At 43.2% G+C, this 72,089-nt stretch overlaps 2 protein-coding genes across 2 annotated transcripts; one reads left to right on the top strand and one right to left on the bottom strand.

The window, feature by feature from the left end:
• Positions 1–19,389: 19,389 nt before the first annotated feature.
• Positions 19,390–20,580, top strand: LOC147991584 (uncharacterized). The gene has a single exon (XM_087538818.1). It carries the CDS (start codon positions 19,534–19,536, stop codon positions 20,218–20,220), a length of 687 nt encoding a protein of 228 aa, XP_087394944.1. The 5' UTR covers positions 19,390–19,533; the 3' UTR covers positions 20,221–20,580.
• A 17,661-nt stretch (positions 20,581–38,241) lies between these two features.
• FZL (FZO-like protein) lies at positions 38,242–47,053 on the bottom strand. Its single transcript, XM_048681800.2, has 11 exons — positions 46,507–47,053; positions 45,739–46,301; positions 45,550–45,618; positions 44,630–44,827; positions 43,964–44,095; positions 42,370–42,456; positions 41,825–42,268; positions 41,116–41,283; positions 40,142–40,372; positions 38,922–39,037; positions 38,242–38,799 (listed from the first exon to the last, which is right to left on the bottom strand). The coding sequence occupies exons 1-11, from the start codon at positions 46,967–46,969 to the stop codon at positions 38,517–38,519; spliced, it is 2,754 nt and encodes a 917-aa protein (XP_048537757.2). The 5' UTR covers positions 46,970–47,053; the 3' UTR covers positions 38,242–38,516.
• Between the last annotated feature and the right edge of the window lie 25,036 nt (positions 47,054–72,089).

Genomic DNA, 72,089 nt, shown 5'->3' with positions numbered 1-72,089 from the left:
CTCTCCCGTGGGGTTATCCAATTACCAGGGCCAGACGTCAGGGTTCCTGGCGTCTGGTCCCTTTGCCACGTCGGCAGGTCAACGGGCTGGTGGGTCGTGCGGGCCAGACGCCAGACGCCAAGGGTGCGTGGCGTCTGCTTTGCAATCCAGACGCCAGGAATGTTGGCGTCACCTAAAAAGGTCGGAATCGGAAAAAAAATCAAAACGAGGTCAACTCGGGATTTTGTTAGCCCTAGTACTTCCTCCTTCCATCTATATAGGGCCTAATACGTTTTTCAAGACCGTCTTTGACTATTGACAAGATTAATAGTACTTGAGATGTATAATGTGAAAATTATATCATTGGAAGCTCCTTCACATACGAACTTGACGGTATGCTTTGTGTAAGTTGCATGTCATACATTATTACTCTAATATTTGGTTAAAGTTAATCTTGAAAAATGCATTAAACCTTATATAGATGGAAGGAGGGAGTATGTCAGAACAGTAATTTTGTCCGTGGTGGGATGCTGGATAGTTTCGTGGAGCGGGTCATTATTGATTTATGTGAGTTTGGTTGGCGTGCTGAAGTGATGTTCGCCGAGCTGTCGGCAAGACCGTTGTGGCCTTGTGATGTCATTGGTCGAGTAGGTTTGGTCTTGATTGTATCGATTTTCGCCTGATGTTTCGTAACTATTTGGGCAACAATCTCCTTCTTATACTTAATGAAGTGGGCAAAGCTTTTGCCTCGTGTTTCAAAAAAAGTATTAGTGCCCTTACGCTTTATCCTCATGGCCAGCAATTGCACTCCAAAATAGACGGTTCACAATTTGTTAGCCGATCGGGCCGTACAGAATCCTCGAGCAATAACTTGCATGTGATATCCATTTTACCAGCTTGATGGCGATGTATACACGCAATGGTTGGTTGGTGCCCTGCTTTGTGAAAGAGGAACTTTCTATACCGGTCAATTTCTGCTGATTCGCGGTATGTTCTCAGAGTTGGATAAGAAGGAAACAGATGGAGTCGGATAGGAAGGAAAACGACTTTGAGACGTGGCCCGCACCTGTTACTGCTACGTGGATACGGTGCATACTACCGTCCGATAAACTGCAAACAGTTTCACTCATTGTATGTTGATTAATTCGCTAAATTACGACCCAAAGAAACATAATTTCGAGGTAACAGAGCAAAAACTTCTCCGTCCTTTGCCTCGAAGATGCACACAACCAAATTAACCACCTCGAAGTATTCGTGATTCTTCACTCCGTGCAAATAGCGAAGGTTATTTTTGTGAGTGTACTCTCATAAGTTCGAGGTTACTTTTGTGAGTGTACTCGACATAGTTGTGAGTGTACTATGCTATATATTTTTTGTTATATACTCTCTCCGTTTCTAAATGTAAGCCTTTTTAGATATTTCAATACGAATTATATACGGATATATGTAGACGTAGTGTAGATTCACTCATTTTGCTTCGAAGGTAGATCATATTAGAATCTTTAAAAAAGCTTATATTTAGGAACGGGGAGAGTAACTAATTGAAAGGGATCGGTCTGGTTGGAAAACAATGACATTTGTCAGCTGCATTTTGTTTCGCCAAAGAAATCCAGGTTGGTGGAGTGGTTTTCTTAAACCCAAAGATTCAAGAATTTAGTCAAATCAGTATTGTACTCGGGGCATATATTTCCCTGACGTTGCTGATACATTATGATGACTACCAACATTATTTGGACGGCTCAGGTCAAGGTATAGTTGCAAGATTAATTTGCGAATTATAGACCTACAGCCCTGTTGATACATTAATGGTTGGCCAGTATCGCTCCAAGAGAGATGACATCAAAATGCTTTCGCTTTCAGAGCAGGGTCGGTGATGCATTACGTTCCAACTTTTGCATATTTGTTCAAGAGTATCGATCTAGGGTTTGTTACGTGGTACCGATCTGTATGCATGGCTGTAGACCAATACACACCTGCTTTTCCATTGTTAAGTGAAAAGAATGTTATGTTCCATCTGTAAACAAGTGCTCTTTCTTTTGCCATGTTTGTAGAAAGCATGCTCTAGGCTGGCCCTTGGGGTTGCATCAACGGTTGGCCAGTATTGCTCCAGCCTCCACGAGAGACGAGATGACGTCAAAATGCTCTCGCTTTCAGAGCAAAGCACGGCCCTAGGCCTTTGCTTTTGCAATTGATTAACCTTCCCTTCCGCGCCATATTCTTAACACACGGTTGATACGCGGCAGAACAAGGCCATGGCTTTAACTTCATCGTGACCTCACCATGTTCTTCTTCCTCAACAATGCATGCAGTCCATTAGTTCTGGTAGCCCCTTAGATCAAAGTTCATGTAAACTTGTCAATTCTTCATTCACTTTTAACAGTATGTTGGGATTGGATCCAGCACGGCCAGGGGGGACGAGCACGGGCCTGCCCCCCCCCCCCCCCCCCCCCCCAACGATCAACAATTTTAGTAGAAGCAACTAGTAATTATCAACAAGATTCGATCAATATACGTACTCGGCCCCCTCTATACTCGAATTCTGACCCTGCCACTGAGCACGGCAGTGCTTGTGGTTTCCTTCCTAGAGTCAATGCTTCTGGGGAAACGTTCTCATAGTTTGTGTGTTGTCGAGGACAATAGTGATGTTGTTGCTTGTTAGTTGTGTTGGTTGTGTCCCTCTTTGTTTTTTTACAGTTTAACTACATGTAAGTCACTTAAAAATAATATTTGGGCCAATCAATTTCACACGAAGGAAACACCCGACCGAGAGAAGGAAGGAGCAGTCGCCAGCTTCCCAAACAAGCCCTCTGGGTCAACATTAGGGTGGCAGGCGACCCTGATGTCTATCTTAGGGCGGCAAGCTCGCTGGCTATCTATCTTAGGGATGTCTCCGGCGGGGTGCAGGTTTGTTGAAAAAATATGTTCATCACCGCGGTTAGATGATGGCTGGGGGTTGCAATTGAGGGGAGAGCGGAGCGGTGCTCTTGGCGAGGGCGCCATCGGGCGTGGGCGGTGGAGGCCGGTGGTACATGGGGCGGTTGGGGAAGAAGACGAACATGGGGCACTGGAGGTTGAAAATGAACATCCACACATTCGTTTTACATCTAACGGCTAAGAACACTTCTTTTTGCGAAAAAAGACAGATCGACTGGCCCAAATTGCGTTTTCACTCACCTGACCCTAGCGAGTTCCTTGTTTTTATTTCTTCTTTTTATCGTTTTGAAGATGTGCATCCTCAATGTCTCAACTAAGTTTTGAGATGCATTCGATATCAATATATTGTCCTTCGTTGAAAAACACTATTTTCCCATTACAGGTCCCACCAGACCCCTCGGCAAAAATACCCATTCTGGTTAAGCCAAAACCCCGATCATCGCTGGGCATTTTGGTCGGAGAAGTTGGCCGACAACGGCCGTGAGATTCCAAATACAATGTTCGATCGGTGAACCTGCAAAGGTGACGGCAATCAATCTGAGAATAGATTACGCTGTCACCTTTCGGATTTGCAAAGTTCAAATCCTCCACGGCTCCACGCATGAATGCATGCAGATGCAGCAGCACTTATTTGGAGGAGCTCAGCACCAGCGCCCGCGGGAACAACTCGACAACCCTAGACGGCTAGTGCTGCGCCACAGTCTGGCATGAGCAGGCCACATTCGAGCACTTTGTAGATGTCCAAGTTACCAAGTTACCTTTCCAAGGTAGTAAGTGCGTCACGCCAACAACATTTTAGTACCAATTAGCATGAAATGAAAGCCGTCTTAATTTGTCCCACACAAAGCAAATTGACGAAGCCTAGTCACCAAGCCCCTTCAGCGCAGCAGGTTCAGCGATCCTCACGCTGAATGATGTCAACTTAGGCCCCTTTTAGCACGAGCTAATCAATGGCCGGAACCTTTCTTCTTGATGTGCTTTGCATGTGTGCCTCTCTAAAGGTAAGGAGAATCCTGTTGTGCGCCCGCAGATTCTTAACAAGTCATTAGACCATGTACCCTCAAAAATGGAAAAGCCTGTCTTTGAATTTTGTTTTCGAAAAGTCTATGTTGCTGATGCACTGTTGACAAGCAGATTAAAGGTTCCAGACATGCTTTTCATTCGCATAAAAAAGGAAGAAAGAAATATAGTACTCCCTCCGTCCCAAAATAAGTTTCTCGACTTTGTGGTAGTAATTTTGGTACTTACCAACTGCTTGTTAATTAATATCCTATGCTCCTTAAATAAATATTATCACTGGTGATCTGATCCATTTCTCACCCAAATGCCGAACTTAAAAAAACTCTTTCTCTTAACCTCTCTAGCGTGTGTATCATAACAAGTATCATGTATGCCAACTAAACAATTTTGCCGAGGTAACATATGATTAATTGAAAAAAAAGAATTGGGTATCTCATATCATATGATATTGTATCATAATAAATGACATATTACTATGTCTCATGCATGACTATAAGTGAGATCATCTAAAATACTAACAAATGCGTCATGGGAATAGTATTGTAACCACTATGAGTTTGGCATCTACTTCCCACAAACTCATTAATGCAACATATATGCATATATATCCCAATACTATCGCACAATGTGTCTCAGCATAAAATAAAAGTGATTAGTACCAAGAGAATGTATATACTTCACTTTTATCTTCGAGTCCACCAAGAATAATCTTTGTGCATAGGTGAAGGATGCTGCAAAAATAACAATTGGACGTAAATGGGTTGGTTTTGACGGAATACAATTGGAAGAATACATCTCTCCAAATAACAGTATGGCTGGAGTCCGAGTACTCCTGTAATCATACTCGACAACAGATCATGGCATCTGTAGTGTATCCTATGTGTGTTGTTTGCGTTACATTTTCTGATGTCTCGTTTTTTATCTTCTTTGTAAAAGAACTTTCTCATTGCCTTGTATCATTCGACCGTGTGGCTTTATCTATAAAGTGGAGCGAAAACCTATTTCCAGTAATGTCATATTTTCTGCCAAAGATCTCGAAGCGTTTTGTTTGAAGCAACAATGAATTAAATTTGCATAAAGTAGAGAAACCAAGAGTTTGTCAAACATTCACTGGTGAATTGCAGATTTGTAAAAGTTAGATGGCAACAGACAACAACAAAAAATTCTACTAAAACACAAAAAGAAATTGTGAAATAGTGCACCCATCAGCGGCAGTCCCCCTAAATATGCAAAACTGTTATTAACATATAATATTTGTTTTGGATTATATTGTAGATAAGTTTTAAATTATTTAATATTCATACTTAGTCCACCAGCTCTAGTGTCCAAAAATACTAAACAACCATCCACCCCAAACCCTATATTGTTTTTTTTTGCATCTTCTGATCGATTTGTTCAACGTTATTACTCCCTCCGATCCATATTAATTGTTATAGATTTAGTAGGGAGTATTGTAATTGTATGAACCATGTCAAACTATTTGTATATTTTCTCAAATTTAAACTTATGTGTTTAATTCTAAAACAAAAAAGTTCACCGCACAATGTTTGCTTAAAACTGGAAATTTAGTTAGATGCCATTTGAATTTGTGGATTCACACACGCAGTAAAAACCTATCTCTCTCTCTCTCTTGCTTCGAGTAAAAACCTGTCTTTTTTGGATGCTGGTCGGGTATATCAAGTAATATCCATCTCGATATGCCGGTTGTGCGTCCAATGCACGGCCACATTTCGGCCGCATCCCGTCCGCATACATTTCTCTTTTCAAGCGTATATCTTTTATTTTCATCATTGATTTTTGATACATGAAAGTATATCATCAAATTTTGACTAGAAAAGCAAGACAAAAAAACAAGAACTACAAGAAGACATTTTTGAAGATAACCAACTTTCATAACTGCTCCTGTAAGTTGGATTAGTGTCTTCTTGATCTTGCGTGATTTTTTCTTCTTCGAGTCTAAAGGAGTAGACGTTGCTTTCTCGCATCTAGTCTCATGTCTGGCCTCTATTCTGGCAACAAGTACACTAGTCTCATCTCTAGCCTCTATTCTAGCTAAAAATGCACGAACATCTACTAAGGCCTCCTTTGGTTCATAGGATAGAAATTTTATAGGAATAGGAAAATCATAGGAAGTGAGATGACATGCATCTCAATTCCTATAGAGAAAGAGATGTCATTTGGTGCATATGATTGGAATTTTTTCATTGAATCTAGGCTAATGTATTTTTTTTCCTCCAAAATGTGAAGAATTGAATTCTATCCTACATAGGAATAGGAATCCATTCCTACAAACCAAAGGGATTCAAAGGAATATTTCCTTTGCAAATCATATCCTATAGAATTCCTATAAAATTCCTACAAACCAAAGGAGGCCAAAATTGCGCTCTATCAATATATCGATGTACTCTTCTTCCCAATACCAAAAGTTACATCCATTCTACACAATAAAAATTTAAGTTAGCACAACTAGTCAAATCTGAGAGCACAACCGAAAGCTAAGTAGCACATACCCCATCGGTTGAGCACTTGATGAACACCCATCCGGGATGTTCCGGCGTTGTAGACACGCGGCGCAAGACCTTCTTTGGGCAGTCGTCGCACTTAATAACGGGCAACGGTGGGCCGACGAGCTTTTGGACCAGCAACGAGTCCGGCCGATGGCCGTTCATGTATCTGCCGGCTAACCGCCGACGGTGTAGATCCGAGCGGCTAGAGGCGGAGTCAGTACCTGCATGCGGCCTTGTCGGGGCCTTCCGGCCCGATGCCCAGCCAGTCCATGGCATGGCGCGGCCTCCCACAGCCGGGCGAGCTCAAGCCTGGCCGGATCCACTCCAAATCCGACCGCCGGGTGCGCAAATCAGGTGACCGTGGTTGGGTAGCTCGGGGGCGTCGAGGGGAAGGGGGCTGGGCAAGCGCGCGTCCGAGCTACACAATGGCAATGGCAGCGGCGACGGCAAGTGCGAGAGTGGCGGGGGTGCGGCTGGAGCGCTCGGTGGAGGGGGCGGATAGAAAAAGGGAGGCCTGTGCCACCGACGGGCGGGCCAGGGGAAGACAAGCGCACGCATCCCACCCGTCCGCGCGCTATCCGTTTAACCTCAAAAGCGGTCTAAACTTAGGCCAGGATGGGTCGAAAGCGGACAAAAAACAGACAAAAATTCGTTTGCGTCCGCGCGCTGGACCGTCTGGTATGTTTGTTTTGTTTCAAACAAACGCACCTGGACAGAATGGGGTCGCGCTGGAGTTGGCCTTAGCGAAGTTGCCAAGCAATGGCCGTAAAGTTCAGATACAATGCTGGATCCTGGTCACCAGTGAAACCACAAAGGTGATTGCGAGCGCGAAACTGCTCCACACACGACACTGCAGTGCCCGATCTGTGCACGACCAGCAAATCCAGCGGTCAGTGCCCTTCCAATCCAACGCATGTCCGGCTGGATGTAATCGTCGTGCATGAATTGTCTGTTGTTTCGTCGTTCGCGTAGCACTACTCTTGCGAGCGATGTCATCTTTAGATTTGCAAAGATGAATCATGCATGCATCCAGGCAGGAATGCACGGAGCCGATCACTGATTTGTACAGATCAGAACTCAGAAGCAGGTCGACAAACTTAAGCATGCATGGACGGCTAGTGCTGCTCCATGGTCTGGCACGAGGGGCCCTATATATCAATCACTTTGCTAATTCCATGCCCCATTATAAAAGAGGGAAGTGCGTCATACCAACATTATTTTAGTTGGCTCGGAAGCCGTTTTGTCCCATTGAAAGCGCAGTGAAGCCTGGCCACGCACCCCCTGGGGCACAGCAAAGGTTCAGCCTCCCGCGCTAGCTACCAATGATGCCAACTTTAATCGCCTTTTTAGCGCGAGCTAATTAAGCAATGGCCCGAGACCTTTCTGCGCGATGCGCGATGCGCTTTGCTTGTGATGCAGCACCGCGCAAAAGGCACAACAATCCTGCTGTGCGCACGCAGATCCCCATCGAGTGAAAAGAGCAACAATGGAAAAGTCCGTCCTGCTGATGCACGAAGGGCGAGAAAATTAAAGGACTTGAAGACATGCTTTAGGCCTTCTTTGGTGGAAAAATTTTATGTTTTGACCCTTTTTTCAAAACCTATTCGAGATCTGACTCTAAGTTGAAATTTTTTCGAGATCTGACCCTTTTACTACCGTCAGAGTCCATGGCAGTAGGGTCTAACAGTCTACCGCCAGGGACTTTGACGGTAGGAAACATCTCTACCGCCAAACGGGCTGACGGTAGCCTGCACAACCCTACCGTCAAGGTGCTTGACGGTAGGCACGAGCACACACGGTGTTCAATACTTAGGCGGGTTTTGGCGGTAGGGCATGCAACCCTACCGCCAGGGTCCTTGGCGGTGGGCTGTTATACCCTACCGCCATGGTCCCTGGCGGTAGCAAAAGGGTTAGATCTCGAAATTTTCTAAACTAGGGTCAGATCTCGAATAGGTTTGGAAAAAGGGTCAAAACACGAAATTTAGCCTCCTTTGGTTCGTTAAGATAGAAATATCGTAGGAATGAGATGACATGTATCTAAATTTCAATTTTTAAAGAAAAAGTAATTTCACTCATTTGGTTTACAGGATAAGATTTTTTTACTAAATCTTAGCTAACGTTGTTTTTCTTTGAAATACACATAATAGGAACCAATTCTATGTAGGAATAGAAATTCATTCCTACAAACCAGAGGACTAAATAGGAAAATTTTCAGTAGCATGTCATATAAAATTCTTAGAAAATTCATGTAAATCAAAGGGGGCCTTAACGAAATATAATTCATTTGTTTTATTTACTCTCATATTAGGTTTGTTCTAATTCAAACTGCATAAAGTTTGGCCAATTTAACAAAAAAATATGAACATTTTAAATAGCATGTAGTATATATGATGTGAAACCATTGGGGATGGACGCACATGCCGCTTCTGGATCGACCATTGGATCGACGGGTCTTCGGCCGCTGAGATTGCCCCCGCTCTCGTAGCACTCGTGCCGCGCCGGCGGCGGCGCCAACGCCTCGTCTCTGAGGCCCTGCCGAACTCGCTCTGGATCGAAGAAATCCATGGTGCCATGGACGCCGCTGCTGCTATCGAGTATGTCGAATTTTGGCGGCGGATTCAAAGCATTCAACCTTCAGCCGAACGGGACAGAATCTCTTGGAAGTGGACCGGTAATGGGATCTACACGGCAATCTCTGCGTACAAGGCCTTGTTCCATGGATCGACCGCCAGCCCATTCTAGCGTCTCATCTTGCGCTCGTGGGCGCCTGACGGCGCCAAGTTCTTTCTCTGGCTCGCCTTGATGGATCGCTGCTGGACGGCCAAGCGTCGCGCTCGACATGGATTGCCGCACGATCCCCTCTACAAGCTCTGCTGCCAAGAGCTCGAGTCCCTGGATCACCTACTTGCCCCGTGCGTCTTCTCCCGGCTTACTTGGCACAAAATCCTCTCATGGTGCCGACTACCAATCCCCACGCCGTGCTCCACCGATGCCTTCTTCGACTGGTAGTGCAAGACCAACAACACTGCCCCTGCTTCATCTTGCAAGGGGATAAACTCGCTCGTCGCGCTCACTGCCTGGTCCATTTGGAAGCACCGAAACGCTGCTGTCTTCGATAATGCCCGGCCCTCAAATGAAGCTCTTGCTCGCACAATCAAAGACGAGGCCCGCCTATGGGCACGTGCTGGAGCAACTAAGTTAGCATCCATCATTCCTGTAACCTAAGATCTAATGTAGCGAGGCTGAGCACCCTCCCCCTTGCTCATGTTGCACTCTCCGGGTCGCCTTCGGCGCACGATCCCTAGAGTTGCACCATGTACTCTCTCCCCCTATCAATGAAATGATACGCAACAATGCGTATTCACCAAAAAAAATGATGTGAAAATATACTCAATGATAAATCTAATGTTATTGATTTGATATTGTAGATGTTAATAAACTTTTCTATAAACTTGGTCAAAATTTGTAAACTTTGACTTGACGAAAACCTAATATGCAGAGTAAATAAAAAAAACGAAGTGAGTACAAAAACAAGGACAAAAATATATGGAATAGACACTCTAGTTAGTACTAATTCTAGTAACATGAAAATTCAACTACTTGTTACTTACTATTATTTTCTTAAATAAATGTTGGATCACTGGTTGTTCATCTAGCCACTCATTGCTACAACTTGTATATATACAAATGCATATGTATACCCTGTACTCTCGACCACCCACATCTACACATACGTATAAAAAAATAGATCAATTTAGGGCAGTACATACACCCGCTTGGCAGAATTATGCTAGTACACCTCTCACACCCTATCTCCCTCCACACACAACTTGTTGGTGAAAGAGAGAATAAATAGCGTCAAGCACTCCGCACAATTTATTGAGAAGGCTTACTAGCATTTCGCATTTGATTGTTCTATCAACTATACCGTGGGGTTAGCACTAGCCGAAAGGCGAGATGCTGAGATTCCCTACACCATCACACAATGTGCCACAACTTAAAATAGAACCAATTAGTACCAACACCAAGCAACGTGCATATTAGTTAACTCTTCCTTTTCTTGATTAGATGACTAAGAACGAACTTTGCGGACGATGCTGTGAAATGCTAACTGGATTTTAACTAGTATACATTGGAGGAATACAACTTGGACAATACCACCCTCCAATAGTCCAGTGTGGCCTTTTTCTGCCAAATAAGGAACCCCTTGTTCAGTTAGAAGCCGATGCAATAAGCTTGCAAGAAGTAGAGAATCAAAAAAAAAACATGAATAAATTACTAATGAACTATATATTTGAATAAGTGGAATATGGTTAAATGGCAAACAAAGACATACAAACATAGAGCTTTCCTCTAGGAGGCCTTCTAGTTAAAAGCGAGAAAAACTCCATCCCTTATTACATAACAGGCGGATGTGAACCCCCATTTGTGTTTATCCACCGAAAGATACATGCATAGAAACCTGAGCTAGCTAGTACCCATTCTTGATACCTATATTGCATCTTGACCGAGTGTATTTCTCACATTGCAATGCTTTTGATGCTTAAGGCAAAAAAAATGTTGGACACATCTTTTATCTTTTCAGCACGCCCTAATGGAAGCACCATCCTCTTAACTTGGCATTTTAGCATTCCAATAGTGTGGAGGAGGCAGAAATGATTGTTTGTCACCAAGGTTTATGACACTTAGGTTGATCTCCATATTCCCATCAAGACTACTTGTGGATCATAGGGCTCTACCTTCTAAATTGGAGGAGGATCCATTTTCTCTTCATGTCATCAGAAATGAGGCAAAGCGGGTGATGACGTGTTTGTTTCATGTGTCAGTTTTAAAGATAGTCATAAGAACAATGTGGTTCACATAAGTAGCTCAGTTTAGTAACAGAGAGCAGTGTTCTGGTGTGTTGCATAGAGGAGCCACTTTCCTTGCATGGAAGATCTTGTTACGTGGTTCTGTATTGAACTGTTAAGTTAATATATGTGGAGTTTTTACGGTACCTTATACCACTATCCGAAGAGAGAGGTCATATATCGTGTCTAACCATTGATTGGTTTTGGTATTTTGGTCTTTTTACCCTAATAATTCTGTTGACAATCCTTTAAACTTGAGGGGCGAGAGGGAGAGATAGATTAATGGGGATCATAAATTGATCGGGTGCCATGTTGTGTTTGTCATCGGCCACTAATGACACGTGACGCTGCTGCTCCACCCTGATCCCAATGCTGACAAGGACGCTGCTCCTCCTTCATTGCATCCATTGACACCTTCTACAGATGCATTGCCTTGGCCACTCCTTTCTCCCAAGTGTGAAGTCGAGTATAACCAAGCACCCGCACGGCAAAAAAAAAAGGTTAGAACAAAAGGTACACATGAAGATGAGCTCTACTAGCCGATCTGTTGAAACTTTCCGTTTGTCCACTAGTGTGGGATTTGTTGCGGGTGTCTTTCTATTTTTCCCACAGAATGCATTCTTGATCAAACATGCACAATTTGACTGAAAAACTATTACATCTAATATTTTGAAACAGAGGGAGTACTACTGAAGAAGTGAGCTCGACTCACATGGGAATATATAACCCAGCCATTGAGCCATACATGTTCAAGCCCGGACGCAAATACAGGTATCACTGTTTCATAAACAAAATCACTAGGCCTTCTCTATTGCATTTGTATCAAAATAAATAAGATATACTACTCTCATTTTCATCACTACTAGTAAATTGATTTGGGCCTTTGGATTTACTAGGATGTATGGCTCGCATCGACTTAAGGGTACTCTGTACTTCCTCGGTCTATGTTTATTAGATCTTCTTGTATTTTGAGGCAAATTTTGACCATCTATATAACTAATAAAATATGATTTATGTGACCAACCTTTGGTTGGATGGTTAGAGGGACTGTGGTATCCTCAGCCCACCAGGGTTCAAATCCTGATGCTCGCATTTATTTCAAGATTTCCGGCGATGCATATTCAGTGGGAGGAAACGTTCCTGTCGACGACGAGGTGCCTACCGTGACTTCGTAAAATTCAAAATGATATGCCGGCTCAGTCTTCCGGAGGTGCTCATAGAGGTAGGGTGTGCGTGTGTACGTTCATAGGGGTGAGTGTATGCGTGTGTATATGAACGCTTACGTCTGTACTATGTAAAAAAAGATTTATATGCTAAAAAATTATACTATTGGATTTATATGCAAAAAAGATTCCCACCATATATTTTTTGTGATATATAATTTATATTTTATTAGCTAAATTTGTGGTTAAAAATTTGACATGAAATAAAAGGGGGCTTACTAAACCCGGATGAAGGAAGTAGAGAGTATATCCCTTGCAAAAAAAAAAAAACAGATAGAGAGTATATAATCGATTGCCTAAAATATGCTGTATTTTTTTATCACACATTATACTGTTGAGTCCACAAACCTACATAGCAGATGTGCACCGACGATTGTCTTCTTATCCACAACCAAAAGGTAAAAGTACACATCAGCGGAAATGGACCCGCATAGGAAATCCTACTTTGAGAAAGAAGCCAAAACAAAGCATCAACCAAGCATTGCGTATATGTATCACCATCATCAAGCTGGATGTAAAGGCAATCCCATGTATAATGTTGCTCCAGAGCTTTGTGCACCTCCGCTAGAGTTGTGAGCCACCAGTTCTTGTGGTAGTAAAATTAGTGGCTGTGGGGATAAAGAATAAGGACATTTACAATAAGAATTCTTTACATTATTGCAAGATGCTCTCTTCACTGACGCTTATAGAGAGATACAATACAGTGATAACATGGACTAGGGTACAGTACCTCTATTTAAAGGAAAACTATCATTTGGAAATTTCTTTTGAACTGAAAATCACTTTTGCGATTGTAAGACTGATAGAGAAAATAATTTTAGAGTCCGTTTGGCATTGAGAGGAGAGCCGATAATTTCACCTGAGTGCATGGCTATATTTGCAAACATTTTTTCGTAACGTTTAGTAACGTATGATATGAATGATGAAAAATGCAAATCAGGAAAGTTCGCACTAGACCTTGTTACGAACGGCAAGAAGTGTGTATGGCGGGGAAATGTTCTAGAAAGAAGTTGCCTATGGTGGGGCGCTGGCCCCTCTGCGAATTTGTCCATGGTGCTCGGTATCCTCCTCCACTAAAGCCTCTCTTTTAAGTGTGGATAGTGTGTCGTCCAAAAACCAGCTGACTAGACAGACTCCCTAATTTTCGACCAATGCAAATGGCCGTGAGCTGAGACCCACACGGGTTTAAAGGGCGAACAAAACATGCTCAGAGATGAGGTGGCGCAGCTCTATCTTAGAACGATCTCCGCCGAGGAAACTCCGGACAAGTATATGCCTCTTCCCCTTTTCTCCACATTCTCCGGGTCATCAATCACCACGTTTCGTTCCACGCCAAGCGTTTGGAATTACCTTGTAGTACAAGCAAAAGGGGCCATTAGTTCTAATATATCATTTTCGTGCACTTTGATACTTTATTTCCAACAAGATTGGATTCTGAGATGTGAACCATTAGTTCTCTATCCTGAAGAATGTGAAATTGGTCTCCAGACTATTATTGTAAAAGTTTAAGTTGGTCTCTCAGCTAGAGTTTCTTCCTTTGGTTCGTTTTTTTTTAACACAGTACATATGTAGATGGTCATATAAACGCACATACACACTCACTCATATAAACACACACGCACATCCTATCTCCTATAAGCATATCTAAGAGACTGAGCTGACACATTATCTTGAGATTGATGAAGTCGCCACAGATGCCCTCAATGGAACGTTTCCTCCCTCTGAACACACATCGTTGAAAGGCCTGGAATAAATTCAGAAAAATGCGAGCACTAGTGTCAAGTCTATGACTTGAATCCTGATGAATTGGGGATACCATTGTCCTCCTAACCACCCAACTATAGGTTGGTTCACTTATCCTTTCCTTCGTTGAGTGCCTTTTCCATGATGATGTCAACAAAATTTTATTCTAAAATAAGAAAAATATTTTTTTACAAACCAACACTAATTTTAAAAATCAGGAGAATAAATAAAAGAAGTACTCCCACCGTCCGGAAATACTTGTTATCAAAATGAATAAAAAGGGATGTATCTAGAACTAAAATACATCTAGATACATCCCCTTTTATTCATCTTGAAACGTTGCAGGTCCTCCCGTGTCTCAGGTGTATCTTTTGTCTTCCCATACACGCCCAAGAAGCCTAGCAGGTTCACACAAAGGTTTTTCGTCACGTGCATCATGTCGATTGAAGAGCGGACCTCTAGGTCTTTTCAGTAGGGTAGGTCCGAAAATATAGATTTCTTCTTTCACATGGGTGCGTGTCCCTCAGCGTTATTCGGAACAGCTAGTCCGTCGGGACCCTTTTCAAAGATTACGTGTAAATCATTGACCACAGCAAGTACGTGATCACCGGTACACATGGCGGGCTTCTTCCGGTGATCTGTCTCGCCTTTGAAATGCTTGCCTTTCTTTCGACATTGATGGTTGGTCGGAAGAAATCGACGATGGCCCAGGTACACATTCTTTCTGCATTTGTCCAGGTATATACTTTTAGTTTCTTCTAAACAGTGCGTGCATGTGTGGTATCCCTTGTTTGTCTGTCCTGAAAGATTACTGAGAGCGGGCCAATCGTTGATGGTTACAAACAGCAACGCGTGCAGGTTAAATTCCTCCTGTTTATGCTCATCTCACGTACGTACACCTTTCCATTCCACAGCTGTAAAAATTCTTCAACTAATGGCCTTAGGAACACATCAATGTCGTTGCCGGGTTGCTTAGGGCCTTGGATGAGAATTGGCATCATAATGAACTTCCGCTTCATGCACATCCAAGGAGGAAGGTTATACATACATAGAGTCACGGGCCAGGTGTTGTGATTGCTGCTCTGCTCCCCGAAAGGATTAATGCCATCTGCGCTTAAACCAAACCATACGTTCCTTGGGTCACTTGCAAACTCATGCCAGTACTTTCTCTCGATTTTTTTCCACTGCGACCCGTCAGCGGGTGCTCTCAACTTCCCGTCTTTCTTACGGTCCTCACTGTGCCATCGCATCAACTTGGCATGTTGTTCGTTTCTGAACAGACGTTTCAACTGTGGTATTATAGGAGCATACCACATCACCTTCGCAGGATCCCTCTTTCTGGGGGCTCGTTGTCAATATCACCAGGATCATCTCGTCTGATCTTATACCGTAATGCACCGCATACCGGGCATGCGTTCAGATCCTTATACGCACCGCGGTAGAGGATGCAGTCATTAGGGCATGCATGTATCTTCTGCACCTCCAATCCTAGAGGGCATACGACCTTCTTTGCTGCGTATGTACTGTCGGGCAATTCGTTATCCTTTGGAAGCTTCTTCTTCAATATTTTCAGTAGCTTCTCAAATTCTTTGTCAGGCACAACATTCTCTGCCTTCCACTGCAGCAACTCCAGTACGGTACCAAGCTTTGTGTTGCCATCTTCGCAATTGGGGTACAACCCTTTTTTGTGATCCTCTAACATGCGATCGAACTTCAACTTCTCCTTTTGACTTTCACATTGCATCCTTGCATTGACAATGACCCGGCGGAGATCATCATCATCGGGCACATCGTCTGGTTCCTCATGATCTTCAGCAGCTTCCCCCGTTGCAGCATCATTGGGCACATCGTCTGGTTCCTCTTGATCTTCAACAGCTTCCCCCGTTGCAGCATCACCGTACTCAGGGGGCACATAGTTGTCATTGTCCTCTTCTTCTTCACCGTCTTCCATCATAACCCCTATTTCTCTGTGCCTCGTCCAAACATTATAGTGTGGCATGAAACCATTGTAAAGCAGGTGGGTGTGAAGGATTTTCCGGTCAGAGTAAGACTTCGTATTCCCACATTTAGGGCATGGACAAAACATAAAATCATTCTGCTTGTTTGCCTCAGCCACTTCGAGAAAATCATGCACGCCTTTAATGTACTCGGAGGTGTGTCTGCCACCGTACATCCATTGTCGGTTCATCTACGTGCATTATATAATTAAGTGTGTCAAAAACCATTACAGAACATCATGAATAGATAATTAAGTGACCAAATTAATAAAAGTTCATCATCACATTAAAACCAAAGTACATACATAGTTCTCATCTAACAACATATAGCTCTCCAGAGCATCTAATTAATTAAACCATACATTGAAACTATGTAAAACATTTCAATGCGAAAACAAATGCGATCATAATCGCAACCAAGGTAACAATTTATCCAACGGCATAATGATACCAAGCCTCGGTATGAATGGCATATTTTCTAATCTTTCTCATCTTCAACCGCATTGCATCCATCTTGATCTTGTGATCATCGACGACATCCGCAACATGCAACTCCAATATCATCTTCTCCTCCTCAATTTTTTTATTTTTTCCTTCAAGTAATTGTTTTCTTCTTCAACTAAATTTAACCTCTCGACAATAGGGTCGGTTGGAATTTCCGGTTCAACTACCTCCTAGATAAATAAAATCTATGTCACGTTGGTCGGCATAATTATCATAAACAATAAATGAACCAAATAGTTATAAAAAGATAATATATACCACATCCGAATCATAGCCAGGACGAGGGCCGACGGGGGCGGATACCAAAACCATCGCACTATATAATAACAAGCAATAATAAAAGTAAGAAAATTAGACAAGTATCTATCTAGCTAAAGTAAGGATTTTTTTTCTTTCAGAAAGAAGATAAGAACAAGAGACTCACCACCGTGGTGCCGGCGACGAGATCGGTGCGGGCGATCCACGGCAGTGAAGACGGGAGTGGGACGTGACGGGCCGCTAAACCTAGACAAATCTCGAGGAAAATGGAGCTTTGAGGTCGAGCTTCGAGAGGAGAAAGCTTAACTAGTGTGGCTCGGGCATTTCATCGAACACCTCATGTGCATAGGAGGTGAGTTAGAGCACCACAAAGCTCTCCCCTCGCCGGCCAGAAAAAACAGAGCAGTGTGGAGTGCTCTGCTCGCCGGCGAGTGGGTATATATAGGCACCTCATTGGTCCCGGTTCGTGGCATGAACCGGTACCAAAGGGAAGCCTGTGGTCCCGGTTCAAGCAACCAACCGGGACCAATGGTGATGGGCCAGAAGCGAGGCACATTGATCCCGGTTCGTCCCACCAACCGAGACCAAAGGGGCATGACGAACCGGGACCAATGCCCCCACGAGGCCCGGCAGGCCCCTGGCATCACGAACCGGGACAGATGGCCCCATGGGTCTCGGTTCTGGACTGAACCGGGACTAATGGGCCACCTCGGCCTGGACTAAAGCCCTGTTTTCTACTAGTGTTGCCTCACCCCTCTTTTACAATGAAACTGCTTTCCAGATACTCCATTTAAAAGTACAAAAGATACCCCTAAAGAGAATATCATCTTGATCCACATGATCCATCTATCACTAAAACCTCTTTCCTTAAGTATTTCCAATATTATTTTATGCTCAATCATATCAAATGCCTTTTTAAAATCTAGCTTTAGTAACATCATTGGCCTTTTGGATTGTTGGCATTGATGTATATATTCAAATGCCCAAGCTAAGCAAATCTTGGATGGATCTGTTCTTCAAAAAACCATATTGGTTTCTATGGACAAGCTTCAGAATGACCTTCTGCAATATGTTTGCCAACAGCTATCAAAACTAACTTCAGTGGGGTAATGAAACAAAAGCCGATGGTTTCAACAACTAAAACATCAAGAATGTCCGGTATTGTAAATTAGGATCTAACATGAGAACTAAAAATGAAAAAAAAAACCTGTCATCATTTGAGTGACATATAATTGCATATTATTTGGGCTCGAAAATACACTTTAAAAATTTAGTAACTAAATTGTTGACTAGCACTTGGAACCGTTTGAAACGACTTTGAAATAGAGTACAACTTGGATCCAAGAGGTCTAGCGAGAGAAGCAAGTAGACACCTCGGATTTTGGCATCATCGGGATTCTCTCACCTCAGTTGGCTGCCCCGGCGGCAGCGGGAGGGTGGGGACCCCAGGAGTGTGTGCGTGTGTGTGTGCGTGCGTGCGCGCGCGTGCGTGTGCGTGTGCGTGTGCGTGTGTGTGTGTTCGGTAATCTGGTGTCTTGGTTAGGTTTTTGGTTGTCTATGGCTTTGACTCTGATGGAGGCGGAAAATAAGTTTTCTTCATATGTCCCATTGAAGTAGCGTTTCTTGGCTACTGATATTGGATTTGGGACGCTGTGGCGTCAAGGTAATGGTATCCCTCTTCATGCTCTTTTGCGATGGTGGTGCTGCGGGCAACCAATGGCGTCAACGATGGAAGGCAGGCCCTTAAGGGGTTGATGTTCCCAACTGTTCTTTGCGGCAGAGACGAGAGTGGCCTCCTTTTCTTCCCTTGGGTGTCTTCCTGATGAGACGTCGCCCTCTATTCGTTTGTGTTCCTTCTCCATCGCAACGACGCTCTCTCCATTGCCATTGTGAAGCTGGCCAAAGCTTTGTTGAGGAGATGGTTCGGTTTTAAAATTTCCGATCTACACAAGGCTGGTTTCTTTCCGGGGCTTTGGTCCAGGCAGACCTTAGCTTGTCGAAGGATACAATGTCCAACCAAACGAGGCGGTTGATGCGGGGTGCGTGGATCAGGCAAAATAAAGAGTTTTCCAAGTTTTTAATATAAATTCATAGCCTAATTGGTAAAATAAGAAAAAACTATACAGCTTAACACTGCCATCTAATTACATTACATATAGGAGCTTTTACTGGACGTGATATGCCGCTAGTGCATCCGTTCGGCCATTCCGACTCTACAAGTTTCCACTTCCACTGTGATCGAAATGGAATCGGAGTCGGAGAGCCACCAAGAGTCCATTACCGTGAGCAACACCATTTGGAAGAATCTTTGCCCCTGCCTGCCACACGACCGCGGCCTATATAAACTAGTGCCACCGGCTCTGTATTTTCCCACATAAACACACACACAGAGCTTCGTCCAGTCCACTCTGACACTCTTGTTCTTGTGGTGGAACCTCCTCCGTCCTCCACTCGCCGATCAAATCCATCTCCACTGCTCGACACTCTATCTGCGGTATCCGGCTATCTGCATTTCGCCATGACTAACTCCGTGCTCGACTCACCACCGCAACTCCCCGCCGCCGGTGCCTGGGGCTGCCTGTACGGTGTGCAAGAACCTTTGAAATGCCAGCGTGTCCCGGTGCTACCGGCCGCTGCCAAGAAGAAGCAGCCGGCGTACGGGGTCAAGAGGAACCTAGAGATGTGCACCGAGGCGCTCGGGTGCGAGACCGGCGGCGTCGACACAGCCGCCGCCGATGTCGACGTGGGCATGGCGAGGAAGAGGCATGCCTGGGAGCAGGAGGAGGAGGAGACGAAAGCGGAGCCGATGGAGCGGAGGGCGCGCGTGCTGCCCCCGCCGCTGACGACGCTGGCGGCCGGCGCGACCCGCATGCGCATGGTCCACGAGCGGCGCGACGGGCGGCTGGAAGTGTACGCGGTGCGGATGGCCGGGATGGAGGCCGAGCGGAGCGGCGGGCGTCTCCGCCTCCGCTTCCTCCCCTGCGCCGCCTGCAAGTGCAATGCCGCCAAGTGCAGCCAACAGGAATCGCAGGAAGCAGAGGAACACGAGGCTGGTCTGCGTCAGCGGCCGGAGGACGCACACGTCGTCGCAAAGTACGCGCGCGGTGGGCGGTGCGTGGAGGCGGAAGGTGGCGCGACGGCGGCAAGGCGCGGCGGGAAATGGGAGCCGGAGCAGGCGGCCGCGTTCTGGGTGGCCATCACCTGAACTGAAACGGATTCGCCGACTAGTAGTAGTACTGATGGATTTCCCGCTGAATTAATGAAGCTTTCAACATCAAATTTGCAGCCTGAAAGATATTGGTCAGAACGACTATTCAGCTGGTCTACATTGCAACAGATATGAATATATGATATGTAGATTATGTTTCCTGGTGTTGTATTAACTCAAAAGTCTACATTGCACGGTATCTGCAGTTCACTTTTTTGTAGCATCGTTTCTGACTTTTCTGTTGTTACTCCCAGAGTACAAAATAGTGTCATGAAATATTGCCCACATACAGAAGACACGAACGTGTACGATGTCAAATGAAATCAGAATGTTTGGGAGTTGAAGTATTTTTTAGCGATTTTACCGCATGATGGGCTTTGTGTTGTTTCCCGTGCTATGTGGGATTAATTGTATGATGAGCTACGGTTGCCTCTGGCAGCATAGGCTCGTATACATGAATAAACAGTAGATATATATGCACCTGATTCTATGTCGTTGGAATTTTGGAGTGATGTTCTTCCCTTTTGAGTAGGAGAACACTTACATGGCGTGAAGGGTTGCGCTGGGCCATTTTTCCTTCCTATAGCTAGGATGTTACTCCCTCTGTCCGGGTTTATTAGGCATCATGTAATTTTGAATCAAACTTTGACCTTAGATTTAACTTGCAAAATGTAAGTTATACACCACAAAAACAATACCATTGTAAACTTCTTTTGAATACAAATCCAAACGGTTCTCGGTAAGTTTTTCTTATTAACTAGTAAATTCCCTTCTTCTATATGAAAAGGCAGAGCTACTGCAGTTTGCTCGAAAAAATCCAATAATATATATATTTTGTGAGATACAACTTACATTTGTTAGTCAAATCTAAGATCAAACTCTAACACAAAATGCGAGGCGGGGGGGGGGGGGGGGGGGGGCGATAAACCTGAGTAACGAGGATGGGTCGATCCGCTAGAATGAGTTCATAAGCATGTGATCTTAGTAATTTTGAACAGAAACTTAATTCTTGAAGCATGTCTTCAACCATGCAGGAGCACGACTTCTTCGGCTATGGTCAGCCCCCATATTAAAATATAACTTGTTAGCAATGACCTCTACATCGATCTTGCATAAAAATAAAGGAGGGTGTGAGCGCCTAAGCCAGAAGAAGAATGAAGAACACTTAAAATAAATAAATAAAATAAACATGCCTACAATGCGTGTGTGTGTGAGAGAAGCCGAGCTTCAAGATTTTTGTCAACCCACTTTCGCCAAAGAATATATTTCCTAACGTTCTTTTTGTTAGTGATATATCTGACCTTGTACTTGTGCAGCCAGCATAATTTGGACGGGCGAGGTAGTTGCATCCGTAATTAATTTGAGGAACATAAGCCCATATGCCCATAAATGACTGATTCCAACTTAAATTTGCATTGTTAGGAGTATCTAGGGTTAGTTTTGTGGTACCAACCTATACATGCTTTACATATCTTAAGTCAAGGCATATTCAGGCAATTGCCTGCCTTTGCCTTTCTAAGTAAAATAATACGCTTATAACTTTTTTGGGGCTGAAAAAATGGCTGGGCAATGTTGTTCCAGCAGAGATGGCATCAGAATGGTCCCCCTATCCGTTCATGTTCAGATAGCTTCCTTTGACATTTGACGTCGTCATATTCGTCTCCCAGTAATTTGACACCTATAGTGCCGAATCACTTTGCTCTAGCATACATTTTTTGGCTTTATTTTGTGAAGAAAATTTAGCAGCTGATGACAGACATGAGGTCATAGATCTCGGAAAGTTAGTTGGGCCAAGGTGATTGGAAATTTACAATAAATTCCATGGTACTAGTATCGTTTGATGTAGAGGCCAAAGACACTCTCTCCTTTCCAGTGGAAAATTACAGACACCAGAGATTTTTTAAGAGAGAATTCATAAACACCAGATATGTTTGCAGATCAGAATTTCTAGCAGAAATGCACGTAGTGTGTTTCTCAAAAAAAAAGTCATTCACCTAGCAGCCCACTGATTTGGAGCTCGAAACCATAGCCCGGATAACAAGTTGGCAACACCAAGCAACATGATTGCCCTCCAATAGTAAATAAGGCGTGTACGCTTTCCAAAATCCAAGTTTGACCATAAATCATACCAATAATAAATATTTTTGTATTCTAAATATTATACCACTGAAAACTTCTTTTCAATACGAATTCAACAGTATATTTTTTATCACATATAATCCACATTTGGTGGTCAAACTGGATTTTGAATTGGATGCGCATCTTGTTCATTGGAATGGAAGGAGTACTCCCTCCGGTCCTTTTTAGTCTACATATAAGTTTTGTCTGAAGTCAAATTATCTTTATTTTGACCAAACTTATAGAGAAATGTATCAACACTTACAAAGTCAAATCAATATTGTTTGGTTCACTACAAAATGTAGTTTCATAGTATATATTTGCTATTGTAGATGTTGATACTTTTTAAGATAAATTTGATCAAATTTTGCAAAGTTTGACTTGATGCTAATTTAATATGCAGAGTAAAAAAGACCGTGGAGTATATTTTTAGCTAGCTAGGAAGCTGTTTTGTCCCCTAAAAACCCAAAGGGAACCGAGCTAGCTACTCACCTACCCCTTCAAAGGTTAACCAGGGCCTAATGATGTCAACTCAACTCGAGCGCCTTTTAAGCCGAGCGAGCTAAACAATGGCCGGAACCTTTCTGTGCGCCTATCAAGCTTTGAATGTGTCCACCTTCTCTTCAAGTGATCGCACATTCTACGCTTTAAACACAAAAGCTTATATGCCGCTGATGGTGTAAGGGAGGGAGTGTCAGGGAGGGACAAGGGGACTAAAGGATCCGAAGACACGCTTTAGCTAAATTTTGCATAAACAAGGACAGACAGATGGGATTAATACTAGGAACTAGGCACCCCGCTAAGTTTCGGTGCCGCGAAAATTCAACTGCTTCTTAATTAATCTGTGCTTCGAATACGAATAAAATTTTCAATCACTTGCTGGTACTACTACCACTACATTGCTCGCCGAATGTCACGACTTTTAAGGGCCTTTTTTCCAGTCCTAGAGAAAGAACAAGTTCAGTGTTTGACATATGTTTCCCACAAGTTGCCCTTTCTTTCCAATCCCGGAGAAAGAATAAGTTTGAGTGCTCACGCATATTGACTGCATCATGTTTATGCTACGCGGGTACCTGCGTATGTATATTGCATTTGCTTTCTTCTTCCTTTGTATTTAAATATAAGACGTTTTTGCAGTTCAAATATTTAGATTCCGAGGGAGTACGAGATTAGTAGAGGCTTCGCACCTTTCCTACAAGGCCCGTTCATAACATTTGCCCGCGTGTTCCCTACGCACAGTAAAACAATACTTGGTATGTACTCCCTCCGTTCCGATTTACTTGTCGTGGTTTTAGTTTAAATTTAAACTAAAACCATGACGAGTAAATCAGAACGGAGGGAGTAGTTATATGCGCAATGACTCAAGAATGTTCTGGAATGTTCTTCTACATGGCGTGCACATTGTCCCCTCACGACTGTTCAGCTATCGGCTCTCAACTCTGTAATAAATTGACTAGTGGTGAGTATTCCATCTCAATGCCGAGCTAGGTTGGAATCGGCAAGCTCTCTCAATTATTAAGAAAAAATTAGGCAATATGACAGCAGCCAGTTTTTCAGCAATTCTGATGCAGCAAACTGAGGCTAGGTACTTCATCTAGACACCAAAGGTAGACATGGAGCATATGAGATTCTTGCCAATGCTCACAGGAACTGTCACCATCAGCTTATACAAAAGTGATAAGAAAAGAAGCGTTTGGTCAATTAGTTAAACAGTTCTGCTCGTGGGGTTATCATGTTTAGAGTAGAGTGTAAATCTAACTCAGTTTTGATACAACTACTCGGCCTAGAAAGAAGATTCATAATGTTCACAGCAAAGCTTAACTTTTCACAGCATATGTTAAATTGTGATCCAAATTCTAGTACCGTATTAGACTAGACGTGGTACATACGGTGTGGGTTGCGTTGGTACCGACGCGTACGAGTACAACTCGTTTACTTGTCCTACAAGGACTCCTATGTGTTGCCCCTCATATATACCCTATGTAGTCGCACCACAGACGGCCTGTCGTCTCGTGCTTGTAATACCTCCTTATAGTGATTGCGCATTTGTGCGTCCGTGATTTTCTCCCGCAAAGGTTTTCATGTAAAAATCCGTGTCTCTTTGTCTCGTTTATTTCTCGTTATTATCTAACAAGTGGTATACAGAGCCAAGTTACAGATACGAGATTGAGACTGGAAGATTAGGGTTGCGTGCGCCGCCGCCCGCGCGTGACCAGGCGATCCGAAGTCGGATCGATTTCGCCGAGACCGATAGGAAGTCGATTCCGTCTGCAAGCCGCCTCCGCGATCCTTAAAAATTGCAGGTTCCCCCGATCCGTGTGATTGTTTTTTTTTGCTCCGCTCGCGTACCTGGCGCTCTCTGTTGCATCAAGTCCCGAGGATTCGGCGGCAAGCGATCTAACCAGCCATCGGTTCCTAGTGTGGAGACCCAAGCCACGTTCATCTACCAAGCCGTGTGGAGTACTAGTTTGAGTACTGTTCACGTGAAGCCACCAAGTCCAGATTCGTTTTCTTTAATCCTCTCTGATCAAGAGCTAGTACTAGATACCCCGCTACTGGTACTATTTGTCACGTGAAGCTACAGTCTGGATTTTCAATTGCTACATCCACTGCCAGGTGCTATTTATCCTACTATCCATTTGATCTGCATTAATTAAATTATGTAAAGAATTTTCTACCGGCTTGTACTACTTTGTGTATACAGTTTTATCGACTCATGGCACCCATGAAGTACGATCTTCCGCTGCTGGACCGTGACACAAGGTTTACCCTATGGCAAGTCAAGATGCGGGCGTTGTTGACACAGTCCGACTATGATGAAGCACTGGATAGTTTGGGAAGCAAAGGATTCAGGACTGGACTGATGAGGAAAAAAGAATTGATTGTAAGGCTTTGTCACAAATTCAACTCCATTTGCATAATAATATTTTGCAGGAAGTTTTGAACGAGAAAACTGCCGCCGCTCTATGGTTAAAGCTGGAAGGGATTTGCATGACTAAAGATCTCACCAGCAAGATGCATCTGAAGCAAAAAATTATTCCTGCACAGGTTACCTGAGGGAGGTAATGTTTTGAATCATATTTCAGAATTTAAGGAGATTATATTCGATCTAGCTACAAACAAGGTGAAAATTCTGCTAACGTTGCTCGTGATGATAGTTCCGATGATGCTCTTGTCGTTATTGCTGGATGTGCCGAGACCAATGATGAGTGGGTACTTGATACTGCATGTACTTTTCATATGTGCCCGCATAGAGATTGGTTTAATACTTTTGATTCCACTACTTCTGTTGGTTCCGTTTTGGGTTTTGATAATTCACCATGCAAGATTGAAGGCATAGGTTCTATTCGAATCAAGATGTTTGATGGCATAATCAGAACTTTGACAGATGTTCGGTATATTCCGAAGATGAAGAGAAATCTTATTTCTATGAGTGCCCTTGATGCAAAGGGATACAAGTATTCAGGTGGAGATAGTGTTTTGAAAGTCACCGAAGGTTCCCTTGTTGTGATGAAAGGTGACTTAAGTTTGACCAATGGTCTTTATTACCTTCAAGGTTCTATAGTTTCAGGTAACGCTACTCCAGTTGTTTCAAAGGATTCTGATTGTGATGCTGCTAATCTTTGGCATATGCGTCTTGGACATATGAGTGAACTTGGTTTAGCAGAGTTAAATAAGAGAGGTCTTCTTGATGGATATGAACCTGGTAAATTGAAATTTTGTGAGCATTGTATCTTCGGCAAACACAAGAGGGTGAAGTTCAACACTTCGGTTCATACAACTGAAGGTATTCTTGATTATGTTCATTCTGATTTATGGGGACCATCTCGCAGAAAGTCACTAAGTGGTGCTAGTTACATGTTGACTATTATTGATGATTATTCGAGAAAAGTTTGGCCTTATTTCTTGAAGCATAAATATGAAGCATTCTCAGCTTTTAAGGAGTGGAAGATTATGATTGAGAGACAAACTGAAAAGAAGGTAAAAATACTTCGCACTGATAATGGTATGGAATTCTGTTCTAAGCAATTTAAGAATTATTGCAAGTCTGAAGGCATTGTCAGACACTACACCGTTCCTTATACCCCTCAACAAAACGGTGTTGCTGAGCGTATGAATATGACCATTATTTTCAGAGCCCGTTGCATGTTGTTCAATGCAGGTTTGCATAGGCGTTTTTGGGCTGAGGCCGCTTCCACTGCTTGTTATCTCATTAATCGTTCACCATCTATTGCTCTTAATAAGAAAACTCCAATTGAGGTATGGTCTGGTTCACCTGCTGATTATTCACAGTTGAGAGTTTTTGGTTGCACTGCTTATGCTCATGTTGATAATGGAAAATTGGAGCCTAGGGCTGTTAAGTGCATCTTTCTTGGTTATAAGTCTGGTGTTAAAGGTTTTAAATTATGGAATCCTGAAACCCAGAAGGTTGTTATTAGCAGAAATGTTATCTTTAATGAATCTGCTATGTTACATGATGTTTCATCTACTAATGTTCCTATTGAGAGTGAACAACAGACTCCTATTCAGCAGCCTACTGTTCAGGTGGAGTATGTTATTGATTCAGGTGATATATCTCGTAATGAAATTGTTGATGCACATGATGAACCCGTCGTTAATGATGATCATGTCACTCCCACTCCAAATCAGCCTATTGTTTCACCCAGTTGGAATCTTGCACGTGACAGAGTTAGACGGGGTAGTAATCGTTGGGTTCCGTAGTAATTTCAAAAAATTTCCTACGCACACGCAAGATCATGTGATGCATAGCAACGAGGGGGAGAGTGTTGTCTACGTACCCAACGCAGACCGACTGCGGAAGCGCTGACACGACGTAGAGGAAGTAGTCGTACGTCTTCACGATCCAACCGATCAAGCACCGAAACTACGGCACCTCCGAGTTCGAGCACACGTTCAGCTCGATGACGATCCCCGGACTCCGATCCAGCAAAGTGTCGGGGAAGAGTTTCGTCAGCACGACGGCGTGGTGACGATCTTGATGTACTACAGCAGCAGGGCTTCGCCTAAACTCCGCTACAGTATTATCGAGGTATATGGTGGCAGGGGGCACCGCACACGGCTAAGGAATAGATCTCAAGGATCAACTTGTGTGTCTTTGGGGTGCCTCTACCTCAGTATATAAAGGAGCCAAGGGGGGAGGGGGCGCCGGCCAGGAGGAGAGGGCGCAGGAGGAGTCCTACTCCTTCCGGGAGTAGGACTCCCCCCCCCCCAATCCTATTCCAACTAGGATTCCCCAAAGGGGGAAAGAGGGAGAAGGGTGGCCGGCCACCTCTCCTAGTCCTAATAGGACTAGGGGCAGGGGGGAGGCGCGCAGCCCTTGTGGGCAGCCCTTTCACCTTTCCACTAAGGCCCATGAAGGCCCATATGGCTCCCGGGGGGTTCCGGTAACCTCCCGGTAACCCGGTAAAATCCCGATTTCACCCGGAACACTTCCGATATCCAAATATAGGCTTCCAATATATCAATCTTTACGTCTCGATCATTTCGAGACTCCTCGTCATGTCCGTGATCACATCCGGGACTCCGAACAACCTTCGGTACATCAAAATGCATAAACTCATAATGAAACTGTCATCGTAACCTTAAGCGTGCGGACCCTACGGGTTCAAGAACAATGTAGACATGACCGAGACACGTCTCCGGTCAATAACCAATAGCGGGACCTGGATGCCCATATTGGCTCCTACATATTCTACGAAGATCTTTATCGGTCAGACCGCATAACAACATACGTTGTTCCCTTTGTCATCGGTATGTTACTTGCCCGAGATTCGATCGTCAGTATCCAATACCTAGTTCAATCTCGTTACCGGCAAGTCTCTTTACTCGTTCCGTAATACATCATCTCACAACTAACATATTAGTTGTAATGCTTGCAAGGCTTATGTGATGTGTATTACCGAGAGGGCCCAGAGATACCTCTCCGACAATCGGAGTGACAAATCCTAATCTCGAAATACGCCAACCCAACATCTACCTTTGGAGACACCTGTAATGCTCCTATATAATCACCGAGTTACGTTGTGATGTTTGGTAGCACCCAAAGTGTTCCTCCGGCAAACGGGAGTTGCATAATCTCATAGTCATAGGAACATGTATAAGTCATGGAGAAAGCAATAGCAACATACTAAACGATCGGGTGCTAAGCTAATGGGATGGGTCATGTCAATCAGATCATTCAACTAATGATGTGACCTCGTTAATCAAATAACAACTCATTGTTCATGGTTAGGAAACATAACCATCTTTGATTAACGAGCTAGTCAAGTAGAGGCATACTAGTGACACTTTGTTTGTCTATGTATTCACACATGTATTATGTTTCAGGTTAATACAATTCTAGCATGAATAATAAACATTTATCATGATTATAAGGAAATAAATAATAACTTTATTATTGCCTCTAGGGCATATTTCCTTCAGTCTCCCACTTGCACTAGAGTCAATAATCTAGATTACACTGTAATGATTCTAACACCCATGGAGCTTTGGTGCTGATCATGTTTTGCTCGTGGAAGAGGCTTAGTCAACGGGTCTGCAACATTCAGATCCGTATGTATCTTGCAAATCTCTATGTCTCCCACCTGGACTAGATCCCGGATGGAGTTGAAGCGTCTCTTGATGTGTTTGGTCCTTTTGTGAAATCTGGATTCCTTTGCCAAGGCAATTGCACCAGTATTGTCACAAAAGATTTTCATTGGACCCGATGCATTAGGTATGACACCTAGATCGGATATGAACTCCTTCATCCAGACTCCTTCATTTGCTGCTTCCGAAGCAGCTATGTACTCCGCTTCACATGTAGATCCCGCTACGACGCTTTGATTAGAACTGCACCAACTGACAGCTCCACCGTTTAATGTAAACACGTATCCGGTTTGCGATTTAGAATCATCCGGATCAGTGTCAAAGCTTGCATCAACGTAACCTTTTACGGTGAGCTCTTTGTCACCTCCATATACAAGAAACATATCCTTAGTCCTTTTCAGGTATTTCAGGATGTTCTTGACCGCTGTCCAGTGATCCACTCCTGGATTACTTTGGTACCTCCCTGCTAAACTTATAGCAAGGCACACATCAGGTCTGGTACACAGCATTGCATACATGATAGATCCTATGGCTGATGCATAGGGAACATCTTTCATATTCTCTCTACCTTCTGCAGTGGTCGGGCATTGAGTCTTATTCAACTTCACACCTTGTAACACAGGCAAGAATCCTTTCTTTGCTTGATCCATTTTAAACTTCTTCAAAATTTTGTCAAGGTATGTGCTTTGTGAAAGTCCAATTAAGCGTCTTGATCTATCTCTATAGATCTTAATGCCTAATATGTAAGCAGCTTCACCGAGGTCTTTCATTGAAAAACTTTTATTCAAGTATCCCTTTATGCTATCCAGAAATTCTATATCATTTCTAATCAGCAATATGTCATCCACATATAATATCAGAAATGCTACTGAGCTCCCACTCACTTTCTTGTAAATACAGGCTTCTCCGAAAGTCTGTATAAAACCAAATGCTTTGATCACACTATCAAAACGTTAATTCCAACTCCGAGAGGCTTGCACCAGTCCATAAATGGATCGCTGGAGCTTGCACACTTTGTTAGCTCCCTTTGGATCGACAAAACCTTCCGTTTGCATCATATACAACTCTTCTTCCAAAATCCATTCAGGAATGCAGTTTTGACATCCATCTGCCAAATTTCATAATCATAAAATGCAGCAATCGCTAACATGATTCGGACGGACTTAAGCATCGCTACGGGTGAGAAGGTCTCATCGTAGTCAATTCCTTGAACTTGCCGAAAACCTTTTGCGGCAAGTCGAGCTTTGTAGACAGTAACATTACCATCAGCGTCAGTCTTCTTCTTAAAGATCCATTTATTCTCAATTGCTTGCCGATCATCGGGCAAGTCAACCAAAGTCCATACTTTGTTCTCATACATGGATCCCATCTCAGATTTCATGGCTTCAAGCCACTTTTCGGAATCTGGGCTCACCATCGCTTCTTCATAGTTCGTAGGTTCATCATGATCTAGTAGCATGACTTCCAGAACAGGATTACCGCACCACTCTGGTGCGGATCTTACTCTGGTTGATCTACGAGGTTCAGTAGTATCTTGATCTGAAGTTTCATGATCATTATCATTGGCTTCCTCACTAACTGGTGTAGGTGTCACTGAAACAGTTTTCTGTGATGAACTACTTTCCAGTAAGGGAGCAGGTACAGTTACCTCGTCAAGTTCTACTTTCCTCCCACTCACTTCTTTCGAGAGAAACTCCTTCTCTAGAAAGGATCCATTCTTGGCAACGAATGGTTTGCCTTCGGATCTGTGATAGAAGGTGTACCCAACAGTTTCCTTTGGGTATCCTATGAAGACACATTTCTCCGATTTGGGTTCGAGCTTATCAGGTTGAAGCTTTTTCACATAAGCATCGCAGCCCCAAACTTTAAGAAACGACAACTTTGGTTTCTTGCCAAACCACAGTTCATAAGGCATCGTCTCAACGGATTTTGATGGTGCCCTATTTAACGTGAATGCGGCCGTCTCTAGAGCATAACCCCAAAACGATAGCGGTAAATCAGTAAGAGACATCATAGATCGCACCATATCCAGTAAAGTACGATTACGATGTTCGGACACACCATTATGCTGTGGTATTCCGGGTGGCGTGAGTTGCGAAACTATCCCACAGTTTTTTAAATGTACACCAAACTCGTAACTCAAATATTCTCCTCCACGATCAGATCGTAAAAACTTTATTTTCTTGTTACGATGATTTTCAACTTCACTCTGAAATTCTTTGAACTTTTCAAATGTTTCAGATTTATGTTTCATTAAGTAGATATACCCATATCTGCTTAAATCATCTGTGAAGGTGAGAAAATAACGATATCCGCCACGAGCCTCAATATTCATCGGACCACATACATCGGTATGTATGATTTCCAACAAATCTGTTGCTCTCTCCATAGTACCGGAGAACGGTGTTTTAGTCATCTTACCCATGAGGCACGGTTCGCAAGTACCAAGTGATTCATAATCAAGTGGTTCCAAAAGTCCATCAGTATGGAGTTTCTTCATGCGCTTTATACCGATATGACCTAAACGACAGTGCCACAAATAAGTTGCACTTTCATTATCAACTCTGCATCTTTTGGCTTCAACATTATGAATATGTGTATTACTACTATCGAGATTTAATAAGAATAGACCACTCTTCAAGGGTGCATGACCATAAAAGATATTATTCATATAAATAGAACAACCATTATTCTCTGATTTAAATGAATAACCGTCTCGCATTAAACAAGATCCAGATATAATGTTCATGCTCAACGCTGGCACCAAATAACAATTATTTAGGTCTAATATTAATCCCGAAGGTAGATTTAGAGGTAGCGTGCCGACCGCGATCACATCAACTTTGGAACCGTTTCCCACGCGCATCGTCACCTCGTCCTTTGCCAGTGCCCGCTTATTCCGTAGTCCCTGTTTCGAGTTGCAAATATTAGCAACAGAACCAGTATCAAATACCCAGGTGCTACTGCGAGCTCTAGTAAGGTACACATCAATAACATGTATATCACATATACCTTTGTTCACCTTGCCATCCTTCTTATCCGCCAAATACTTGGGGCAGTTCCGCTTCCAGTGACCAGTCTGCTTGCAGTAGAAGCACTCAGTTTCAGGCTTAGGTCCAGACTTGGGTTTCTTCTCCTGAGCAGCAACTTGCTTGCCGTTCTTCTTGAAGTTCCCCTTCTTCTTCCCTTTGCCCTTTTTCTTGAAACTAGTGGTTTTGTTAACCATCAACACTTGATGCTCCTTTTTGATTTCTACCTCCGCAGCTTTCAGCATTGCGAAGAGCTCGGGAATAGTCTTGTTCATCCCTTGCATATTATAGTTCATCACGAAGCTCTTGTAGCTTGGTGGCAGTGATTGGAGAATTCTGTCAATGACGCAATCATCCGGAAGATTAACTCCCAATTGAATCAAGTGATTATTATACCCAGACATTTTGAGTATATGCTCACTGACAGAACTGTTCTCCTCCATCTTGCAGCTATAGAACTTATTGGAGACTTCATATCTCTCAATTCGGGCATTTGCTTGAAATATTAACTTCAACTCCTGGAACATCTCATATGCTCCATGACGTTCAAAACGTCGTTGAAGTCCCGATTCTAAGCCGTAAAGCATGGCACACTGAACTATCGAGTAGTCATCAGCTTTGCTCTGCCAGACGTTCATAACATCTGGTGTTGCTCCAGCAGCAGGCCTGGCACCCAGCGGTGCTTCCAGGACGTAATTCTTCTGAGCAGCAATGAGGATAATCCTCAAGTTACGGACCAAGTCCGTGTAATTGCTACCATCATCTTTCAACTTTGCTTTCTCAAGGAACGCATTAAAATTCAATGGAACAACAGCACGAGCCATCTATCTACAATCAACATAAACAAGCAAGATACTATCAGGTACTAAGTTCATGATAAATTTAAGTTCAATTAATCATATTACTTAAGAACTCCCACTTAGATAGACATCCCTCTAATCTTCTAAGTGATTACGTGATCCAAATCAACTAAACCATAACCGATCATCACGTGAGATGGAGTAGTTTTCAATGGTGAACATCGTTTATGTTGATCATATCTACTATATGATTCACGCTCGACCTTTCGGTCTCCGTGTTCCGAGGCCATATCTGCATATGCTAGGCTCGTCAAGTTTAACCTGAGTATTCTGCGTGTGCAAAAACTGGCTTGCACCCGTTGTAGATGGACGTAGAGCTTATCACACCCGATCATCACGTGGTGTCTGGGCACGACGAACTTTGGCAACGGTGCATACTCAGGGAGAACACTTCTTGATAATTTAGTGAGAGATCATCTTATAATGCTACCGTCAATCAAAGCAAGATAAGATGCATAAAAAGATAAACATCACATGCAATCAATATAAGTGATATGATATGGCCATCATCATCTTGTGCTTGTGATCTCCATCTCCGAAGCACCGTCATGATCACCATCGTCACCGGCGCGACACCTTGATCTCCATCGTAGCATCGTTGTCGTCTCGCCAATTTTATGCTTCCACGACTATCACTACCGTTGAGTAATAAAGTAAAGCATTACATCGCGATTGCATTGCATACAATAAAGCGACAACCATATGGCTCCTGCCAGTTGCCGATAACTCGGTTACAAAACATGATCATCTCATACAATAAAATTCAGCATCATGCCTTGACCATATCACATCACAACATGCCCTGCAAAAACAAGTTAGACGTCCTCTACTTTGTTGTTGCAAGTTTTACGTGGCTGCTACGGGCTTAAGTAAGAACCAATCTCACCTACGCATCAAAACCACAACGATAGTTTGTCAAATAGACTCTGTTTTAACCTTCGCAAGGACCGGGCGTAGCCATACTTGGTTCAACTAAAGTTGGAGAGACAGTCGCCCGCAAGCCATCTCTGTGCAAAGCACGTCGAGGGAACCGGTCTCGCGTAAGCGTACGCGTAAGGTTGGTCCGGGTCGTCTCATCCAACAATACCGCCGAACCAAAGTATGAAATGCTGGTAGGCAGTATGACTTGTATCGTCCACAACTCACTTGTGTTCTACTCGTGCATATAACATCAACATAAATAACCTAGGCTCGGATGCCACTGTTGGGTTTCGTAGTAATTTCAAAAAAATTCCTACGCACACGCAAGATCATATGATGCATAGCAACGAGGGGGAGAGTGTTGTCTACGTACCCAACGCAGACCGACTGCGGAAGCGCTGACACGACGTAGAGGAAGTAGTCGTACGTCTTCACGATCCAACCGATCAAGCACCGAAGCTACGGCACCTCCGAGTTCGAGCACACGTTCAGCTCGATGACGATCCCCGGACTCCGATCCAGCAAAGTGTCGGGGAAGAGTTTCGTCAGCACGACGGCGTGGTGACGATCTTGATGTACTACAGCAGCAGGGCTTCGCCTAAACTCCGCTACAGTATTATCGAGGTATATGGTGGCAGGGGGCACCGCACACGGCTAAGGAATAGATCTCAAGGATCAACTTGTGTGTCTGTGGGGTGCCTCTACCTCAGTATATAAAGGAGCCAAGGGGGGAGGGGGCGCCGGCCAGGAGGAGAGGGCGCAGGAGGAGTCCTACTCCTTCCGGGAGTAGGACTCCCCCCCAATCCTATTCCAACTAGGATTCCCCAAAGGGGGAAAGAGGGAGAAGGGTGGCCGACCACCTCTCCTAGTCCTAATAGGACTAGGGGCAGGGGGGAGGCGCGCAGCCCTTGTGGGCAGCCCTTTCACCTTTCCACTAAGGCCCATGAAGGCCCATATGGCTCCCGGGGGGTTCCGGTAACCTCCCGGTAACCCGGTAAAATCCCGATTTCACCCGGAACACTTCCGATATCCAAATATAGGCTTCCAATATATCAATCTTTACGTCTCGATCATTTCGAGACTCCTCGTCATGTCCGTGATCACATCCGGGACTCCGAACAACCTTCGGTACATCAAAATGCATAAACTCATAATGAAACTGTCATCGTAACCTTAAGTGTGCGGACCCTACGGGTTCAAGAACAATGTAGACATGACCGAGACACGTCTCCGGTCAATAACCAATAGTGGGACCTGGATGCCCATATTGGCTCCTACATATTCTACGAAGATCTTTATCGGTCAGACCGCATAACAACATACGTTGTTCCCTTTGTCATCGGTATGTTACTTGCCCGAGATTCGATCGTCAGTATCCAATACCTAGTTCAATCTCGTTACCGGCAAGTCTCTTTACTCGTTCCGTAATACATCATCTCACAACTAACATATTAGTTGTAATGCTTGCAAGGCTTATGTGATGTGTATTACCGAGAGGGCCCAGAGATACCTCTCCGACAATCGGAGTGACAAATCCTAATCTTGAAATACGCCAACCCAACATCTACCTTTGGAGACACCTGTAATGCTCCTTTTATAATCACCCAGTTACGTTGTGACGTTTGGTAGCACCCAAAGTGTTCCTCCGGCAAACGGGAGTTGCATAATCTCATAGTCATAGGAACATGTATAAGTCATGGAGAAAGCAATAGCAACATACTAAACGATCGGGTGCTAAGCTAATGGAATGGGTCATGTCAATCAGATCATTCAACTAATGATGTGACCTCGTTAATCAAATAACAACTCATTGTTCATGGTTAGGAAACATAACCATCTTTGATTAACGAGCTAGTCAAGTAGAGGCATACTAGTGACACTTTGTTTGTCTATGTATTCACACATGTATTATGTTTCCGGTTAATACAATTCTAGCATGGATAATAAACATTTATCATGATTATAAGGAAATAAATAATAACTTTATTATTGCCTCTAGGGCATATTTCCTTCAGTAATAAACCTGACAGGTTAATTGAAGAGTGCAATATTATTTCTTTAGCTTTATCTGTTGCAGAAGAAATTGAAGGTAATGCTGAGCCTTCTTCATATTCCGAGGCTATTATTTCTAGTGATAGTAATAAGTGGATGACCGCTATGCATGATGAGATGGAATCACTTGAAAAGAATGGCACTTGGGATTTAGTAAGATTACCTAGAGAGAAGAAACCTATTCGTTGCAAGTGGGTTTTCAAGAGGAAAGAAGGTGTTTCTCCTAATGATGAGACAAGATATAAAGCAAGTTTAGTTGCTAAAAGGTTACAGTCAGATTCCAGGTATTGACTATAACGAAGTCTTTTCTCCTGTTGTGAAGCATAGCTCTATTCGCACTTTACTCAGTATTGTTGCCATGCATGATCTTGAGCTTGAACAATTGGATGTTAAAACTGCATTTTTACATGGAGAATTAGAAGAGGATATTTATATGGAACAACCTGAAGGTTTTGTTATTCCTGGAAAAGAAAAGCTTGTGTGTAAGTTAAAGAAATCTCTTTATGGATTGAAGCAATCCCCTAGACAGTGGTACAAGAGATTTGACACCTTTATGCTCTCTCAAGGTTTCAAAAGGTCTAATTATGATAGTTGTGTTTATTTGAAAACTGTCAAAGGTCCAACTATTTATTTGCTCCTTTATGTTGATGATATGCTTATTGCTGCAAAGAGTATGTCACGGATTAATGAACTAAAGAAGCAATTGAGTAATGAATTTGAGATGAAGGATTTGGGTGCAGCAAAGAAAATACTTGGCATGAAAATATCCAGAGATAGACCGTCTGGAAAAGTATATCCAAGTCAGAAGGGATATATTGATAAAGTTCTTCGTCGTTTTAATATGCATAATGCCAAGCCAGTAAGTACTCCGTTAGCTGCACACTTCAAATTATCATCAGCTTTATGTCCTAAGTCAGATGCCGATATTGAGTACATGTCTAGAGTTCCCTATTCAAGTGCAGTTGGTTCACTTATGTATGCCATTGTTTGTTCTCGTCCGGATTTATCATATGCATTGAGTGTTGTCAGTAGATACATGGCTAATCCTGGAAAGGAACATTGGAAAGCAGTTCAGTGGATTTTCAGATACCTGCAAGGTACTTCTAATGCTTATTTACAGTTTGGGAAAACTAGAGATGGACTTGTTGGTTTTGTTGATTCTGATTTTGCTGGTGATTTGGATAAGAGAAGATCACTCACAGGTTATGTTTTCACCATTGGTGGTTGTGCTGTGAGTTGGAGAGCAACTTTGCAGTCTATTGTGGCTTGTTCCACTACTGATGCCGAGTATATGGCTATTTCTGAGGCATGCAAAGAAGCTATCTGGTTGAGAGGTTTGTACACTGAGCTATGTGAAGACTCATCTTGCCCTACCGTATTTAGTAACAGTCAAAGTGCTATATATCTTACAAAGAATCCAATGTATCATGAGAGGACAAAGCACATTGATGTCTGATTTCATTATATTCGAGATGTTGTTGCTGAAGGCGATTTGAAGGTATGCAAGATAAGTACTCATGATAATCCAGCTGATATGATGACAAAGCCAGTTCCGACCAATAAGTTTGAGTTTTGCTCAGGCTTAGTTGGTATTTCTCACTAGTCCTATGGACTTTGACACACAAGGTGTTTAAGCTGATTTGGATGAAGTTATTCACTTTTTTCGACTACTGGAGGAAATTTGGCTCAAGGTGGAGATTGTTAAATTGTGATCCAAATTCTAGTACCGTATTGGATTAGACGTAGTACATACGGTGTGGGCCTTTTGCGTTGATACCGACGCGTACGAGTACAACTCGTTTACTTGTCCTACAAGGACTCCTATGTGTTGCCCCTCATATATACCTCATGTAGTCGCACCTCAGACGGCCTGTCGTCTCGTGCTTGTAATACTCCTCCTCATAGTGATTACACCTTCGTGCGTCCGTGGTTTTCTCCCGCAAGGGTTTTCACGTAAAAATCCGTGTCTCTTTGTCTCGTTTATTTCTCGTTATTATCTAACAGCATATGGATTTGTACGTGCTTAATTCTCTCTTCTATGTTCAAACTGAAGCTGGAAGTGAGAAAGATTACAAAGATCAGAAGTGGCAGCAAAAGATCATCTAGATTCCCCCTATACATAAGTAGCAAATGTCGCCTCCACAAGTTTTGTAGGTTGCCCATTTGACAATTTTCATTTTCAGATTGCTACCAATCAAAATGCTTCCACTAGCAGGCAAGAAGCTACTCTCTCCGTTCCAAAATAAGTATCTCAACTTTGTACTAGCTCTAATACAAAGTTGTACTAAGTTTGAGACACTTATTTTGGGATGGGGGAAGTACTATCTAAGATGAAACAAGTTCAAAGTATTAAGAAGCAACATATCCGATAATTTTGAGGCCTGAAGTCGGGAAGAATTCAGAATTAATGTATGAACCAGCAATCAATATTAACACATTGATTTCCAACAACTGCCATATATACTGATGTAGGTCCCTTACAGTTTCAAAGCTTTCTGTGCCGGCCCTAGGGGCAACTACCTCAAAACGTGATTCATGTATTTGGTTGGAAGGAGGTACAGCATACATATATATTACAGACATACCTATCATCATACAGGAACTGCTCTACACCGGCATCATCACGGTACAGGACCAAACAAAATTTGATGAGCGGTGTGGACGTCCAAACGAATGAAGAAAACGTCAACAAAGGCAAGTGTTGTCATGATCCGTGCAGATTTTGGATGTCGATTTTCAGAGTTTGGAGCTTACGCTCAACGGCGGACAACTCACCCTGAACACCCTGCAGCCAGTCAATTTTTCGCTGGCATGCTTCCTGGTACGGTTTGCTGGCAGTGTCTACGAACTGGACTAGCTGACTAGCACTCTTAGATATATCCTTCTGAATAGCTTCATCAACTTTACGAGATAGTTCATCGGCAGCCTTGCTGACCTTCTCTACCGCAAGCTTCCGTCGACCAGGGAAATTCGATATTGCGAGAAACCTTAAAAGGGGGCAAATGCACAGCAGATTAATATACATATACTTCGTTAAGTATCAGCCCATCGCGTGCATTCCAAACATAACTTGTAAAAGAGTGGTTTATATTTATAAATCAAAAATTACCCGCCAGCTGAGCAAAGAGCAAGAGCAAGTAGATCTTCGAGTGTAGTTGTTAGAACAGAAGTCAAAAGAGAGGCTGACAATCCAGCAACCCCAAGCCCTCCAAAAGTTCCCGTAGCCTTCACGACACAATAGCAGAACTCAGAATGATAAACAGACATGAAAATAAAAGTATAACAAAACCAGAGACACAGCCTCTAATGTAGACATGCTGAAGATTAAACTCATAACCAAACGAACAAGCATTTTGAACTTTGAAGTCTTTCCAAACTATGTGTTTTTATTATTATTTGGATTGCTTACCACATATGTCACGTGGCATTCAAACTATGTGGTTTAAAGCTACATAGTATTCAGTCGAACCTAGCATTTAAAACCTTAAACATGGATTGTGCCTTAAATGCGGATTGTACTCCCTCTGCTAAAGTAAAATATTTTTGTTAGGAATTGTTGCAAAATACAAGTGTAAATGTTTTTTGTAGAAACTACTCTCATTTTATTTTTATTTTTGGCATTAATTTGCAACACACTCAAAGCACTCTCCCACCCTTCTCAAAATGAAGCGTGATAATTTAGTAATCTCCCCTCATATCTTCCTCAAAACAGACTGGGTTGCCAACTTAAATAAAATTCCACGTGCATGATTTAGTGAGAGGGAGGTGGTCAGGTGCATTATACTCTTGACTATTTTTTATGCATCTTAAACACTGATACCACATCTGATCATTCCAAATACTCTGAAAAGGTATGCACTCACATAATCCAGCAAACCATCAAAGTTGGGTCATACAGGATTCTTCAAAGGCCGGTCTAATTTCTTCAAAGTGTAAATTGCTAATTGTCCAGAAAGGCACAACCATGATGCTTATGCTCAGGAAAAATCGCACAAATGTTTTACTGACATGCATTCCTAGGAACAGAAGATTTGATAACCAACTATACAGAATGTGCATTAAATGATTAAAACAAATCTTCCCTCTATCTTGCTAAGAAAATAGATAAACAAAGTAACAGACACTAGTAGCATGTTCCGGCAGTTTTCATTTTTAAATACGTATTAATTAGCATAAAAAATCTTTGCTGAAATTTGAGGGAGTGGAAGTCACATTTTCTTTTCTTTTTTATTAAAACGATTTGTTTAGATAAACTTACCATAATGTTTATCGAATGAAAATAAAGTGTGTGCCAAGAAAGGGAAAAACTATAAATTTTAGTAGACATACCACTTCACGAATTTCTTCTTCAAAAACCTTAGCAGCAGCAGTAGCACTGAAGCCATCCAGTGCTTTTATGCTGAGTTTCTCTCCTTCATTAACAAGCTCAGTTCGATCTGATGAGACACTTTCTTCCTGACTAACCAATGAATTCCATCTTTCATGGAAACACTCCAGATATAAATTTGCTTCACGGGTATTGCTAGAACTCAACCATTTTGAATATTCACTCAATAAATCCTACACAAAAATAAAAGAAATATTTATTTTCATAACATGAATCATAAGCATGGTGAAGCAAATAATAGAAGTATGTGGATGAAAAGCAAGAATTATGTTGAACAAACTATTGCAGCCTTATTATGAGGCTTAATAGTACATTTAACAAAACGCTGCAATATTGTAACACTAAATGAAATCAACACATTTGAAAAGCTTCGACGGATTAGGTAGGCATGCTATTATGAGGCTTAGTATGTTTGCAAAACGCTGAGATATTGTAACACTAAATGAAATCCACTCATTTGAGAAGCTTCAACATATTAGGTGGACATGCCTGCACCCACATTCAATGAACTGCAAAACTCTACAAGAAATACAGAAATAATAGATGGAAGTGGGTGGTCTGCAGATAGCCTAGACAATGATCCTCTTAGCACAGATAATGTTGCTGGAGGTAACAAAGTACTGAAGGCCAGTTTTCACCTGTTCAACTTGGCTAATTCTTATGGTTAGCTCTGAGTTCGAGTCCCAGCTGCCCGATGGTTACTCTAATTTGGAATGTTCACCTAATATGTTACTGTCAGTATGGTGTAGTTGGCTGGGAAGCAATAGCCAGCAAATTTTGTGCTATACCAGTTGTTTGCATCAAAGTTGGGAAAATTCAGGCATGAGCCTCATAATACCAAATCTGGGGAAATACCAAACTGTAAAAAAATAAAACTTCATTTATTGAACATGATAAATGTAGTTGCCAAACGTACAGCTGCATCGTCAAGGGCAGGACTCAGAATATCATTTTGAACAAACGATGTGGCTTTGGCGGAAGGCCCTTTTTCTCCTGTGAGCATGTATGTAAAAATAAGGTCAATGTTTGACAACTGAAGTGTAGATTCCATGAGCGTTATAGCTCGACTTTTTGCTCTCTCAATCTGCATGAAGAAAAGAAAATAGAAGCACATTCTCAATCAGCAGGGGGAAAATGTTAGCTCTCACCAAATGGCAATTCTAGGTAAGCAACAGGAATATAAATATCACAATACATTTAGGGCATATCGACCACACAAGCATACTAAGGTCGAAAGCAATGGCATGGTTAATGACTAACTACCCCTCCTAATTGCCTTTTCAAAGAAAAACCAAATACAACATAGATCCACACACGTGCGCCACACACACACACACACACACACACACACACACAACACACACACGCGCGCACGTACCCTGCCACAACTCCACAAGCACGCGCTCACAGGGCCTACTAAGGGGAAGTACAAGGTATGTGTGCCATGGAGAGGGGGAAATAGATAAGTGAAAGGTAGGAAAACATCGTCAAATTTGTATGCCAATATTTTGCACCAAACCAAGAAAACGAAGAAAAGTACGCCTTTGTTTCCCAAAGTGATATATCACAAACAGAACTTGAAAATATATGGATAAAACAAAAGAAATCATATTTGAAACACCTACAAGAGATGAAATCTGCTTCTGCCAGGAATTGCTATCAGCCTCAATTTTCAAAGCATAGCTGTTTGCACCAGAAACAAGATCCCTGATGGATGTCAAGTCATCAATAGCCTTTTCATATTCTAGTTTCACAAGTCTTTGACATGAAGTTAGCAAACGATCTGCAATACCAATTGGTGTTTCAAGTTTCAGTCGGACCCTTTCCTTTCCATTATCTGTTGAACCATCTAAAAAGCTCAGTAGGTAATGCTCAAGATCATAAAACTTGCTGCTTCTCCATCTAGGATCACTTAACAAAACTTCCCCGTGGTGCTCCCTATCATTGTTCTTTGAATATGAAAGTTTGACTTCCAGAGCAGAGCGTGAAGATACAGGAAACAGTGTTACATCCTCAGTGTTGAGTAATTTCCTTGCGTTTTCCTTGATAAAGGCAGTGGCCTCTTCAAGCTACAATTGGAGTGAGAAGCAAACCCACAAGATCAGCAAAATGGCAAATATGGAAGACTATCATGCTGAGATCTGGAACACTGAACATATAAGTATCAAACCTCATCACTGTTCCGATAGAGGTCCAATTTGTTTAGAACAAATACAACTTTCTTCTTCCACTGCTGGACATACTGGAGAAATCCGACCTAGAAGTTCCAAACAAAGATTTTGGCTCTATTAGAGAGTACAAGAGAATATTTTTAAGAAAACAGACAATGCCGGTCGGATCGAAGCTAGGAGATGCATGCGCTGGTCTGGAAACCTCAGTAGAAATTTCCAGAAAAAATACCATAACATCCTTCAAATGATAAATCAGAATTCTAGAATAAGATGAGCTTTTCTAACCCTAGGTCCAGCAGCTCCAGTGGCATGGACTGTCCAATTCATTTTCGTAATCGTGGGGATAGAAGTTTGGTTAGTAGATATGTGGTGCAATCAGTTTGAGGTGAACAGAATCGTTGCGTTGGCAGTTGCAGGAACAACTTTATAATTTACCTAGTATGCATCAGAGCAGAATCACTGCAGTACTCTGCAAAGGCCAGAACTAACATACTAAATTTGTTTTGTAGATATTATATTTGGGTCAGTTGGTATTGGCTACTTTGTATATTTAATTTCATCTAACAAAAACCTCCAGAGTTTCTTCTATAAGTGTACCAATACCAAACAAGGAATTTGGAATTATGTTCATACATTAAAAAAAAGGGAGTTGTGTATGCCAAGTACAACACAGATGAACTGATCAAAGACTAGATTGATTGTATTACAAAAATGTCCCAGGTGTGTACTAGAGCATTCTAAATACAGGTACATTTGTCACTAAAATAGATTAAAAAATACCTAAAATTTTGATAGCACATACAATAACAAATAGATTAAGAGAATCACTAATAGGGAATTAACTAAGCTAATCCAATGTCAAAAGCTGAGACAGCTCCGGCCTGTTTGGTTCATGGAAAAACTTTGCCAAAATAAGCTTCAGAAGGGCTGGCGAAGAAAATGACCAGAACAAGTATGGAATAGCTAGTCCAAAAGCCGAGCAAATAACTCGCTGATGATGAACTAACAACTACCTAAGAAAGTGGGGTGTGGCAAACATCAAACCAAGTGACCCATAAAAACCATACAATGCATGTGAGTCACAAGCAGCTGGAGTGGAAGTTACATATATACTTTAATCCAAAAACTCATGCAGACCACCATGTGATTGCGTAACTAGTATGTGCTTCACAGATTATCAATCTGCTGAATATATTAGTGTACTATTTGATTCAGTTACTTTCACTGCAGCATGTCATCCTCTCTTCACTAACAGCAATCTATAATACATAAATAGTTGATCCCCACTAAGTCTAATTCTCTCAACATGCAGCCCTCCACATCATCAAATATGCCACGTCATCATCCACTAGAACTATTTTGTAGGACATGCATACGCCAATTTAATTGTTCCATCTCCAATAGTCCAACGTACATGCATACCCTTTGTTCACATATAATTACTTTCAAAAGTAATAGCTTTCGATTTAGGTCATTTCATTCATATAGAATGTGTCCAAAATTAATCTTTAAGCTCCCGCAGCAACGCGCGGGGAAATCACCTAGTTACTATAAAGTGTATAACCAATTGGCATAATAAATTATAACCCTTACCTCACTCTCAGTCAATGGTCTATCTGATGACAGTACAAAGAGTATCAAGTCAGCTCGTGGCACATATTCTTCAGTGAGTCGCTGCTGCCTCTGGAGAATGACATTTGTTCCAGGTGTATCAACTAGGTTCATCTGTTCAATAGTACACAAAGACATCACGAACAAGGACATGGAGTCATAAAACAAGGAAAATGCACTGCTAATTTGGCTTTGCAACTAGCAGCCATGCAACCTAGTACACTAAGAGAAAATAAGGTGGAACAGGGTGCAATTGCTTTTGGCACCTTTCTTAAGATGTAACAAATGCTAACCTGCAGCCAATTCGATACAACTATAGCACAGGCTGTGTTTTTGTGAGAACTACAGCATGTTGTAGGATAAAAAGCTGTGTTCCTGATAATCCATCCTTATTCCTTATACTTGCAAAATGCTTCCTCAGAACTAATATATCGTCGAGCATTCCAGTAGGGTTTAGATATCCACTATTCCCCCATCCCAATGTAGCTTAGTTTATTCAGCCAACACAGTATTGGACAAAAGGCTAGCATCTTTGATTAGATGCACCGGAGAAAAAAGGTACTAGCATTTAAGAACAAAATTCCGTAGCGCACTCCTATGAGATAATCAAGGAGTACCAACATGATTGCACTTCAATTATATATTTACCTCTTTTAAAATTGGAGCCGATAAATAGCATGTGAATTGACCATCCGGGTGCCGCTCACATCGCTCCATGCTTTCGGAATCAACCTCTGAATATGAGAGCAGTGTGATCTCATTTGTCGTGGGTACAACTCCTTCCTGAAGATACTTCCTTCCAAGTAGAGCATTTATAAAGGTTGATTTTCCCGAGTTAAATTCACCCTGATATACATTGCAGGAATCCGGATAAGTGGTTTATAAAATTAATAGAAAAGCCAGCATGTCAGAAAACATGAATGAGTTGAACATTACTGAGAAACCATGGCAAAAAAAATGTACTCCTACTGGAATAAGAAGGTATGCTCGCTTTTCAGTTCAAAGAAAATGGTTTTGCAGGACAACAGAACACACCAGCAGGTTAGCTACACAACTGTAGAAAAGGACATGTGCTCACCACTCTAATTAGATTACAATCTGATTATGTTATTGTGATACCAGCATTAGAAATCTACTGAGACTTATGTAGGCTTATGCAAATGCCTAACCATCAAGGAAGTGACTTGTTGAATGAGGATGTTAATGGACAGATTTTTCAGTACCGAGGAGTGGGTTTCATTACCATCGGAGCGAGCATAGTGGAAATACTATTTCTTCTATTATACTGAGGAAAGAAAGAAAGCACGAATAGAAAAGAGGACACGAATTTGAAGTTATGACCATATTTAGCAAGACAAGAAAAAAAAACAGCACTAAATGCTAAGTGGTAATTGTTGATTCAACATGGTCAGAACTTTCGGTGGCTGTAAAACACTACACAAAATATCAATATCCCTTGGTGGAAAAAAAATGTTGATTTCTGCTTTATGGAAAATGCATAGTAATAACCAAATTCTAACACATATGGATGATGTCATAACCAATATGTAATGTAAACACAAAATTACCACAATAACCAACAAAAATGGCTCACTCAGGCGAGAAGCAGCATCAACCAGAAGTTCAGCCTCTTCCATCTGTGACAATGTATCAAAAATTATATTCAAGTGAAGCATATTCTAGAGACGAAAACATGAAGTATACTGAGTTCATTCCAGGGATCTTCAACTACCAAATGTGTAACATTAGATGATCACCATTGGTGCTGCCTTGCGGATAACATCAACAGCTTCACTGAGAATAGGCTTTTCCGTCGCTATTAGCTGCATCACTTTTTCATCCAGTTTTGTAAATCCAGCAACTTTTGTCTTCTCACGAGTTAGGACCATTACATTGTTTGTTTCTTCCAACGCGCTAGCAGAAGAGTAAGTGACTTGTGACACTCTATCGGTGCTCTCCACTTTCAAAAAATCCCTTTCTATGATATTGTCAGTAAGATGTTGGATGCCAGCCAAAGACAAAACAATTCCAGATGCACCAGACTCGAACAGCTTGGATGTGGTATCAGAATAAGACCCTTCGCTTTGCAAATCATTTAAAGTGAAGAAAACTGGAATCTTGACATGCTGAGCACCAGCACCATTCAAAACACTCGAGAAGTCACCTGTCCCGGTATTTACGATAAGGAAATCAGCCCCCTCAGAACTAGTAGCGCTTCTGGCAGAGTCCGAGGACCGTATAGTTCTAGCGACAAGCGGGAGATATATGGAGTCAGAGTTTGATTTCATCATCATACTCCTTGCAACAATAGCAGGAATACCTGCATCAAAAATGAGATAACAAGTGCTTAAGAAAATCGTACAATATGTTGCAGTGCAATCGGCGGTAATAATAATCGGGTACAAAATGAAAAACTAGAACTGAAATGGCGCAACATGTAAGTTGGAGCGAAGGTCATCCGCCAAATGTAAGCAAGCAGCTACATACAGCATGCAGCAGGAGCTGGGGAGAATTCAGTCACCAACCATCGTCGGCTAGCACGACGCCGCTCGCCCCTACCGCGGAGGCGACGTCGACTCGCTCCGCGATCAGCAGGTAGGCGCGGTCCCCTATCGCCGCCTTGAGCGCGCGCGCGGCCTCGTACGCGCGCCCGCCGCCCTCCTCCCCGGCCTCGAGCACGACGATCCCCACGCCCCGCGCCACGGCGGCGGCTACCGCGTCACCGGAGCCGAGCGCCTCGTCGACGCCAACGCGGAGGACGAGCGCCGGGACCTGGATCTCCGGGCGCTTGAACCCGCCGGGGAACAGCGTCCTGGGCGGCTCCTTGGCAGCGCCGCCGCCGCCGGAAGCGGCAGCGCTGCTGGCGTCGACGGCGCAGCGGGGGCGGGGGCGACGGCGTGAGAGGAGGAGGGAGTGCAAGGGTAGGCCCCGGCTGGCGGCGGCCGGGCGCGGCAAGAGGAAGCAGGCGGTGGTGGCGGTGGCTAACATGGAGAGCGACAGGGATGGGAGTGCGCGCGCGCGCGTGGACAGCGGAGCAGAGAGCGAGGCGGGGTGGGGACTGGGGAGTGGGAGGTGGTGGAGCAGAGTTTGTCCCGGATTTGGTTGGATAGGATGGGGGGCGGGACGGAGTAGAGCACCGCCGCATGGCGGGGCCGCGGGGTTTTCCCCGGTGTCATTTCATTTCATGGGAGCCGACGCTGCTTTGACTAGTAGCTGAACCACGGTTAGGTTGCCTTCCATTCCATTTTAATGAAGTACATTTTTTTTCTGAACACTAATGCAGTATATTGAACTCATTTGGTTTGGAGGCTTTTGACAGGAAAATCGTACTAAGAGTTAGTTCCAGAAAAAGTTCTCATGCAATTGATTTGTAGGAAGCGTGCGCAGCAATGATTTTGATGTCGTTCATTCTGTGTTTTGGGAACAATGAAAAACTACACGTCCAGTCAAATTTCGAAAATTTAACGGGGGCACGCACCTGCCCAGCCGTGCCTTGCCGCATAGATGTCGTTGGATTCTACTCAAGGGCACAACAAATTTTAACTTAGTGAGCGAAACGCTTTTATATTTTTTTTATGGAGAGAGTAGTTCTAAAAGTTATGATTTCTGTCCTTTTCTCAACGTAATTCGCTGCTGGAATTTAACGAAGTTTTGAAACTCGCCAAAACAAAGCTTCTCAGCCTAGAAGTTGTCTTCTTTTCCAAAGATGACCTCCAAAGTGATTTGGCCGAGTGGTTCGGCCTTCCTCCCTCGGACGACGTCGTGGAAGTGTGTGTGCGAAGGTCGTAGACCTATTGTGGGGAGGCTCATTTTTCTGCAGTGTTGTAGCATACATGATATGTTGGGGAACGTTGCATGGAAAACAAAAAACTGTGCTTCACCTAAGCACTCCGAAAATATGACCGAGGGACAAAATTGTGAAGAGGGGCGCCGCACACGGCTAAGAGATTGTCGTGGTCTTGTGTGGCGCCCCCTCCCCCATATATATAGGTGGGGGAGAGGCGGCAAGGAGGCGCCCCAAGGGAGGCCGAATCCCCCTTGGGCTTCTGCCCTGGCCGCCCCCTCCCCCCCCCCTTTCTTATTGGCGCACGGGAGGAAGGCAGGGGAGGTGGCGCCCCCTCCCCCCCCCCTTTTCTTTCTCTCATGAGGAGGGAAAGGTAAGCGGGGCCACCCCTCCCCTTTCCTTCCCCTAGCGCCGACGGCCAGGGAGAGGGCGCCCCAGCCCCCTTGTGAGCTGGTGTGTGCCTTCCCTTGGCCCATTAGGCCCATAGACCTCACGGGGCCTCCCGGAACCCCTTCCGGTGATCCGATGGTTACCTGGTACAACCCAAAACCTTTTCGGTGTCCAAATAGCATCGTCCTATATATCAATATTTACCTCCGGACCATTCCGAAGCTCCTCGTCACGTCCGTAATCTCATCTGGGACTTCAAACAATATTCGGTCACCAAATCACATAACTCATATAACACTATCGTCAACGAACGTTAAGCGCGCGGACCCTACGGGTTTGAGAACTATGTGGACATGACCGAGACACCTCTCCGGTGAATAACCAATAGCGGAACCCGGATGCCCATATTGGTTCCTATATATTCTACGAAGATCTTTATTAGTCGAACCTTATGACAACATACATAATCCCTTTGTCTATCGGTGTGTTACTTGCCTGAGATTCGATCGTCGGTATCTTCATACCTAGTTCAATCCCGTTACCGATAAGTCTCATTACTCGTTCCGTAATACATCATCTCGTAACTAACTCCTTAGTCATTTTGCTTGCAAGCTTCTTGTGATGTGTATTACCGAGAGGGCCCGGAGATACCTCTCCGATACACAGAGTGACAAATCCTAATCTCGATCTATGCCAACTCAATAAACACCTTCAGAGATACTTGTAGAGCATCTTTATAATCACCAGTTACGTTATGACGTTTGATAGCACACAAGGTATTCCTTCGGTATCCGAGAGTTGCATGATCTCATAATTGAAGGAATATGTATTCGACAATAAGAAAGCAATAGCAATAAACTGAACGATCATATGCTAAGCTAATGGATGGGTCTTGTCCATCACATCATTCTCCTAATGATGTGATCCTGTTATCAAGTGACAACACATGTCTATGCACTGGTGCAGAGACGTGCTATACAAATGGTTTTTACCCCCTTTCCGCGACGGAGTTTTAAACCTTCGCCTAGTGAGTGTGTGCGATAGGGGGGTCCTTCCCACACGACCCAGAAACTGTCGGGGATAGGCCCTCCGACCACACAGGCGGGGGAAAAATGAGCTCGTGTGCGATCGGGCGAGGCATCGAAACCCAATCGTTTCCATTCGTACGTACATCCCACATGGTGAATCCCAAAAAAACATTTCCATTCGTATGTATATCACACACGGTTTTTTGTGTGGAAATGTTTGTACAAGGTGGCCTAACGCAAACAGTTCCCTGCCGAAAGCCGTGTGTGATTGTTAGTTGATCCAACACGGCTACTTTCTAGAAGCCGTGTGGGTTGTTTGAGTTCATCGCCCATGGTGTTTTCTGAGTAACCGTCTGCAATAGAAAAACCCCAATAAGCAGGGTAATTACCCTATTATTGATAATCCATGTAGTAATCAAATTGACATTTCTTATAAAAACACCAGATATTTCATATCTGTATAACGGCAACCAGGATTTCATAATCGAATTACATCAGATAGCTTCAGCACTCGGTTACACTAAAGAGGGATATACCTAGCTATGGCATTACACAATAGCACCAAGTTTCACATGCAACATCGAAAACCTTTGGAAAGTAGCATCATACACGGTAAATAGACAAATGAATCTCATCTGGGAAACTGCAGAAGCGGAAGGCAAATATTGAGCCATCAGTGATGTTGAATGTCCTTGCAACTTTAGGCCAGTGGCTATGGATAATTGCCCGCCCAACCTTCGTCCTCTTTATGAAGACTTCAATATTGTATCGTGGGTGTTGAATGAATACCTTCCTCCCCTCTTGACCATGCAGGTGGTTTGAGAGGTAATCATCGGTGAACTGATTTGAAAAGTACTGAAAACAAAGATATGCATACTCGCTTTTATAAATTTTGAAATGGCGCAAGGGGTAAAAACAAGGTAAAAGAGTTAGTGTCATCCTATAGTTGACTGATGTCTTCTTCATTGTGCAAACAAAGATCTTGCTATTATTCGTCGCAAGTTTCTTCATCCTAAAAATCTTTCTGAGTTTCTTGACTTGACTGATATTCATGGACATCTCATTTCCCCATATGCAAAATGGGTCAAATAGTGGGTCTAAGCCTTTGACAGCAGGACCTACATGTGCAAGACCAAATTGTAAGAAACCTAAATATTAGAATGATTCCTGCAACTGCACAATAATGTGCTATTAGCGAAAGGACCATGCATGAGCAAACCTCGATGGTAAACTGCAGTGTCTCCCATTGTTTCCCTGCAACCCATATAAGGAAGATCCTGATCAGGTTAACTGAGAGTTGCCATACTATCAGTAAAATATGTATTGAGTATAGACAAATTCAATTTATTTCTCACATGCATAACAATAAAAAAATTTACCCACAACAAATAAAAATCAAATTGCTGAATTGAACCAAACAGTTAAATGGACAGCAGACCAAATGAACCGAAACATTTAACTGAGCACGACATTGCAGAATAGAAATATGTATTAGAAGATAAGAAAGTTAACGAAACAAAGAATGCTTGAGAACAGTAATACGAAATGTAGCAATTGTTGGACCAAACTTTTAACTGAACATTACATTTCAGAATATCAGATTGCATATTAACATTACAGAGGGCAAACCACTAGAAGGCACTGGCGGTGGCCTCAAGAAAACAGCACGAGCTGTACTTTAAAGTAGACAACCGCATGGTGGTGTCGACGGTGGCCTCGAAGACGAGGTGCTCCTCCAAGATCTGGCAGTCGGCACGCATGGCAGCCATAGCGACCTCGTCCGCGCGTGCGAGCGCGATTTGCTTCTCCGCTGCCATATGCTATTGAGCTCCATGTTATACTGCGTGCAAAATGGCTGTGGGAGGCGCTTAATTGGAGGACGGGCCAGTGATTTCGATGGAAGGTGTCGTGCCGTCAGTCGGGGCATGTGGGACGGGGAAGGAGGAGGATGGTGTGGGTGGGGTGTGGATTACCTGACCATATCGATGAGGTCGCGCAGCAAGAAGAAGGGTCGTTGGCGAGGAGGCCGCGCAGCAAGAAGAAGGGTCAGCGGCGAGGAGGCGGCGCTGCAAGAAGAAGGGTTGCCGGCAAGGAGGCAGCGCTGCAAGAAGAAGGGTCGCCGGTGAGGAGGCGGCATTGCAAGAAGAAGGGTCGCCGGCGAGGAGGCAAAGATGCCAGTAAAAGCAGCAGTGAAGGTTTGAACTTGGAAAGCAAGGAGGAACAGTGGAAATGTGGCTTTTGGTGAGAGGGAGGGGGCGGGGAGATAAATATTTCCGCGGTGGCAGAAAAATTTCGCTCGGTGCCGCAAGAAACTGGTGCGCAAGTGTGGTCAAGCGCAAGCGGTGGACTGTAGATGACGAAGCTTCCTGCGTAAGCCAGACAAGACGATGCGCCAAGATATTTTATATCGCATCCCACACGATTCTTGCTAGTAAACTGTTTGTGGTATACCTGATTTTTTATTATATTTTGAAAGACAAAATGGTGTTACGGAGGGAAAGGATGGTGTTTGAATTGTTATAACATTCATCTACAGTGAACATGCAACTACATGAGTGTCGTGTTAAAATTTGGAATTATTCCGGGTTCGTTTGGCATTTTTATGCATTAATTGAGTTTCTAGGCATTTAATGCGCATAATTCAAATTTGAACTACAAGTACATGCTCCAGTGCACCAAAGTTTATTGAAAAATCACATGTGTGTCTTTGGGTGAATTTATTGAAGGAAATATGCCCTAGAGGCAATAATAAACTTGTCATTTTATATTTCCTTGTTCATGATAAAGGTTTATTATTCATGCTAGAATTGTATTGATTGGAAACTAAAACACATGTGTAAATACATAAACAAATACCTTGTCCCTAGTAAACCTCTACTAGACTAGCTCGTTGATCAAATATGGTTAAGGTTTCCTAACCATAGACATGTGCTGTCATTTGATAATGGGATCACATCATTAGGAGAATAATGTGATGGACAAGACCCATCCGTTAGCTTAACATATTGATCGTTTAGTTTATTGTTATTGCTTTTTTCATGTCAAATACATATTCCTTCAACTATGAGATTATGCAACTCCCGGATACCAGAGGAATGCCTTGTGTGCTATCAAACATCACAACGTAACTGGTGGTGATCATAAAAATGCTCTACAGGTATCTCCGAAGGTGTTTTTTTAGTTGGCATAGATCGAGATTAGGATTTGTCACTCCGAATATCGGAGAGGTATCTCTCGACCCTCTCGATAATACACATCATAAGCTTGCAAGCAAAGTGACTAAGGAGTTAGTTACAGGATGATGTATTATGGAACAAGTAAAGATACTTGCCGGTAACGAGATTGAACTAGGTATGAAGATACCGACGATCGAATCTCGGGCAAGTAACATACCGATGGACAAAGGGAATTACATATGTTGTCATAACGGTTCGACTGATAAAGATCATCGTAGAATATGTAGGAGCCAACATGAGCATCCATGTTCCGCTATTGATTATTGACTGGAGAAGTGTCTCGGTCATGTCTACATAGTTCTCGAACCCGTAGGGTCCGCACGCTTAACGTTCGTTGACGATATAGTGTTATATGAGTTATATGATTTGGTGACCGGATGTTGTTCGGAGTCCCGGATGAGATCACGGACATGACGAGGAGTCTCCAAATGGTCTAGAGGTAAAGATCGATATAAAGGACGATGGTATTCGGACACCGAAAGTGGTTCGGAGGTACCGGGTACTTATCGGGTCACCGGAAGGAGTTTCGGGTATCCCCGACAAAGATATGGGCCTTATGGGACACACTAGTGCAGAACCGGGCAATAGCACCGGTTCGTAAGGCCCTTTAGTGCCGGTTCGGTAACCGGCACTAAATTGTAGGCACTAAAGGCCCCCCTTTAATACCGGTTCAGCACGAACCGGTGCTAAAGGGCAACCACGTGGCATGAGCCAGCTCCATGGGCGCGTAGGACATTAGTACCGGTTGGTAACACGAACCGGTACTAAATGTTTGGGTGTGTTTTGGTTTTATTTTTTTATTTTTACTTTAATTTTGTGTTTTCAATTTAATTTAGTGATTGTTTTACATTATAATGAGTTGTTAAATTATTAGGTGATTAATTTGACTGGATGCGTGGATCCTAGCTAATTAGTCATCAAGTATATGTCATATCCATATTATATATACTTGATCACCTACTTAAGTGATCGAGGTAATATGGATATGGCATATACTTGATCACTTAGCTAGAATCCATCCAGTTGAAACTAATATGCAATTTCTTTCATAAATGATATAATAACTCATCATCATCATCATATTAATTAATATAAAAACTCTTGCATCATATATATCATCACCAACGGTTTTCATAGCAAAGATATCATCGAGTTCAACATGGTAATGATATTATGAGCGTTCATAACACTACAAAAGCAAATCACTCTTTGAGATTAAGTTCAGGACGAAGAACACGGATATGAGAGGACAAGTACTAAGAGCATGAACTAGCTAATTAATCACTCCTGCTGCTATCTCTCAGGTAAAATAGCATAGAACATGTATAGCTTTGCTGATTCATCATATTGGAGCATGTAGATGAACATGCCTCCTAATCGTGGGTTGCGCTTCTGATTGCTGCCCCCTAGTACTTCTCTGTGATCGTTCATAATTTTGCTCCAGTCTTTTACTATTAAGCATTCCTCGCTATTAGAAATCCTGAATGCACTAAAGTGCATTGTAGGATATCCTGGCCGTAAGCTAACAATATTCATGGTACCTTTAGTCTCGATCCAATCAGGCACAACATTCATCGGGAGTCCCTGTTGAAGAACATCGTATAGTAACATACTTAGCAATGAAGTTTAGCTTAAAAAATAATGTATGCAAAAGATGCACTGAGGAGAAATAGTAGAAATCTTACCATCTTTCCTAAATATATGTGACCGTAGTTCAGTACGAACACTATTGGTCGCACATTTTGAGTACTAACATTTCTAAGTGCAGGAAAGAAATTTGTCTTGACAGCATCAAGATCCTCAAGCCATGAAACATAATGAATTATCTCCTCGCAGTTTAGTTCAGCCCCAGGACAGTGGACGGTCCTGTCTACCAAGCGTCGGACATGTTTGCTTGATTGGAAGTAAGCTGTCAATATAAATTGAGATCTATTAATTATTCAACTGGTTCAAATAATCTCATATCGAAGACATAAATATGGTTGAGAAACTCACATAATGGTAGAATTGGAGGCGTCTGCACATCGACCCAGATGTGTCTATTACCTTCAATATCATCTTCCGGACGAATATCAAAGGTGATAACCATATCAGGCTCAAATGCATAAGCCTTGCATAGTGCTTGCCAAGTTTTGCATTCAAAATAGGTGTATGTGTCTGCATTGTATAATTTGACGTTGAAGGTATAACCACGCTCGGTCTTCAAGTAAACTCTTTTTACCTCCATAGTTTCGTTAGGACTGAAACCTATCTTATCCAAGACAAAAATTCTTGCATGGCAGGGGATACGCTAGTAGAATAGTGAAAAATTAAAATTAAAAGTTGAAGCAAATGAAGCATAAGTCATGCTTAATTACGAAAAAAGACTTGTCGTTGTGACTTACTGTGTCCACTTCGAAGTTCTGATCCAGCTTGATGCTGAAGCGTCTATCATCAACTAGAAATTTTTTGCCGCACAGGCCGCGCTTGTTTTCGCAGTATTCGCACATAATGAAATCGTGTTCGTCGTCAGACGACATTCCTATGTTCATAGGTGAAACATTAAACACTTATTAGTTCTATTAATTCAACTAATTCTGTTAATTCAACTAGTTCAACCAATTAATTGAACTAATTCAACTAAGCACTTACGAAGAATATACCTAATGAATTGAACTAATTCAACTAACTAGTTCAACTAATTAATTCAACTAAACTAGTTCTATTAATTTTCTTACTAAAAATAAGGTGGCTAGTTCTATATAATAAAATGTTAATTAGATAATGAAATCTCATATAACTAAATTAAATATATATCTAACATATAATTTATATCTAATTCATCTAACATTTGACTTTAATATCTAACATATGTTCATATATAGGTGAAACATTAAACACTTATTAGTTCTATTGATTCAACTAAATAAACTAGTTCTATTAATTCAACTAAGCATTTACTAAAAATAAACTAGTTCTATTAATTTCTTACTAAAATAAAGTAGGTAGTTCTATATAGTAATATTTTGTTTAGATCATCAAATCTCATATACCTAAATTTTCTTACTAAAAATAAATTGTTCTATCAATTTTCATACTAAAAATAAACTAGTTATATTAATTCAACTAGTTCAAATCTCATATATATACCTAATTAATATCTAGCTATACTAATTCAACTAGTTCAACTTGTTCTAATTCATGTAAAATATATTTGACATTAATATTTAACATATTTTCCATATAATTCATCTAACATTAACATTCTAACATTATTATCTACGTAATTTATCTAACATTAATCTAAACAACAGAAAATAGAAAATAAGTAAAAACAATGTGTGTGTGGTGTGTGGTGTGTGTGTGTGTATGTGTGTGTGCGAGGGGGGGCGGCGTACGGGCGGCGACGGGTGACGACGGGGACGGGCGCGGCGGGCGAGAGGCGGCGGCGACGGGCGCGGCGCGCGGGGGCGACGGCGCGGTGACGGCAACGACGGGTGGCGGGGGCGACGGCGGTGACGGCGACGACGGGCGGCGGGGGCGGCGGTGACGGTGACGACGGGCGGCGGGGGCGGCGGTGATGGCGACGACGGGCGGCGAGGGCGGCGCGCGATGGGCGACGGGCGCGGCGAAGAAGTTGGATCGAGAAGAAGTACCGGTGGTCGATGAAACTGATTTTTTTTGTAAGTGCCATATATATAGGAGGGGTCTTTAGTACCGGTTGGAGGCACCAACCGGTACTAAAGGCCAATGTTCGCCAGGCCAAGGGGCGGGAAACGACCCCTTTTGTACCGGTTCGTGCCACGAACCGGTACTAAAGACCCCCCCTTTAGTACCGGTTGGAGCCACCAACCGGTACTAATGGTTGTGCACTACCACCGGCGGTGCACAATGTTTAATCCCACCTCGCCGAGCGAAGGGCAGTCGCACTGGTTTATAAACCCAGCCGTGGCTGCTCCTTCGAGCTTCTCTATATAGCAGGCTTCTGGGCCTAACTAGGGCGCGCTGCCCTGTGATTCTGCTGGCCCTTCTGGGCCTGCATTTGCACACCCTAGGTCTGGCAGGCCCACTAGGCAGCGCGCCAAACATTTTTTATGTAGTTTTTTCTTTTCTGCATTATTTATTTTCTTCTATTTATTTTTGAGTAATTTTTTATATAGTTTTTTTCTTTTCTGCATTATTTATTTTCTTCTATTTATTTTTGAGTAATTTTTTATATAGTTTTTTTCTTTTCTGCATTATTTATTTTCTTCTATTTATTTTTGAGTAATTTTTTTGTATAGTTTTTTTCAATTTTCAGAATTCATTTTGTAGTGATTTTCAATTTCACGGTCATTTAGCTCTCTAAATAATTAGGTAAATGATCGAAAAACAATAAATGATGTCAGAACATGTTGGAAATTGATGACGTCGCTTTGAATGCTGCATACTGAACACAAAAGAAGTCCGGAGTTCAAATAAGTTTAAAAAAACATTGAAGTGCCCGTGTAACAGATGAGTTCTCGTCCGAAACCCTGATACTCCGAAAGAGTTTGTCCAGTTTGTACACGAAGTGCGTACAGTTTTTGCCATGACCCTCTCTACTCTTTTGCACATGCTATGCGGGTGAAATGATGATACCATGCCAAGTTTCAACATTTTCAGAATTCATTTTGTAGTGATTTTCAATTTCATGGTCATTTAGCTCTCTAAACAATTAGGTAAATGACCGAAAAACAACAAATGATGTTAGAACATGTTGGAAATTGATGATGTTGCTTTGAATGCTGCATACTGAACACAAAAGAAGTCCGGAGTTCAAATAAGTTTAAAAAGCATTGAAGTGCCCATGTAACAGATGAGTTCTCGTGCGAAACCCTGATACTCCGAAAAAGTTTGTCCAGTTTGCACACAAAGTGCGTCCAGTTTTTGCCATGACCCTCTCTACTCTTTCGCACATGCTATGCGGGTGAAATGATGATACCATGCCAAGTTTCAACATTTTCAGAATTCATTTTGTAGTGATTTTCAATTTCACGGTCATTTAGCTCTCTAAACAATTAGGTAAATGACCGAAAAACAACAAATGATGTCAGAACATGTTGGAAATTGATGATGTCGCTTTGAATGCTGCATACTGAACACAAAAAAAGTCTGGAGTTCAAATAAGTTTAAAAAACATTGAAGTGCCCGTGTAACAGATGAGTTCTCGTCCGAAACCCCGATACTCCGAAAGAGTTTGTCCAGTTTGTACACGAAGTGCATCCAGTTTTTGCCGTGACCCTCTCTACTCTTTCGCACATGCTATGCGGGTGAAATGATGATACCATGCCAAGTTTCAACATTTTCAGAATTCATTTTGTAGTGATTTTCAATTTCACGGTCATTTAGCTCTCTAAACAATTAGGTAAATGACCGAAAAACAACAAATGATGTCAGAACATGTTGGAAATTGATGGCGTCACTTTGAATGCTGCATACTGAACACAAAAGAAGTCCGGAGTTCAAATAAGTTATTAAAAATAAAAAAAGGAGGTGCAATGCTGGTTAATTTGCTTCAAGCCTTTCAGAATAGTGTAGACTGCACTGCACATAGCTTAGTGCAATCTATGCTATTTCGAAAGGCTTGAGGCTAATCAACATGCAGGTGAGCATTGCGCCTCTTTGTCATTATCTGTGCACTCACGGCTTATAAACCGCTCATATTGCCTCTCTCTTGGCGAGGTGGGACTAAAAATCAGCTTACTAAGAAACTCTAGTACCGGTTCATGGCATGAACCGGTACTAAAGGTCTTCGTGGGGGCCCCAGCCTGACCATAGCCTGACACAGCCTCATTAGTACCGGTTCGTGGCATGAACCGGCACTAAAGGTTGCCCATAAACCGGTACTAATGATGCCCGCCCGCCTAGCCGTTGGAATCGGCACTAATGGTCATATTAGTGCCGGCTAAAATTCAAACCAACACTAATGTGCTTCACATTTGACCCTTTTTCTACTAGTGACAAGTGAGGGAACACACTAGCCCACAAGGGGCTAGTGCACCCTCTACAGGGCCGGCCTAAGGGGAGGGAAATGAAAGGGGAGGAGGAAAGAAAAGGGGAGGAGGAAAGGAAAGTGTGGAGTTGGATTACCACTTCCTTCCCTCTCCCCCCTCTTTCCTTTCCCCTTGTCCATACAAGGAAAGGGGGGCACAGGAGGGCAGGAGCCCTAGGGACAGCGGCCAGCCCCTTGAGGCGCGCCCTGGCAGCCCTGGCAGCCCCCCTCTCCCTTGCCACTTATATATACATGGGGAGGGTGACGATGTCCTGGACTAGGGGGTACTCACCACGTCGTCTTCCGATCAGTTGGATTGGGTCGAGGACCCCATGGCCATTTGCTCATGGGCCAGTTCGGACAGGCGATGTATACATGAGGAAGATTCCACAAGACTTGGTGATCAAGACAAGGACTCCTCTCCACCGGCGTATTCGACTAGGACTCTTGTTATCCTAGGCCTCCGGTATGTTATATAAGCTAGTCGATAGATCATTATGACATTACTCATCATACGCTTAGGTCTCAGACCATAACATATGATCTCGAGGTAGATCAACTCTTGTAACCCTATATTCATCAAGATCAATCAAGCAGGAAGTAGGGTATTACCTCGATGGAGAGGGCCCGAACCTGGGTAAAACATCATGTCCCCTGTCTCCTGTTACCCATCGATCCATGACACACAGCTTGGGACTCCCTACCCGAGATCTGCCAGTTTTGACACCGACAATGGTGCTTTCATTGAGAGCTCCGCTGTGTGATCGGCAAAAGGATCAATGGCTCGCCTGCAGATCAACTGCGACGTCGACGTCTTTGTCGCTGCCTCGACTAGTCACCTTGGCTTGACCGAGGACTGTTCCCTACCTCTAATCATCATGTCCGGACGAGGGCCTTCATCAACATCAACTCCGATCTCTACCAAGATCATGGAGGAATCATCCATGGAGCTCGGGGGCTCAACGTCAACACTGCCCTCGGGCGACCGTGCTGTTTTTCTGGACAGCGAACTTGTATCCGCCGCCACCGCCTCCTCGAGTGTCGTTTTGATGATTTCTTCAGTGGAATTGTGCGGAATTAAGTATACAACAATCATGCAAAATTTTGTCGAGTTACGATGGAGGAATCTCCGGCAATCTATGATATACCGGAGCCCTGTCAAATCTGGACGGGAATCTGGATGAGTTTAGGGCGTGGTCTCCAGAGCCAAGCTCGGAGGACCTTTGGAAGATCCAACCATTCATCTGCTGCGGAATTCCCATATCTACCACCCCTCAAAATTTCAGCTCGATCCGACGGTTCAAACTCCGAGAACCTTCCGATGAGTGGACCAATTTTCTGATCTGTTTTCTGCGCGAATACGGATTCGACCCGAATTCATGTTTCTTTATGAACATGATATTGGACAACATTTTTAAAGGAATTTTCTTCTAGGGTATTGTGCGTTGTTCTTAACACGTGCCCATAAAATTTCAAGCCTTCTCTGAGGTACTCTTCATCATCACGCAAGTGTCAAACCAGTCCGGTAACATTGCTCCACCGCTGCCGACCTGCACTAGACACGTCGTCGCTTTGTTGAGCCAAGCTCATCGTCTTCGGATCAGCATCTCGGCGAGCCAAAAAAGAGTTCGGCATCGCGAAGGATAAATCATCACCAACAATGCCGCCCCACGGATTACACGGAACGGGCACACTGAAGGAAATATGCCCTAGAGGTAATAATAATGTTATTATTTTATTTCCTTATATCATGATAAATGTTTATTATTCATGCTAGAATTGTATTATCCGGAAACATAATACTTGTGTGAATACATAGACAAACCAAACGTCACTAGTATGCCTCTACTTGACTAGCTCATTAATCAAAGATGGTTATGTTTCCTAACCATAGACATGTGTTGTCATTTGATTAACGGGATCACATTATTAGGAGAATGATGTGATTGACATGACACATTCCATTAGCTTAGCACCCGATCGTTTAGTATGTTGCTATTGCTTTCTTCATGACTTATACATGTTCCTATGACTATGAGATTATGCAACTCCCGTTTGCCGGAGGAACACTTTGTGTGCTACCAAACGTCACAACGTAACTGGGTGATTATAAAGGAGCTCTACAGGTGTCTCCAAAGGTAAATGTTGGGCTGGCGTATTTCGAGATTAGGATTTGTCACTCCGATTGTCGGAGAGGTATCTCTGGGCCCTCTCGGTAATGCACATCACATAAGCCTTGCAAGCATTGCAACTAATGAGTTAGTTGCGAGATGATGTATTACGAAACGAGTAAAGAGACTTGCCGGTAACGAGATTGAACTAGGTATTGAGATACCGACGATCGAATCTCAGGCAAGTAAAATACCGATGACAAAGGGAACAACGTATGTTGTTATGCGGTCTGACCGATAAAGATCTTCGTAGAATATGTAGGAGCCAATATGAGCATCCAGGTTCCGCTATTGGTTATTGACCAGAGACATGTCTCGGTCATGTCTACATTGTTCCTGAACCCGTAGGGTCCGCACGCTTAAGGTTTCGATGACAGTTATATTATGAGTTTATGAGTTTTGATGTACCGAAGTTAGTTCGGAGTCCCGGATGTGATCATGGACATAACGAGGAGTCTCGAAATGGTCGAGACATAAAGATTGATATATTGGACGGCTATATTCGGACACTGGAAGTGTTCCGGATGATTTCGGAGAAAACCGGAGAGCCGGAAGGTTACCGGAACCCTACCGGGAGAAGTAATGGGCCATATGGGCCTTAGTGGAGAGAGAGGGACAGCAAGGGTGGGCCGCGCGCCTCCTCCCCCCTGGTCCGAATTGGACTAGGAGAGGGGGGGCGGCGCCCCCCTTTCCTTTTCCTTCCCCACTTCCTTCCCCCTCCTAGTAGGAGTCCTACTCCTACTAGGAGGAGGACTCCTCCTGGTGCGCCAATAGGGGCCGGCCGGCCTCCTCCCCTTGCTTCTTTATATACGGGGGCAGGGGGCACCCCTAGACACACAAGTTGATCCACGTGATCGTTTTCTTAGCCGTGTGCGGTGCCCCCTTCCACCATAATCCTCAATAATATTGTAGTAGTGCTTAGACGAAGCCCTGCGACAGTTGAACATCAAGATCGTCACCACGCCGTCGTGCTGACGGAACTCTTCCCCGACACTTTGCTGTATCGGAGTCCGGGGATCGTCATCGAGCTGAACGTGTGCTAAAACTCGGAGGTGCCGTAGTTTCGGTGCTTGATCGGTCGGGCTGTGAAGACGTACGACTACATCAACCGCGTTGTGCTAACGCTTCCGCTGTCGATCTACAAGGGTACGTAGATCGCACTCTCCCCTCTCGTTGCTATGCATCACCATGATCTTGCGTGTGCGTAGGAATTTTTTTGAAATTACTATGTTACCCAATAGTGGCATCCGAGCCTAGGTTTTATGTGTTGATGTTATATGCACGAGTAGAACACAAGTGAGTTGTGGGCGATATACTGCTTACCAGCATGTCATACTTTGGTTCGGCAGTATTGTTGGACGAAGCAGCCCGGACCGACATTACGCGTACGCTTACGCGAGACCGGTTCTCCCGACGTGCTTTGCACAAAGGTGGCTAGCGGGTGACAGTTTCTCCAACTTTAGTTGAACCGAGTGTGGCTACGCCCGGTCCTTGCGAAGGTTAAAACAGCACCAACTTGACAAACTATCGTTGTGGTTTTGATGCGTAGGTAAGATTGGTTCTTGCTTAAGCCCGTAGCAGCCACGTAAAACTTGCAACAACAAAGTAGAGGACGTCTAACTTGTTTTTGCAGGGCATGTTGTGATGTGATATGGTCAAGACATGATGATAAAATTTTATTGTATGAGATGATCATGTTTTGTAACCAAGTTATCGGCAACTGGCAGGAGCCATATGGTTGTCGCTTTATTGTATGCAATGCAATTGCGCTGTAATGCTTTACTTTATCACTAAGCGGTAGCGATAGTCATGGAAGCATAAGATTGGCGAGATGACAACGATGCTACGATGATGATCAAGGTGTCGCGCCGGTGACGATGGTGATCATGACGGTGCTTCGAAGATGGAGATCACAAGCACAAGATGATGATGGCCATATCATATCACTTATATTGATTGCATGTGATGTTTATCTTTTATGCATCTTATCTTGCTTTGATTGACGTAGCATTTTAAGATGATCTCTCACTAATTATCAAGAAGTGTTCTCCCTGAGTATGCACCGTTGCGAAAGTTCTTCGTGCTGAGACACCACGTGATGATCGGGTGTGATAGGCTCTACGTTCAAATACAACGGGTGCAAAACAGTTGCACACGCGGAATACTCAGGTTATACTTGACGAGCCAAGCATATACATATATGGCCTCGGAACACGGAGACCGAAAGGTCGAGCGTGAATCATATAGTAGATATGATCAACATAGTGATGTTCACCAATGAAACTACTCCATCTCACGTGATGATCGGACATGGTTTAGTTGATTTGGATCACGTAATCACTTAGAGGATTAGAGGGATGTCTATCTAAGTGGGAGTTCTTTAGTAATATGATTAATTGAACCTAAATTTATCATGATCTTAGTACCTGATAGTATCTTGCTTGTTTATGTTTGATTGTAGATAGATGGCTCGTGCTGTTGTTCCGTTGAATTTTAATGCGTTCCTTGAGAAAGCAAAGTTGAAAGATGATGGTAGCAATTACACGGACTGGGTCCGTAACTTGAGGATTATCCTCATTGCTGCACAGAAGAATTACGTCCTGGAAGCACCGCTGGGTGCCAGGCCTGCTGCTGGAGCAACACCAGATGTTATGAACATCTGGCAGAGCAAAGCTGATGACTACTCGATAGTTCAGTTTGCCATGCTTTATGGCTTAGAATCGGGACTTCAACGACGTTTTGAACGTCATGGAGCATATGAGATGTTCCAGGAGTTGAAGTTAATATTTCAAGCAAATGCCCGGATTGAGAGATATGAAGTCTCCAATAAATTCTATAGCTGCAAGATGGAGGAGAATAGTTCTGTCAGTGAGCATATACTCAAAATGTCTGGGTATAATAATCACTTGATTCAATTGGGAGTTAATCTTCCAGATGATTGCGTCATTGACAGAATTCTCCAATCACTGCCACCAAGCTACAAGAGCTTCGTGATGAACTATAATATGCAAGAGATGAATAAGACTATTCCCAAACTCTTCGCAATGCTGAAAGCTGCGGAGGTAGAAATCAAGAAGGAGCATCAAGTGTTGATGGTCAACAAGACCACTAGTTTCAAGAAAAAGGGCAAAGGGAAGAAGAAGGGGAACTTCAAAAAGAACAGCAAGCAAGTTGCTACTCAAGAGAAGAAACCCAAACCTGGACCTAAGCCTGAAACTGAGTGCTTCTACTGCAAGCAGACTGGTCACTGGAAGCGGAACTGCCCCAAGTATTTGGCGGATAAGAAGGATGGCAAGGTGAACAAAGGTATATGTGATATACATGTTATTGATGTGTACCTTACTAATGCTCGTAGTAGCACCTGGGTATTTGATACTGGTTCTGTTGCTAACATTTGCAACTCGAAACAGGGACTACGGATTAAGCGAAGATTGGCTAAGGACGAGGTGACGATGCGCGTGGGAAATGGTTCCAAAGTCGATGTGATCGCGGTCGGCACACTACCTCTACATCTACCTTCGGGATTAGTATTAGACCTAAATAATTGTTATTTGGTGCCAGCATTAAGCATGAACATTATATCTGGATCTCATTTGATGCGAGACGGTTATTCATTTAAATCAGAGAATAATGGTTATTCTATTTATATGAGTAATATCTTTTATGGTCATGCACCCTTAAAGAGTGGTCTATTCTTATTAAATCTCGATAGTAGTAACACACATATTCATAATGTTGAAGCCAAAAGATGCAGAGTTGATAATGATAGTGAAACTTATTTGTGACACTGCCGTTTGGGTCATATCGGTGTAAAGCGCATGAAGAAACTCCATACTGATGGGCTTTTGGAACCACTTGATTATGAATCACTTGGTACTTGCGAACCGTGCCTTATGGGTAAGATGACAAAAACACCGTTCTCTGGTACTATGGAGAGAGCAACAGATTTGTTGGAAATCATACATACAGATGTATGTGGTCCGATGAATGTTGAGGCTCGTGGCGGATATCGTTATTTTCTCACCTTCATAGATGACTTAAGCAGATATGGGTATATCTACTTAATGAAACATAAGTCTGAAACATTTGAAAAGTTCAAAGAATTTCAGAGTGAAGTTGAAAATCATCGTAACAAGAAAATAAAATTCCTACGATCTGATCGTGGAGGAGAATATTTGAGTTACGAGTTTGGTGTACATTTGAAACAATGCGGAATAGTTTCGCAACTCACGCCACCCGGAACACCACAGCGTAATGGTGTGTCCGAACGTCGTAATCGTACTTTACTAGATATGGTGCGATCTATGATGTCTCTTACTGATTTACCGCTATCATTTTGGGGTTATGCTCTAGAGACGGCCGCATTCACGTTAAATAGGGCACCATCAAAATCCGTTGAGACGACGCCTTATGAACTGTGGTTTGGCAAGAAACCAAAGTTGTCGTTTCTGAAAGTTTGGGGTTGCGATGCTTATGTGAAAAAGCTTCAACCTGATAAGCTCGAACCCAAATCGGAAAAATGTGTCTTCATAGGATATCCAAAGGAAACTATTGGATACACCTTCTATCACAGATCCGAAGGCAAAACCTTTGTTGCTAAATTCGGAAACTTTCTAGAGAAGGAGTTTCTCTCGAAAGAAGTGAGTGGGAGGAAAGTAGAACTTGATGAGGTAATTGTACCTACTCCCTTATTGGAAAGTAGTACATCACAGAAACCAGTTTCTGTGACACCTACACCAATTAGTGAGGAAGCTAATGATGATGATCATGAAGCTTCAGAACAAGATACTACTGAACCTCGTAGATCAACCAGAGTAAGATCCGCACCAGAATGGTACGATAATCTTGTTCTGGAAGTCATGCTACTAGATCATGATGAACCTACGAACTATGGAGAAGCGATGATGAGCCCAGATTCCGCAAAATGGCTTGAAGCCATGAAATCTAAGATGGGATCCATGTATGAGAACAAAGTATGGACTTTGGTTGACTTGCCCAATGATCGGCAAGCAATTGAGAATAAATGGATCTTTAAGAAGAAGACTGATGCTGACGGTAATGTTACTGTCTACAAAGCTCGACTTGTCGCAAAAGGTTTTCGACAAGTTCAAGGGACTGACTACGATGAGACCTTCTCACCCGTAGCGATGCTTTAGTCTGTCCGGATCATGTTAGCAATTGCCGCATTTTATGATTATGAAATTTGGCAGATGGATGTCAAAACTGCATTCCTGAATGGATTTCTGCAAGAAGAGTTGTATATGATGCAACCGGAAGGTTTTGTCGATCCAAAGGGAGCTAACAAAGTGTGCAAGCTCCAGCGATCCATTTATGGACTGGTGCAAGCCTCTCAGAGTTGGAATAAACGCTTTGATAGTGTGATCAAAGCATTTGGTTTTATATAGACTTTTGGAGAAGCCTGTATTTACAAGAAAGTGAGTGGGAGCTCTGTAGCATTTCTGATATTATATGTAGATGACATATTACTAATCGGAAATGATATAGAATTTCTGGATAGCATAAAGGGATACTTGAATAAGTGTTTTTCAATGAAAGACCTCGGTGAAGCTGCTTACATATTGGGCATTAAGATCTATAGAGACAGATCAAGACGCTTAATTGGACTTTCACAAAGCACATACCTTGACAAAGTTTTGAAAAAGTTCAAAATGGATCAAGCAAAGAAAGGATTCTTGCCTGCGTTACAAGGTGTGAAATTGAGTAAGACTCAATGCCCGACCAATGCAGAAGATAGAGAGAAAATGAAAGATGTTCCCTATGCTTCAGCCATAGGCTCTATCATGTATGCAATGTTGTGTACCAGACCTGATGTGTGTCTTGCTATAAGTCTAGCAGGGAGGTACCAAAGTAATCCAGGAGTGGATCACTGGACAGCGGTCAAGAACATCCTGAAATACCTGAAAAGGACTAAGGATATGTTTCTCATATATGGAGGTGACAAAGAGCTCATCATAAATGGTTACGTTGATGCAAGCTTTGACACTGATCCGGACGATTCTAAATCGCAAACCAGATACGTGTTTACATTAAACGGTGGAGCTGTCAGTTGGTGCAGTTCTAAACAAAGCGTTGTGGCGGGATCTACATGTGAAGCGGAGTACATAGCTGCTTCGGAAGCAGCAAACGAAGGAGTCTGGATGAAGGAATTCATATCCGATCTAGGTGTCATACCTAGTGCATCGGGTCCAATGAAAATCTTTTGTGACAATACTGGTGCAATTGCCTTGGCAAAGGAATCCAGATTTCACAAGAGAACCAAGCACATCAAGAGACGCTTCAATTCCATCCGGGATCTAGTCCAGGTGGGAGACATAGAGATTTGCAAGATACATACGGATCTGAATGTAGCAGACCCGTTGAATAAGCCTCTTCCACGAGCAAAACATGATCAACACCAAAGCTCCATGGGTGTTAGAATCATTACAGTGTAATCTAGATTATTGACTCTAGTGGAAGTGGGAGACTGAAGGAAATATGCCCTAGAGGCAATAATAATGTTATTATTTTATTTCCTTATATCATGATAAATGTTTATTATTCATGCTAGAATTGTATTATCCGGAAACATAATACTTGTGTGAATACATAGACAAACCAAACGTCACTAGTATGCCTCTACTTGACTAGCTCATTAATCAAAGATGGTTATGTTTCCTAACCATAGACATGTGTTGTCATTTGATTAACGGGATCACATTATTAGGAGAATGATGTGATTGACATGACACATTCCATTAGCTTTGCACCCGATCGTTTAGTATGTTGCTATTGCTTTCTTCATGACTTATACATGTTCCTATGACTATGAGATTATGCAACTCCCGTTTGCCGGAGGAACACTTTGTGTGCTACCAAACGTCACAACGTAACTGGGTGATTATAAAGGAGCTCTACAGGTGTCTCCAAAGGTAAATGTTGGGCTGGCGTATTTCGAGATTAGGATTTGTCACTCCGATTGTCGGAGAGGTATCTCTGGGCCCTCTCGGTAATGCACATCACATAAGCCTTGCAAGCATTGCAACTAATGAGTTAGTTGCGAGATGATGTATTACGAAACGAGTAAAGAGACTTGCCGGTAACAAGATTGAACTAGGTATTGAGATACCGACGATCGAATCTCAGGCAAGTAAAATACCGATGACAAAGGGAACAACGTATGTTGTTATGCGGTCTGACCGATAAAGATCTTCGTAGAATATGTAGGAGCCAATATGAGCATCCAGGTTCCGCTATTGGTTATTGACCAGAGACATGTCTCGGTCATGTCTACATTGTTCCCGAACCCGTAGGGTCCGCACGCTTAAGGTTTCGATGACAGTTATATTATGAGTTTATGAGTTTTGATGTACCGAAGTTAGTTCGGAGTCCCGGATGTGATCATGGACATAACGAGGAGTCTTGAAATGGTCGAGACATAAAGATTGATATATTGGACGGCTATATTCGGACACCGGAAGTGTTCCAGATGATTTCGGAGAAAACCGGAGAGCCGGAGGGTTACCGGAACCCTACCGGGAGAAGTAATGGGCCATATGGGCCTTAGTGGAGAGAGAGAGAGGGGCAGCAAGGGTGGGCCGCGCGCCTCCTCCCCCCTGGTCCGAATTGGACTAGGAGAGGGGGGGGGGGGGGCGGCGCCCCCCCTTTCCTTCTCCTTCCCCACTTCCTTCCCCCTCCTAGTAGGAGGAGGACTCCTCCTGGTGCGCCAATAGGGGCCGGCCGGCCTCCTCCCCTTGCTTCTTTATATACGGGGGCAGGGGGCACCCCTAGACACACAAGTTGATCCACATGATCATTTTCTTAGCCGTGTGCGGTGCCCCCTTCCACCATAATCCTCGATAATATTGTAGTGGTGCTTAGGAGAAGCCCTGCGACAGTTGAACATCAAGATCGTCACCATGCCGTCGTGCTGACGGAACTCTTCCCCGACACTTTGCTGGATCGGAGTCCGGAGATCGTCATCGAGCTGAACGTGTGCTAAAACTCGGAGGTGCCGTAGTTTCGGTGCTTGATCGGTCGGGCTGTGAAGACGTACGACTACATCAACCGCGTTGTGCTAACGCTTCCGCTGTCGGTTTACAAGGGTACGTAGATCGCACTCTCCCCTCTCGTTTCTATGCATCACCATGATCTTGCGTGTGTGTAGGATTTTTTTTTGAAATTACTACGTTACCCAACACACACCGGCATCGTCGTTCGGTCACTTCATCAATCCGGCTTTGACTGCGTCACAAGTTATGACCAGTGCCGACATGACTGCACTGTTGCTTCTTCAAGCCGATGTCCATCATGCCGAACTACTTCAACACCTCGGCTGACATGGAAGCTGCAACGTCTCCTTACCTACCCGCTCCGTTACCTCGGTTAGACTGGGGGCTTCACCATCTCTTCATCAACCTACTCCGGAGACTTCGACGTCACCCGCCGACCAGCTTCGTCACATTAGCTGGACCGGGGGCTTTGCCTCGACAAGCCAACCTTTACCAGCATCGCCATGCCGCCGCTCCATCGCTCATCAGGCAATGGGTGTGCGGATCAAGTCCCAATTTTGGGAGTAACCTTTTTTCAGATTGCTACAACAGATAAACTAGGTGATATTAATCCTAATAATTTTTTCTTGCTTGGGTTTATTTTTCTGAAAAATTATTACTCTGGTTTGTTCCATCATCTGTACACACATCTGTCAAATGATGGCCGCATTAACGATGGTTGCGCGATGGTTCGCTTCATTTCCCGTACGCAGTTCGGCGAACGCTGCATCTAGAGCCCGAACCGCCCTGCAAATTCAGGCTTTGTCACGCCTTCACTGCGTCACGCCGACGCCCTGCATCGATATTGGCTTCGGCGCCAGGCCACATCTCTTTAAATAAATTATTTTTGCGTAAAGCAATTATGCAAGGATTATATATATATATAATTTTTTGGACCACACTGTTTTATGTGTGCAGGTAATCGATTTTGACTGCGTTACGCGGTCACTTCGGCATCACCAGCCGACCTGCATTAGACTTCGGCATCCGCCGATCACAGCTTTGCCATGTTAACTGGATCGAGAACTTCATCTCGCCAAATCAGCCGTGCAGTGTCATCGCTTTGTCAAACTGACGTCCACCATGCCGAACAGGTCGACTGGCGTGGGGGCTTCATTGTCATCTTGCCAACCAACTCCGCCAGCTCGGCTAGACTAGGTGCTTCGCCTTACCACATCGGTCGAGCCGTGTCACTACTCCGGAGTGCTGAACTCCTTGCTCGGACACCTCACGCTTGGGGGCTGGGACCTCGGCCATGCCAAGGACTGCGAACCTTGTCGGATTTGTCATAGATAAATGGGCGTCTTCGTCCCGCCACAAGCCCGAATCGCGTCATCAACACCGAGCACATTAACCAGCTAAGTCGCTTTCATGCTCAAAGACTTTCAGTTTTAAATTTTGTTCGGTTCGACCAAGCATTATACTTTTTTGGCAAAAAGTTGTTTGTGAAAAAACTTCCTTGTCAAAACTTTGTTTGTGACACACAAATTCAAATACCCCGTTTACTTGGGGGCTTCCTTTATGAAGCCTTTCCTCTTGCATATGATTATACTTGTATGGCTTCGTTCCTTGTTCGTATATTACGCCACAATATGCACCATGTTGACTTAAGTGTTCCGCAAGCTGGGTTGCCTTGCTCCTGTGTTTACCCCTAAGTTCCCGATTGTTCAGCTAGGGTGTAAAGGGATCACCTCTGCGATTGTCATCCGAGCTCGGACCTCAGACTAGGTGAAGCCGAAAGCTAGCGCTCTTATTGTTTTCAATCATGGTCGGCACACAAAGGAACTCATGAGTACAAAAAATCTGTTGCACAAGTCTCATAGTAACAATGAGCAACCAAAGAAAGGTATCAGTGGAGGTACTATTTTCTTTGAAGATGCTTCTTACACTTCGTCAGTAATATAGCATAAGTCCCCTGAGCACGCTTTGTCTGTTACAGCCTTATGGCCTGATTTCCTGGTTATCGGAAACACCGTCGATATTCTCGACAGGTGGAGTACATAACACTTTTCGGCCCTTGGCCGAAGAGGGAGAAGCCGACAGTCGCTTAAGACGCATTTAAAGTTCAGGTGAACACAGATATGATATAAGTACTTCGGTACATACAATCATTATACATAAAACTCTTTTACCTGAGTCACTTGGGGGCTCTTAAATTAGTATGAGTCGTTCTACAATAATGTGTTTTCTTCTTGGTCATTGCAAAGTCTTTTTCTACCGCTCATTTTTCGACTCGAGTGTATGGTCAATAGCCGGATAGCCTAGCTTCTTTCTAAAGCCGCTCGAGTTTAGTTCGCTAAACTGGCCTCGGAGAAGCATTCCGCCTTCGGGACAAGGAGCTTGAAGCCGTAGGCTGACCCGCTTGAAGTCTTGAGATCGGATGTGTCATGTTGAAGCACGACAGAAGCACAATTTTTTTTAAAAAGACCAATTTCTGGATTGGCACCAAAATCTTGGTTTAGTCTGGACGTCAAGCTTTTACATAAGTTTTTGGCTTTCCAAGCCTATGGCACTTTTAAACTATTTGTGTGTTTCCAGCATAAGTCTCGCAGTGCAACGTCGGACACCTTTAGAGATTCGGCAAAAACATTCTCGAATATTGCTATATCTGTATTGGTTTTGAATTGTGTCTTAGGTCAATAGTTGGGTTGCCCGGCTCCTGTGCTTGACTCCTACGTTCCGCTTCGTTCGGCTATAGGTGTGCAAAGGGAGAACCACTATGATTGTGCTTCCAGCTAGCATGGTTAAGCGCCTCAATGGAGAAAGCCGAAAACTGACTGTCACAATAAGTGTAAACTGGTCAGCGATCTGATGACTGTATTAAACTATAAGATCGATAGAGGTCACCCCGTGTTAAATGACGGGTTGCTCATAACATTGGCCGAAGTGTTTACGGCTTGACCTTGGTTGTCACCGAACACTAACCAGGGGCTAGTAGCTAGCCTCCCAACTTTAAGCTCCTATGACTAAGTGAAAGTTATAAAGCCCACATATCCGATTGCCTTGTTTCCGCTAACGCAACCACCTTCGGGCACCGAGACGTCGGCTAAGGGTTGCCTTGTTATTGCGGAAGCACCCTATGCATCATCTACAAAAAGGGTAGATGCCGACGGTGGGCCACTTTCAAATGATAAACGGTCGCAACAAAGTCACAATAAACATATATCATCAATGTTTGTATTCATTATACGAGCGTTGCCTTCCGTAATTATCGTTATAAAGCCATACATATGCATCAATTTGACTTAAGATTTTGGCCAAGTTGGGTTGCCTGGCTCCTGTGCTTACCCCTACGTTTCCGATTGTTCGGCTAGGCGGTAAAGGGAGCACCTCTGTGATTGTTACTACCGGGTCATCCGGGTTAGTACCTCAGACTGGGTGAAGCCGAAAGCTAGCCATCTTAAAGGATATAATTGGTCGGCAACGACGGAAGTGAAAATTTATGTTTGCTAAAGACCA

This window comes from Triticum urartu, chromosome 1A, assembly GCF_056163025.1.
Source record: "Triticum urartu cultivar PI428250 chromosome 1A, HENAU_Tu73, whole genome shotgun sequence".
Classification (NCBI taxonomy): domain Eukaryota; kingdom Viridiplantae; phylum Streptophyta; class Magnoliopsida; order Poales; family Poaceae; genus Triticum; species Triticum urartu.
Note: the sequence above shows the minus strand (reverse complement) of the source record. Positions and strands in the feature narration are given on the sequence as shown.

Coding starts and splice junctions, on each gene's coding strand:
- LOC147991584 (XM_087538818.1), top strand. CDS start 19,534: ATGACTAACTCCGTGCTCGACTCACCACCGCAACTCCCCGCCGCCGGT.
- FZL (XM_048681800.2), bottom strand. CDS start 46,969: ATGTTAGCCACCGCCACCACCGCCTGCTTCCTCTTGCCGCGCCCGGCC. Junction 44,096..44,629: donor CGGCTCCAATTTTAAAAGAG/GTAAATATATAA, acceptor ACTATTGAACAG/ATGAACCTAGTTGATACACC. Junction 42,269..42,369: donor TCTATCGGAACAGTGATGAG/GTTTGATACTTA, acceptor CTCCAATTGTAG/CTTGAAGAGGCCACTGCCTT.